The sequence below is a fragment of the Salvelinus fontinalis genome, chromosome 20, assembly GCF_029448725.1.
Source record: "Salvelinus fontinalis isolate EN_2023a chromosome 20, ASM2944872v1, whole genome shotgun sequence".
Taxonomy (NCBI): Eukaryota; Metazoa; Chordata; class Actinopteri; order Salmoniformes; family Salmonidae; genus Salvelinus; species Salvelinus fontinalis.
Genome location: NC_074684.1, coordinates 28,065,055 through 28,137,143, shown reverse-complemented (window position 1 = coordinate 28,137,143; position 72,089 = coordinate 28,065,055). Strand labels below are relative to the sequence as shown.

General features: G+C 43.3%; 2 long non-coding RNA genes and 2 other non-coding genes across 4 annotated transcripts; 2 read left to right on the top strand and 2 right to left on the bottom strand.

Moving 5' to 3' along the window:
* The first annotated feature begins 38,860 nt into the window (after window positions 1-38,860).
* LOC129817635 (uncharacterized) lies at window positions 38,861-56,357 on the top strand. The gene is made up of 4 exons (XR_008753748.1): window positions 38,861-38,969; window positions 45,812-45,898; window positions 48,946-49,106; window positions 53,517-56,357. It is a non-coding gene; the product is annotated as an uncharacterized LOC129817635 (long non-coding RNA).
* On the bottom strand, window positions 50,013-50,089 carry trnav-uac (transfer RNA valine (anticodon UAC)). The gene has a single exon. It is a non-coding gene; the product is annotated as a tRNA-Val (tRNA).
* Window positions 56,358-61,088: 4,731 nt separating the features above from the next.
* On the top strand, window positions 61,089-68,969 carry LOC129817634 (uncharacterized). The gene is made up of 2 exons (XR_008753747.1): window positions 61,089-61,718; window positions 66,129-68,969. It is a non-coding gene; the product is annotated as an uncharacterized LOC129817634 (long non-coding RNA).
* trnav-uac (transfer RNA valine (anticodon UAC)) lies at window positions 62,625-62,701 on the bottom strand. The gene has a single exon. It is a non-coding gene; the product is annotated as a tRNA-Val (tRNA).
* Window positions 68,970-72,089: the final 3,120 nt, after the last annotated feature.

The following is a 72,089-nucleotide window of genomic DNA, read 5'->3' as shown; positions in this document are numbered from 1 at the left end:
GGAGAGCTGAGAGTGTCTCCAGGCACAGTGAATTGTGTGTGTGTGTGTGTGTGTGTGTGGTGTGCCGTCCGCTTGGCAGTGGTTCAGCAGCCCTTTAGTCCTGAGCGAGTGGGGCCATGTCTTACACTCACAGTACTCTTATGGAAGCCTGCAAAGGCTAAACCAGGCTAAACACAGTGCTTAGTGGTAAACCAGGCAAAACACAGTTCTTAGTGCTCACTGTGATTAAATATGAATATATTCAACCCTCTGGAAGAAATGCACTAAGTTTGAAAAGCTCTGGGTTATTTTGAAGGGAATCTCTAACATTATTGTCTTCAGATGCTAATGGTGTAGCCTCATTGGACCGTCCTGATCTCAGAGCTTACATTTTGTTAAGCGCAGGGGTTTAGTCAGGACGGTGGATCAGGCTACTAATGGGGATGAGATACCAACATACTGTTCTCTTGGATGAAGCAGCCTGTTGCTGTTGTATAAATGGGTGTACAGTACAACACCTTTTTCTATGTAAGGGCATAGAAAACAACAACAGGGGAAATAGCTCATTAATTAAAAACATTGTCAGACAAGATTCCAGACATAACTGTCTGACTGGGTGATTTGACGAGTTCTTCCTCAGTGATGCATCGAGTCCAGTGCCTCTTGACAGCGCCAGACATGAAAGTGATTTCTCCTCCAAAGTGCTTACATGGCATTAAACACCAAGGGAGTGCTGCCTGCTGCCGTGTAGATTGACTGACACCGTAGATTCTGGGCTTAGCCGGCCAAGCCGACCGGCCTCGACCAAGCTATTCTATTTTTCATAACCAGCTTTTAAACATAGACAGATCAGGCAACCTTTCGCATCCCTCAGTGTATGTGTGTGTGTGTGTATGCAGAGAGAGAGTGAAATATAATAGCTCACACTGTACACTGAATATACAGTGAGCAACACTGTATCACAAACTGTTGTCATTACGGTGAGCCAACAAAATGTTGTCATTACGGTTAGCCAACAAAATGTTGTCATTACGGTCAGCCAACTAACTGTTAGCCCATATGACCAAGCTGACCGATAAGAGGTTAAACATCTTGAAGCGTTGTCAGATAATCGACTCCAGTTGTTTTAGCCCAAGCTTTCACACACACACACACACACACACACACACACACACACACACACACACACACACACACACACACACACACACACACACACACACACACACACACACTTCGCTGTCCTGTTGAGCAGTAACAACAGCAGCTATCCAACAGCTCCGCTCCTCACTTGAGAATGCATGGCTCTGTGGGGTCCTTCTTGTCATCACTACAGCTCGTCTCATGCTGGTGGAACAGCTCTCAGAGAGCACTGCCCTACTGAGGGGCTCATAAAGAGATACTCTCCACATAATTAGCCCACACAATTAGCCCACACATTTGGCCCACACATTTAGCCCACACAATTAGCCCATACAATTAGCCCACACAATTAGCCCATGTAACAGTATAACTTTACGTCCGTCCCCTCGCCCCGACCCGGGCGCGAACCAGGGACCCTCTGCACACAACAACGGTCGCCCACGAAGCATCGTTACCCATCGCTCCACAAAGGCCGCGGCCCTTGCAGAGCAAGGGGCAACCCTACTTCAGGTCTCAGAGCAAGTGACGTAACTGATTGAAATGCTACTAGCGCGTACCCGCTAACTAGCTAGCCATTTCACATCCGTTACACTCACCCCCCTTTCAACCTCCTCCTTTTCCGCAGCAACCAGTGATCCGGGTCACGGCACCAATGTAACAGTATAACTTTACGTCGTCCCCTCGCCCCGACACGGGCGCGAACCAGGGACCTTCTGCACACATCAACAACGGTCACCCACGAAGCAGCGTTACCCATCGCTCCACAAAAGCCGCGGCCCTTGCAGAGCAAGGGGCAACCCTACTTAAAGTCTCAGAGCAAGTGACGTAACTGATTGAAATGCTACTAGCGCGTACCCGCTAACTAGCTAGCCATTTCACATCCGGGTCACGGCACCACTGTAACAGTACTCTTCTTGCGTTGTGTACAATCAATCCTCGACACGAATTCCAACGTGTTGCACCAGTCATGGAGATTTATTCTGGTAGGAACAGCACAAAATTGCACGTCATGCAATGCACGGCTCACCATCCAACTCTGCACTCACGCACGCTGGTTTGGTGCTTGTTCACTGGGCATGTAGTTACCAAAAGAATACAATTACAATATAATATCTTTAACAATGTACCTGGTAGGAACAGCACAAAATTGCACGTCATGCAATGCACGGCTCACCATCCAACTCTGCACTCACGCACTGTACAAAATATATGAACCCCCCCACCAGACACAGTAAGTTGCTAGCTAGTACTGGCGGGAATTCTTTACAACCAAAATGTACAATTTATATACATTTGTTGGTAAATGTTATTCGAACATCACACATAAGATGCAGTGTTTTTTGGAGAATATTGGTTGTGCATTTTGGTTGTAAAGAATTCCCGCCAGTACTAGCTAGCAACTTACTGTGTCTGGTGGGGGGGTTCATATATTTTGTACAGTGCGTGAGTGCAGAGTTGGATGGTGAGCCGTGCATTGCATGACGTGCAATTTTGTGCTGTTCCTACCAGAATAAATCTCCATGACTGGTGCAACACGTTGGAATTCGTGTCGAGGATTGATTGTACACAACGCAAGAAGAGTACTGTTACACCCACACAATTAGCCCACACATTTAGCCCACACAATTAGCCCATACAATTAGCCCACACAATTAGCCCACACAATTAGCCCACACAATTAGCCCATACAATTAGCCCACACATTTAGCCCATACAATTAGCCCATACAATTAGCCCACACAATTAGCCCACACAATTAGCCCACACATCTAGGGTTTCTTTTACTCTCTTTCTCTCTCTGTCAGTTAGTTATCTATCATCAGTTGTTACTGGGCTATTGATCTAGTTTTAAGTGAACTTTTCATATACTAGAGCTGGAAATAGTTATCTACTGAATAAGCAAACAGTAGCCTACTACAGTGTAAACTGGTTTGTAGGAGTTTGATTGGGGGACAACTGCATACAGTAGAAAATATAATCTACAGATCCACTACACACAAAAAAATCCCAATTCAACCTCTGCTTTTTTGCCATAGTTATCTTAAATTCCAGCGGGGTGACTGTTGTTGTTTGAATCCCATATTGTAACTTTAATACTGAACAAGGCCATGTGGATAGTGTTGGCCACATCCAGTATTTGTCCCACAATATTGGCAGTGGTAGAGTGAGACTTAATAACACAAGAGCCCCTCTTAAACAAGGCTGTGTGCTTTTAACCCAACACCTAACACCATACAGCTTATTTGACACTTGAAAGGATTCTTCTTTCGAAAGCCGCTTGATATGTAGCAGAAATACTGTATGTTGGCCAATAGTCCTAAATTCTTCAAGTTGATCGATCATCCTGGTAAGCCAACCACACGCAATACCACTAATGTTAATCACCTTGATTCTAAAAATGTCTTCTTCTCTAAGTGGCTTCATGTCTTTTGTGTTGTCAACAGCAAATGTCAGCCTTACCTCTGGGCCCTGGTTAAAAGTAGTGCACTATGTGGGGAATGGGGTGCCATTTGGTTGGGATGTTCCCCCATGAGTTTTTTGTTTTAGATGATGTGACTGCTCCCTCCCTCCGCCAGTCACTTTAGGACTTGACACGCCTCTGGGGTAGCAGTACATTTACATGTACATTTCAGTCATTTAGCAGGCGCTCTTATCCAGAGCAACTTATAGTTAGGGGGTTAATTAAGATGAATGCCCTAAGGTCTAAGTCCCAGGGCTCGGTTTCTACAAAGGCCGCGGCCCTTGCAGAGCAAGGGGAAACCCTACTTCAGGTCTCAGAGCAAGTGACGTAACCGATTGAAATGCTATTAGCGCGAACCCGCTAACTAGCTAGCCATTTCACATCCGTTACACTCACCCCCCTTTCAACCTCCTCCTTTTCCGCAGCAACCAGTGATCCGGGTCAACAGCATCAATGTAACAGTATAACTTTACGTCGTCCCCTCGCCCCGACACGGGCACGAACCAGGGAACCTCTGCACACATCAACAACGGTCACCCACGAAGCATCGTTACCCATCGCTCCACAAAGGCCGCGGCCCTTGCAGAGCAAGGGGAAACCCTACTTCAGGTCTCAGAGCAAGTGACGTAACCGATTGAAATGCTATTAGCGCGAACCCGCTAACTAGCTAGCCATTTCACATCCGTTACACTAACATATGGAATTGTTTAGCTATTTGATTGTGAATTTTAGGGGACACTGTAGCCAACGAGGCATGATATAACCCCATTTTGCCAATGCACAGGCCCCACACCACCTGAGGGATATCAACCGACCACCAATTAAATACCCTAAGACAAGGCGTAGAATAGCCCTCAAAGATCTCCCCCACCGCACGAGCCCAAGGGGGCACAAAACCGGACAAGAAGATCACATCAGTGACTTAACCAACTGAAGTCTAGTACAGTGCATTCGGAAAGTAATCAGACCCCTTGATATTTTGTTACGTTACAGCCTTATCCCCATAATGACAAAGCGAAAACAGTTTTTTTTACATTTTTGCAAAACGTATAAAAAAAACAGAAATACCTAATTTACATTAGTATTCAGACCCTTTGCTGTGAGAATCAAAATTGAGCTCATGTGCAGCCTGTTTCCATTGATCATCATTGAGATGTTTCTACAACTTGATTGGAGTCCACCTGTGGTAAATTCAATTGATAGGACATTATTTGGAAAGGCACACACCTGTCTATACACACACAATACTCCATAAAGAAAAAGCAAAAACAGCTTTTTAGAAATATTACATTTACATAAGTATTCAGACCCTTTACTCAGTACTTTGTTGAAGCGCCTTTGTCAGCGATTAGAGCCTCGAGTCTTCTTGGGTTTGACGCTACAAGATTAGCACACCTGTATTTGGGGAGTTTCTCCCATTCTTCTCTGTCGATCCTCTCAAGCTCTCTCAGGTTGGATGGGGAGCGTCACTGCACAGCCACGTTAGATCGGGTTCAAGTCCGGGCTCTGGCTGGGCCACTCAAGGCCAGTCAGAGACTTGTCCCGAAGCCACTCCTCCATTGTCTTGGCTGTGTGCTTAGGGTCGTTGTCCTGTTGCAAGGTGAACCTTCGCCCCAGTCTGAGGTCCTGAGCGCTCTGGAGAAGGTATTCATCAAGAATTTCTCTGTACTTTGTTCTGTTTATCTTTCCCTTGATCCTGACTAGTCTCCCAGTCCGTGCCGCTGAAAAAAATCCACACAGCATGATGCTGCCAGCACCATGCTTCACCGTAGGGATGGTGCCAGACTTCCTCCAGACGTGACGCTTGGTATTCAGGCCAAAGAGTTCAATCTTAGTTTCATCAGACCAGAGAATCTTTCCCCATGGTCTGAGAGTCCTTTAGGTGCCTTGTAGCATCTAACTCCAAGCGGGCTGTCATGTACCTTTACTGAGGAGGGGCTTCCGTCTGGCAACTCTATCATAAAGGCCTGATTGGTGGAATGCTACAGAGATGGTTGTCCTTCTGGAAGGTTCTCCCATCTCCACAGAGGAACTCCAGAGCTCTGTCAGAGTGACCATTGAGTTCTTGGTCACCTCCCTGACCAAGGCCCTTCTCCCCCGATTGCTCAGTTTGGCCAGGTGGCCAGCTCTAGGAAGAGTCTCGGTGGTTCCCAACTTCCTCCATTTAAGAATGATGGAGGCCACTGTGTTCTTGGGGACCTTCCATGATGCAGACATTTATGGTACCCTCCCCAGATCTGTTCCTCGACACAATTCTGTCCCGGAGCTCTATGGACAATTCCTTCGACCTCATGGCTTAGTTTTTGCTCTGACATGCACTGTCAACTGTGGGACCTTATATAGACAGGTGTGTGCCTTTCCAAATCATGTCCCCATCAATTTCATTTAACACAGGTGGACTCCAATCAAGTTGTAGAAACATCTCAAGGAAGATCAATGGAAACAGGATGCACCTGAACTCAATTTCGAGTCTCATACCAAAGGATCTGAATACTGAATATTATGTGCATACATTTCTAAAAACTTGTTTTCACTTTGTCATTATTGTGTGTAGATTGTTGAGGAATTGTTTACATTTAATCAATTTTAGAATAAGTGTGTAATGTAATAAAATGAGGAAAAAGTCAAGGGGTCTAAACACTTTCTGAATGCACTGTACATCGAAAAAAGCCTGGCACAACGTGATGCACCCCTCCTAGGGATGGCATTGGAGACCACTAGAAAGCCAGTGACTCAGCCCCTGTAATAGGGTCAGAGGCAAAGAATCCCAGTGGAGAAGCCAGTAGGCACACCAGTGCCTTGCTGTTCACTTTCACACTCCTGGGCCAGACTACACTCAATCATAGGACCACTGAAGAGATGTGTCTTCAGTAAAGACTTAAAATTTGAGACTGAGTCTGCATCTCTCACATGGATTGGCAGACCATTCCAGAAATATTTAGCTCTATAGGAGAAAGTCCTGCCTCCAGCTGTTTGCCCTCGAAATTCTATGAACAATAAGGGGGCCTGCTTCTTGTGACCATAGTCTATGTGTAGGTATGTATGGCAGGAACCAATCGGAGAGATAGGTAGGAGCAAGTCCTTGTAATGCTTTGTAGGTTGGCAGTAAAACCTTGAAATCAGCCCTAACCTTAACAGGAAGCCAGTGTGGAGGGGCTAGCACTGGAGTAATATGATCACATTTTGGGCATCTTGTCAAGATGTCTAGCAGCCGTATTTAGCACTAACTGAAGTTTATTTAGTGTTTTATCCGGGTAGCCGGAGAGTAGAGCATTTCAGTAGTCTAATCTTGAAGTGACAAAAGCATGGATTAGCTTTTCTGCATAATTTTTGGACAAAACGTTTTCAGATTTTTTTGCAATGTTACGAGGATGGAAAAAAGCTGCTCTTGAAATATTTTTGATATGTTCGTCAAAAGAGAGATCAGGTCCAGAGTAATGCTGAGGTCCTTCAGTTTTATTTGAGACGACTGTACAACCCACAAGATTTATTGTCAGATCAAACAGCCGATCTCTTTGCTTCTTGGGACCTAGAACTCTTTTTAGCAGAGTTTAAAAGTTAAACTTTTTCCACCATCCACTTCCTTATGTCTGAAACACAGGCTTCCAGGGTAGACAATTTTGGGGCTTCACCATGTTTCATCGGAATGTACAGCTGTGTGTCGTCTGCATAGCATGGACGTTGACATTGTGTTTCCGATTGACATCCCTAAAAGGTAGAATTAATAGTGAAAACAATAGTGGTCCTAAAACGGAACCTTGAGGAACACCAAAAATTACCACTGATTTTTCAGAGGATATCTTTCCGACAGATCAAATCTAAACCAGGTAAGAACTTGTCTGTGGAGACCAATTAGGGTTTCCAATCTCTCCAAAAGAATGTAGTGATCGATGGTGTCAAAAGCGACATTAAGGTCTAGGATTACGAGGACAGACGCAGAGCCTTGGTCTGCAACCATTAAAATGTAATTTATTACCTTCACGAGTGCGGTCTCAGTACTATGATGTGGTCTAAAACCAGACTGGAACATTTCGTACAAATTATTTGCATTCAAGAAGGCCCTGAGATGATGAGCAACGGTTTTTTTCAACAACAAAAAATAGAGGAATGAGATATTTGATATAGGCTGAAAGGTTTGGCTTTTTCAAGAGAGGCTTTATTACTGCCACTTTTAGTGAGTTTGGTACACATCCAGAGGATAGGGAGACGTTTATCATGTTCAACATAGGAGGGCCATGCACAGGAAGTAACTCTTTCAAGAGTTTAGTTAGAACAGGGTCCAGTAGGCAGCTGGAAGGTTTAGAGGCATGACTATTTTCGTGAATGTGTCGAGAGATTCAGGATTTTAAAAAATGGAGTGTCTCCATTAATCCGAGGTCCTGGCAGTTCTGTGCAGTCTCGGGACAAGTAAGTCTTGGAGAAATACACATATTCAAAGAGGAGTCCGTAATTTGCTTCCTAATGATCATGATCTTATCGTCAAAGAAGTTCATGAATTCATCGCTGCGGAAGTGAAGGCCATCCTAATTTGGGGAATGCTACTTTTTAGTTAGCTTTGCGACAGTTTCAAAAATAAATGTTGGACTGTTTTTATACTCCTCAATCAGATTGGAAAAGTAGGCTGATCGAGCAGCAGTGAGGGCTTTTCGATAATGCACGGTACTGTCTTTCCAAGCTAGTCAGAATACTTCCAATTTGGTGGAGCATCATTTCCGTTCCAATTTTCTGGAAGCTTGCTTCAGGGCTCGGGTATTTTCTGTATACCAGGGAGCTAGTTTCTTGACAAATGTTTTTTTGCGGTGTGATTACATTTAGGGTATTACGCAAGGTTTAGTTTAGATCCTCGGTTGGGTGGTTAACGGATTTTTGTACTCAGGTGTCCTTGGGTACAGTGCATTCAGAAAAGTATTCAGGTTTTTTAGCAAATGTATTAAACATTTAAAACAGAAATACCTTATTTACTGCCAAAGGTGCTTCAACAAAGTAAAGGGTCTGAATACTTACGTAAATGTGATATTTCCGTTTTTTATTTTGAATACATTTGAAAACATTTCTAAAAACCTGTTTTTGCTTTGTCATTATGGGGAATTGTGTGTACATGTATGAGGGAAAACAACTATTTAATCAATTTTAGAATAAAGCTGTAACGTAACAAAATGTGGAAAAAGTCAAGGGGCCTGAATACTTTCAAATCAAATCAAATTTTATTAGTCACATGCTCCGAATACAACAGGTGTAGACCTTACAGTGAAATGCTTACTTACGAGCCCCTAACCGACAATGCAGTTTTAAAAAATACAGATAAGAATAAGAAATAAAAGTAACAAGTAATTAAAGAGCAGCAGTAAACTAACATTAGCGAGACTATATACAGGGGGTTACTGGTACAGAGTTAATGTACGGTGGCACCGGTTGGTTGAGGTAATATGTACATGTAGGTAGAGTTATTAAAGTGACTAGGGATAGATGATAACAACAGAGAGTAGCAGCGGTGTAAAGGGGGGGGGGGCAATGCAAATAGTCTGGGTAGCCATTTGATTAGGTGTTCAGGAGTCTTATGGCTTGGGGGTAGAAGCTGTTTACTACAAGCCTCTTGGACACAAGACTTGGCGCTCCGGTACTGCTTGCCTTGCGGTAGCAGAGAGAACAGTCTATGACTAGGGTGGCTCGAGTCTTTTTAGGGCCTTCCTCAGACACCGACTGGTGTAGAGGTCCTGAATGGCAGGAAGCTTGGCCCCAGCGATGTACTGGGCCATTCGGACTACCCTCTGTAGTGCCTTGCGGTCGGAGGCCGAGCAGTTGCCATACCAGGCAGTGATGCAACCAGTCAGGATACTCTTGATGGTGCAGCTGTAGAACATTTTGAGTATCTGAGGACCCATGCCAAATATTTTCAGTCTCCTGAGGGGGAATAGGTTTTGTCGTGCCCTCTTCACGACTGTCTTGGTGTGCTTGGACAATGTTAGTTTGTTGGTGATGTGCACACCTAGAAACTTGAAGCTCTCAACCTGCTCCACTGCAGCCCCGTCGATGAGAATGGGGGCGTGCTCGGTCCTCTTTTTCCTGTAGTCAACAATCATCTCCATTGTCTTGATCACGCTGAGGGAGAGGTTGTTATCCTGGCACCACACGGCCAGGTCTCTGACCTCCTCCCTATAGGCTGTCTCGTCGTTGTCGGTGATCAGGCCTACCACTGTTGTGTCATCAGCAAACTTAATGATGGTGTTGGAGTTGTGCCTGGTCGTGCAGTCATGAGTGAACCGGAAGTACAGGAGGGGACTGAGCACGTACCCGTGGGGGGCCCCTGTGTTGAGGATCAGCATGGCGGATGTGTTGTTACCTACCCTTATCCTGGAAGTCCAGGATACAGTTGCAGAGGGAGGTGTTTAGTCCCAGGGTCCTTAGCTTATTGATGAGCTTTGAGAGCACTATGGTGTTGAATGCTGAGCTGTAGTCAATGAATAGCATTCTCACATAGGTGTTCCTTATGTCCAGGTGGGAAAGGGCAGTGTGGAGTGCAATAGAGATGGCATCATCTGTGGATCTGTTGGGGCGGTATGCAAATTGGAGTGGGTCAAGAGTTTCTGGGATAATGGTGTTGATGTGAGACTTTCGAAGCACTTCATGGCTACAGACGTGAGTGCTACAGGTCGGTAGTTGTTTAGGCAGGTTACCTTAGTGTTCTTGGGCACAGGCACTATAGTGGTCTGCTTAAAACATGTTGGTATTACAGACTCGGACAGTGAGAGGTTGAAAATGTCAGTGAAGACACTTGCCAGTTGATCAGCGCATGCTCGCAGTACACGTCCTGGTAATCCGTCTGGCCCTGCGGCCTTGTGAATGTTGACCTGTTTAAAGCTCTTACTGACATTGGCTGCAGAGAGCGTGATCACACAGTCTTCCAGAACAGCTGGTGCTCTCACGCATGTTTCAGCGTCATTTGCCTCGAAGCGAGCACAGAAGTAATTTAGCTCGTGGCTAGTAATAGTAGGCTCGTGTCACTGGGCAGCTCTCGGCTGTGCTTCCCTTTGTAGTCTATAATGGTTTGCAAGCCCTGCCACATCCGACGAGCGTCAGGGCCCGTGTAGTACGATTCGATCTTAATCCTGTATTGACGCTTTGCCTGTTTGATGGTTCGCCGGAGGGCATAGCTGGATTTCCGGGTTAGAGTCCCACTCCTTGAAAGTGGCAGCTCTAGCCTTTAGCTCAGTGCGATGTTGCCTGTAATCCATGGCTTCTGGTTAGGGTATGTCACTGTGGGGCGACATCATCGATGCACTTATTGATGAAGCCAATGACTGATGTGGTGTCATCGGAGGAATCCCAAAACATATTCCAGTCTGTGCTAGCAAAACAGTCCTGTAGCTTAGCATCTGCTTCATCTGACCACTTTTTTATTGAACTAGTCACTGGTGCTTCCTGCTTGAATTTTTGCTTGTAAGCAGGAATCAGGAGGATAGAATTATGGTCAGATTTTCCAAATGGAGGGCGAGGGAGAGCTTGTATGCGTCCCTGTGTGTGGAGTAAAGGTGGACCAGAGTTTTTTTCCCTCTGGTTGCACATTTAACATACTGATAGAAATTCGGTAAAACGGATTTAAGTTTCCCTGCATTGAAGTCACCGGCTACTAGGAGTGCCGCCTCTGGGTGAAAATGTTCTTGTTTGCTTATGGTGGAATTCAGCTCATTCAATGCTGTCTTAATGCCAGCCTCTGACTGTGCATGTATGTAAACAGCTACGAAAAATATAGATGAAAACTCTCTAGGTAGGTAGTGTGGTCTACAGTGCAGTTTATCATGAGATACTCTACCTCAGGCGAGCAATAGCTCGAGACTTCCTTAGATATCGTGCACCAGCTGTTATTTACAAAATACATAGTCCGCCGCCCCTTGTCTTACCAGACGCCGCTGTTCTATCCTGCCGGTGCAGCGTATAACCAGCCAGCTGTATGTTGATAGTGTCGTCGTTCAGCCACGTCTCCGTGAAGCATAAGATATTACAGTTTTGAATATCCCGTTGGTAGTTTACTCTTCCGTGTAGGTCATCGATTTTATTGTCCAAAGATTGCACGTTTGCTAGCAGAATGGAAGGAAGTGGGGGTTTATTCGATCGCCTACAAATTCTCAGAAGGCAGCCCGCCCTCCGGACCCTTTTTCTCCGCCTCTTCACACAAATCACGGGGATCTGAGCCTGTTCCCGAGAGCTTTCCCAAGAAAGCAGTATATAGTTCGCGTCGGCCTCGTCAGACTTGTTAAAGGAAAAAAAGGATTCTGCCAGTCCGTGGTGAGTAATCGCAGTCCTGATGTCCAGAAGTTCTTTTCGGTCATAAGGGATGGTAGCGGCAACATTATGTTCAAAATAAGTACAAAAATAAGTTACAAACAATGCAAATAAACAAACAAAATTCGGCGTGTAAAACGTCCGAATGCACTTTAGGTGGAGGTAGTCTGGAAGGGCATTTAGGAATCTTTGGGTTGTCTGAGAATTTATAACACAGCGTTTGATCATCCTTGGTTGGGGTCTGAGTAAATGAGTCCACAATTATGAAGAAAAACATTTAGATCCATAATATCTATTCAACGGGACAATTCGAGATCCAGGGTATGATTGTGGCAATGCGTAGGTCCCAAGACATGTTGGACAACACCCGCTGAGTCGATGATGGCTCTGAAAGCCTTTTGGAGTGGGTCTGTGGACTTCTCCATGTGAATATTGAAGTTACCAAAAATGTGAATATTATCTGCCATGACTACAAGGTCCAATTGGAATTCAGGGAACTCAGTGAGGAACACTGTATACGACCCAGGAGGCCTGTAAACAGTAGCTATACAAATTAATTGAATAGGCTGCATAGATTTCATGACTACTAGCTCAAAAGACAAAAATGCAGTCTTAATTTCATAAATTGAAATTTGCTGTCATAAATGTTAGCAACACCTCTGCTGTTAGGGGATGCGCTGGGGATATGGTCACTAATGTAACCAGGAGGAGAGGCCTCATTTAACACAGTAAATTCATCAGGTGTCACGCCCTGACCTTAGAGAGCCTTTTTATATCTCTATTTGGTTAGGTCGGGGTGTGATTTGGGTGAGCATTCTAGTTTTCCGATTTCTTTGTTGGCCGGGTATGGTTCCCAATCAGAGGCAGCTGTCTATCGTTGTCTCTGATTGGGGATCATACTTAGACAACCTTTTCCCACCTTTAGTTTGTGGGATCTTGTTTTTTGTGTAGCTGCCTGTGAGCAGGCCAGAACGTCACGTTTCGTTTGTGCTTGTTTGTTTTTTGTTTGGTGAGTTTTGATTTATTAAAATATGTGGAACTCTACGCACGCTGCGCCTTGGTCCGCTCATTTCAACCAATGTGACATCAGGCTTGAGCCATGTTTCAGTCAGGCCAATCAAGTTTATGATCAGTGATTAGTTCATTGATTATGACTGCCTTGGAAGTGAGGGATCTAACATCAAGTAGTCCTACTTTGAGATATGAGGTATTATCACAATCTCCTTCTATAATGACAGGAATGGAGGAGGTCTTTATTCCAGTGAGATGGCTGAGGCGAACATCGCCATGTTTAGTTTTGCCTGACCTAGATCGAGGCACAGACACGGTCTCAACGGGGAAAACTGAGCTGACAACACTGACTGTGCTAGGGCAGACTCCACTAAGCTGGCAGGCTGGCTATATGCCTGCTGCCTGCACCCTATCTCATTGTGGAGCTAGAGGAGTTAGACCCTGTTTATGTTGATAGATTAGATAAGAGCACCCTCCCAGCTAGGATGGTGTAACGGTCCTGACCTGTTTTATGTTGTTTTTTATGTGTTTATGGTCAGGGCATGTGTTTTGGGTGGGCAGTCTATGTTATCTGTTTCTATGTTGGTTTTGGGTTGCCTGGTATGGCTCTTGATTAGAGGCAGGTGGTTTGCGTTTTCCTCTAATTAAGAGTCATATTTAGGTAGGGCGTTCTCACTGTTTGTTTGTGGGTGATTGTCTTCCGTGTCTGTGTTGTGTCGATACCATACGGGACTGTTTGGCTGTTCGTTCATTTTGATGTCGTCTGTTTCCTGTCCGTGAGTTTATGTTTAGTTATGTAAGTTTATGTTCAGGTTTCGTCGACGTCGTTTTCTTGTTTTGTAAATTTGAAAGTGTTTTGTGTTTCGTGTTGCCATCGTCGTGTAAATAAAAGGATGGCTTATTTCCCTCAAGCTGCGTTTTGGTCTGAAGATCCTTCTCTCCTCACCTCGTCCGAGGATGAGGAGAGCGACAGTCGTTACAGAATCACCCACCTCGCTAAGACCAAGCGGCAAGGGAAAAATAAACGGAGTAAGGGACAGGAGAAGAAGGAGCAATGGACATGGGACGATTTATTGGATGGAAAAGGTGTCTACACATGGGAGGAGATCCTGGCTGGTAGAGATCGCCTCCCATGGGAACAGCTGGAGGCACTGAGGAGAGCAGAGGCTACCGGAGAGAGGAACCGGAGCTATGAGGGAACGCGTCTGGCACGGAAGCCCAAAAAGCCCGTAAGTAATTCCCAAAAATTTATTGGGGGGGGGCTAGGAGGTAGTGGGCCAAGGGCAGGTAGGAGACCTGCGCCCACTTCCCAGGCTTACCGTGGAGAGCGGGAGTACGGGCAGGCGCCGTGTTACGCAGTAGAGCGCACGGTGTCTCCTGTACGAGTGCATAGCCCAGTGCGGGTTATTCCACCTCCCCGCACTGGTAGGGCTAGATTGGGTATTGAGCCAGGTGTCATGAGGCCGGCTCAACGCGTCTGGTCTCCAGTGCGTCTCCTCGGGCCGGCATACATGGCACCGGCCTTACGCATGGTTTCCCCGGTTCGCCTACATAGCCCGGTGCGGGTTATTCCACCTCCCCGCACTGGTCGGGCAACCGGGAGCATTCAACCAGGTAAGGTTGGGCAGGCTCAATGCTCAAGAGAGCCAGTACGCCTCCACGGTCCGGTATTTCCGGCACCACCTCCCCGCCCCAGCCTAGTACCTACAGTGTCTACACTACGCACTAGGCTACCAGTGCGTATCCTGAGCCGTGTTCCTCCTCCACGCACTCTCCCTGTAGTACGTGTATCTAGCCCGGTGCCTCCAGTTCCGGCACCACGCACTAAGCCACCTGTGCGTCTCCAGAGCCCTGAACACACTGTATCTTCTCCCCCTACTAATCCTGATGTGCTTGTCCTCAGCCCGGTGTCACCAGTGCAGGTACCTCGCCTCAGGTATAGAGTGGGCTTTGAGAATGCAGTGTGCCCTGTCCCTGCTCCCCGCACTAGCCCTGAGATGCGTGTCCCCAGCCCGGTACCACCAGTCCCGGCACCACGCACCAGGTCTACAGTGCGCCTCAGCTGGCAGGAGTCTGCCGTCTGCACAGCGATGCCTGAACTGCCCGTCTGCCAAGCGCCATCTGAGCCATCCGTCTCCTCAGCGCCATCTGAGCCATCCGTCTCCCCAGCGCCGTCTGAGTCATCCGTCTGCCAGGAGCCTGCAAAGCCGCCCGTCTGCCATGAGCCTGCAAAGCCGCCCGTCTGCCATGAGCCTACAGAGCCATCCGCCAGACAGGAGCCGCTAGAGCCGTCAGCTAGACAGGAGCCGCTAGAGCCGCCCGCCAGACAGGATCTGCCAGAGCCGCCCGCCAGACAGGATCTGCCAGAGCCGCCAACCAGACAGGATCTGCCAGAGCCGCCAGCGAGCCATGAGCAGCCAGAGCCGTCAGAGAGCCATGAGCAGCCAGAGCCGTCAGAGAGCCATGAGCAGCCAGAGCCGTCAGAGAGCCATGAGCAGCCAGAGCCGTCAGAGCGCCATGAGCGTCGAGAGCCGTCAGAGCGCCATGAGCGTCGAGAGCCGTCAGCCTGCCATGAGCGTCGAGAGCCGTCAGCCTGCCATGAGCGTCGAGAGCCGTCAGCCTGCCATGAGCGTCGAGAGCCGTCAGCCTGCCATGAGCGTCGAGAGCCGTCAGCCTGCCATGAGCGTCGAGAGCCGTCAGCCTGCCATGAGCGTCGAGAGCCGTCAGCCTGCCATGAGCGTCGAGAGCCGTCAGCCTGCATAGACCTGCCAGAGTCCCTTAGCCAGGATCTGCCAGAATATATCAGCCGGGACCTGCCCCTTGTCCCGGTGTTGCCCCTTGTCCCGGTGTTGCCCCTTGTCCCGGTGCTGCCCCTTGTCCCGGTGCTGCCCCTTGTCCCGGTGCTGCCCCTTGTCCCGGTGCTGCCCCTTGTCCCGGTGCTGGCCCTTATCCCGGTGCTGGTCTTTATCCTGGTGCTGCCCCTTATCCTGGTGCTGCCCCTTGTCCCGGTGCTGCCCCTTGTCCCGGTGTTGCCCCTTGTCCCGGTGCTGCCCCTTGTCCCGGTGCTGGCCGTTTATTTAGGGGATGTGAATTTTAGGGTGGTCATTGGGAGGGGAAGACTGAAGCGGGGAGTGACTATGGTGGTGTGGGGACAGCGTCCAGAGCCGGAGCCACCACCGTGGTCAACTGCCCACCCAGACCCTCCCCTGGACTTTGTGCTGGTGCGCCCGGCGTTCGCACCTTGAGGGGGGGGCTCTGTAACGGTCCTGACCTGTTTTATGTTGTTTTTTATGTGTTTATGGTCAGGGCATGTGTTTTGGGTGGGCAGTCTATGTTATCTGTTTCTATGTTGGTTTTGGGTTGCCTGGTATGGCTCTTGATTAGAGGCAGGTGGTTTGCGTTTTCCTCTAATTAAGAGTCATATTTAGGTAGGGCGTTCTCACTGTTTGTTTGTGGGTGATTGTCTTCCGTGTCTGTGTCGTGTCGATACCATACGGGACTGTTTGGCTGTTCGTTCATTTTGATGTCGTCTGTTTCCTGTCCGTGAGTTTATGTTTAGTTATGTAAGTTTATGTTCAGGTTTCGTCGACGTCGTTTTCTTGTTTTGTAAATTTGAAAGTGTTTTGTGTTTCGTGTTGCCATCGTCGTGTAAATAAAAGGATGGCTTATTTCCCTCAAGCTGCGTTTTGGTCTGAAGATCCTTCTCTCCTCACCTCGTCCGAGGATGAGGAGAGCGACAGTCGTTACAGATGGAGTCTGTCACTCCTCATCAGGCCAGGCTTGGTCCTGTTTGTGGGTGAGTCACAGAAAGAGGACCAGTTATCTACAAATTCTATATTTTGGGAGGGACAGAAAACAGTTTTCAACCAGCGATTGAGTTGTGCAAGTCTGCTGTAGAGCTCATCACTCCCACTAACTGGGAGACAATTACTCGATGCCAACCTCTGACTGTTTCATCCTAACATTGTTGGTGCCGACGTGAATAACAATAACCCTATACTATCTACACTTGCCAGTTTTAGCCTCAGCCAGCATCAACTTCAAATGAGCCTTTACGTCAGTAGCCCTGCCCCCTGGTAAACAATGTACGATCGCTGGATTTTTTTATTGAATAATGGAGTTGCCAATGACTAGGTTTTTCAATTTGTCAGAGCTAATGGTGGAAGGCTTCAGCGTATCAGACACCGGTTGAGTATGCCAACGGCATTTATTTCCAGAAGTCATGAGAAAATGGTCTGGCTGCGGGGACTGTGCAGGGGAATTAACACTACTACCTGTATTTACTGGTGGCACAGACACTGTATCATCCTTTCTTACACTTAAATTGCCCTTTACTAACGATTAGGTCTGAAGCCGGGTTTGCAACTCGACTATCCTCACCATATGGCGATAGTTGTCCTGTATATTATGAGTACAGCAACTGCAATGAGAGGACATAATATTAGCTTTTTTGACCAGAGGAGGTCCTGCAGATCCATGTCCAGATAAAGCGTCCGGGGTGAGAAATCTGAAGGAGAAAAGTTGAGTGATTACAAAACTAAGACGTTGGTAAACTTGTTAAATACAGAGTTTGATTAAACGGTTATTAAAAGTAAAAGGTGAAAAAGTTTGTGTGTCAAGTGTGTGTCCTATATCTGAGAGATGTAAGAAAGTTCAGAAAAGTATTTTTATTTACCCATATTTAACCCCTTTTTTTGGCACTAAAGTACTTACAGATATACTACCATAATTGTTTTAAACTGGTACCAGGCTATCTTCAGTTGAGTCTTGTGAGGCGTCCTAGGGTTAAAGGTTTGTAAGAGTCTCACCTTTCGATGGTGGGGTCATATTAGTGTGTAGCCCAAACTGTTCGGACGCTACAGACAGTAGTTAGCAGATCGGCAGTACCGACCTGTGACAAACACAGCTGTAGCTCTGCCACCTTCCACCACAGATGCGGAAGGCCGACCTGCGGATCTGGTGGATTCAGACGCAGCCCATGCAAAACAAATAATATCACTAGCTTAAACAGATAGATTTTGATGGAGATTTCAATGGGGGCATGGTCATCGACTCTATAGCTAGTTGAGACAACCACATATCTTAGTCAAAGTAAGTACTGTGGGATTATTTAAGGCTGTTTTCACACTTGGTCCCTTTTAGCCAATTTTTGTGAACTCAGTGTGGTTCGCTTAATGTTTTGTGCAGTATGAACACTCCAAAGGAACTCAGACCTCTCAAAAGAGCTGACTGAACTAAGACCATCTTTAGAGGTGGTCCGAGTTTGATCTGCGTGAATTCCGTGGTCCGGTTTCTTTTTTTAGGACCATGTGAACGCAAAGCTCCCCAGGTTTGCGTGTCATTATTCTCGCATCACACACTAGACTACTGCACCGTTTCCCCTGCCATGAACCCTCACATTGGTGCCACAAAACAGAAAAAATGATGATGATGTGCAGGGTCACGGGACAAAATGTGTGCTTTTTTTGGATATTGATAAGCAATTGTCAAGGACACACAGAAATTCCAAAATGTGTGCAGTTTTAGTTCAAAGAGGACTCGGTCCATAAAATCGGTGAAGTGAACTGGAAAAGAGTTGAGTCCTCATTCAAAGGCAAAGGCAGTGTGAATACAAGGAGAACTGAGTTATTTTGCTAATTTTTTTACCCCAGAGTTCACTTTAAAGAGGACTGAGATAGTTCAAATAGTTGTGAAATGTGTGAAAACACCCTAAGATACAATTTTCAAGAGGTAGGGTTTGAGACATTTTTGGAAGATGGGGGACGCTTCTTCCACTATTGGCATGTCAGGACAGGGAAGAGCTTTGACTGTGTTGATTTTGAGCTGACCCCCGTAGGGGTAGGAGGGCCAAGAACCAGAGGTGGCAGAACGGAGAGCTTGGGTTGGGGTGTAGAGTTTGAGCATAGCCTGAAGGTAGGGAGGGTCAGTTCCTCTTGCTGCGCCGTAGACAAGCATCATGGTCTTGTAGTGGATAAGAGTTTCGACTGGAAGCCAGTGGAGTGTGTCGAGGAGTAGGGTGGCACGGGAGAGGTTGGGAAGGTTGAACACCAGGTGGGCTGCAGCGTTCTGGGTGAATTACAGTAAAAACGCCTCAAGACCAAGTGTCCGTTTACCCCATTTTTACCATCTCTCAGGGTAACAGTGAGCCTAACCCCCAAAATGGTGGCTTGGAGTTCATCAGTGTTAATATTATGTCAGTTCTGTCCCAATTCTCTACATAGTTCCCCTTTAACCAGAGCCCTATGGTAGAAGTGCACTATAAAGGGAATAGGGAGCCATTTGCAACACAAATTCCTTTATGTCTATGCTGACTCGTTATTTTGCTCATTTGTGCCTTATTGCTATTATAAACTGGTTACCAATGTAAATAGGACAGTAAAAATAAAAGTTTTGTCTGCAGCTAGACTGGAGAAGAATGTAACAACATCTCTCTCAAGCATCCACTGTCTTCTTCCTCTGTTTTAGGAGAATGGAGATGCAACCAGGTATAGAGTTTTAACATTTAGAGTTGGAGAGAAGATACAAATGTAATTTTAGCAATGGCACACCCCGGAATAGAATACATGGGGTTCAAGGCCACTGTTATAAATACAACAAACAGTGAGAAGTCATAGAGGAAGTCATTGAAGAGTACGGTGAGAAGTCACAGAAGAAGTCATGGAAGAGTACAGTGAGAAGTCACAGAAGAAGTCATGGAAGAGTACGGTGAGAAGTCACAGAAGAAGTCGTGGAAGAGTACGGTGAGAAGTCACAGAAGAAGTCAGGCACAGAAGTCCTGTGTTCAACATCAATTAAGCAATAAGGCCAAAGAGGGTGTGGTATATGGCCAATATACCACGGCTAAGAGCTGTTCTTATGCACGACGCAACATGGAGTGCTTGGGAACAGCCCTTAGCCATGGTATATTGGCCATATACCACAAACCCCTGAGGTGCCTTATTGCTACTATAAACTGGTTACCAATGTAATTAGGGCAGTAAAAATAAACACTTTGTCATACCCGTGGTATACGATTTGATATACCACGGCTGTCAGCCAATCAGCATTAAGGGTTCGACCCACCCAGTTTATAATAATCTTGAAAGGGTTCATCTTTAAAAGTTAATAATCTATTCTGAGCAGAGAGAAGATATGGAAGCCCCCTTGACATCATCATCCCTGTTAGACTTACATCCTGATTCCATTCTAACTACATGACAGATCTGAGAAAGCAAGTAGTGTTTTGTTCTCATGTCAAATGCTGACATGTTTTCACCCCCTGTATTCACAGTTTACAACAGAAAACACAGTGAAACAGCACCAAGGATTAATACAGACAGAGAATCCATCAAACTATGCGCTGTATATTTCTGTCATTGTCGTCCTTGTCATCATACAGTGATTATGATTAGTATTCTTCAGTATTGAGTGTTCCAACCACAAAATGTCCAAACCTGTTTCTGTCATGCAGACATTGTCTTGCAGTGATTGAGAGAATAGGCTGTTATTTCTACCAGTCTGTCTAGTAATTGGTTTTGCTGCAGCCTGCACATTTGCTCTGGCTGATTGATAGGGCATTAGGAAAAGGCGATGCTCTCTGATAGAATCGTCTAATTAAATGGTGGATAATATGGTATGGGGTATTTAGTGTGGCGTCAAGATTTAGCCGTGACGGGATTGTACACAATACCCCTCTGACTGAACATAGCCTACGTCCCAAATAACACCCCTATAGTGCACTACTTTTGACCTGAGCCCTATAGACCTGGTCAAACATAGTGCACTACATAGACAATAGGGTGAACGCTGGACGCATGAATAGAGGGGTCCAAATGATGTCCTTCATAGTGAGATCTGGTAAGCAAAAATAAACTCAGTCTACAAAACATTTCCATGACATAGCCTGACCAGGTGAATCCAGATAAAAGCTATAATCCATTATTGATGTCACTTGCTAAATCCACTTCAATCAGTGTAGATGAAGGGGAGAAGACAGGTTAAAGAAGGATTTTTAAGCCTTGAGACAATTGAGACATGGTTTGTGTCTGTGCCATTCAGAGGGTGAATGGGCAAGACAAAAGACTTAAATGCATTTGAATGGGGTATGGTAACACAGTTGAAGTCAGAAGTTGACATACACTTAGGTTGGAGTCATTAAAACTCATTTTTCAACCACTCCACAAATTTCTTGTTAACAAACTATAGTTTTGGCAAGTCGGTCAGGACATCTACATTGTGCATGACACAAGTCATTTTTCTAACAATTGTTTACAGATAGATTATTTCACTTATAATTCACTCTATCACAATTCCAGTGAGTCAGAAGTTTACATACACTAAGTTGACTGTGCCTTTAAACAGCTTGGAAAATTCGAGAAAATTATGGTCTGAAGCTTCTGACTAATCAACATAATTTGAGTCAATAGGCTAATCAACATAATTTGAGTCAATTGGAGATGTACCTGTGGATGTATTTCAAGGCCTACCTTCAAACTCAGTGCCTCTTTGCTTGACATCATGGGAAAATCAAAAGAAATCAGCCAAGATCTCAGAAAATAAATTGTAGACCTCCACAAGTCTGATTCCTCAATGGGAGCAATTTCCAAACGCCTGAAGGTACCACGTTCATCTGTACAAACAATAGTATGCAAGTATAAACACCATGGGACCACGCAGCTGTCATACCACTCAGGAAGGAGACGCATTCTGTCTCCTAGAGATGAACGTACTTTGGTGCAAAAAGTGCAAATCAATCCCAGAACAACAACAAAGGACCTTGTGAAGATGCTGGAGGAAACAGGTACAAAAGTATCTATATCCACAGTAAAAGGAGTCCTATATCGACATAACCTGAAAGGCTGCTCAGCAAGGAAGAAGCCACTGTTCCAAAACCGTCATAAAAAAAGCCAGACTACGGTTTGCAACTGCACATGGGGACAAAGATCGTACTTTTTGGAGAAATGTCCTCTCGTCTGATGAAACAAAAATAACTGTTTGGCCATAATGACCATTGTTATGTTTGGAGGAAAAGGGGGAGGCTTGCAAGCCGAACTACACCATCCCAACCGTGAAGCACGGGGGTGGCAGCATCATGTTGTGGGGTTGCTTTGCTGCAGGAGGGACTGGTGCACTTCACAAAATAGATGGCATCAATATTTATTAGGATTAAATGTCAGGAATTGTGAAAAACTGAGTTTAAATGTATTTGGCTAAGGTGTATGTAAACTTCTGACTTATACTGTAAGTGCCAGGTGCACCGTTTCGAGAGTGTCAAGAACTGCAACGCTGCTGGGTTTTTCACACTCGACAGTTTCTCGTGGGTATCAAGAATGGTCCACCACCCAAAGGAGCTTTCAAATTTGGCCTAATACTGCGTGCTTGTGTGGGTCGTTGTTTTCTTCTATGAGTGTATGAAAGAGGCCACAGATGGATGTATGTTCTTCCATCATGTGTGTGTCACATGTCAGGCTCTGTACTGTAGACTAGCAGCCTTCAGCAGCAAAGAGGAACCACTCTCACAAGAAATAGATGGAGGGGACATTGACTGCGTCCTGGTCAAAAGTCGTGCACTAAATAGCGAATAGGGTGCCATTTGGGATACAGTGATTGGCTCCTACAGAAAGAGAATGAAAGGAGAGCATCGATAATGTATGCCATTCGAGTTCTTTTTCAAGGAGTCCTCTTTTAGCGAGAGGAAAATCCATCAAAATGTCACACGTCGTGATTATGTATCTCTCCACATACACAACCTCATAAATGCTCTCTCTCTCTCCCTGTCCCCCCCCTCTCTCTCTTCCAGAATGTGCTCCCAGTCAGCTAGAAAGATCTAGAAAGAGGGGGTGACATACACACACACACACACACATACACACACATACACACACACACACACACAGTGATTATACAGTAATCAGATGTTTTACAGACCACAGAGGGGGCAGAACAGGCAGATACAGTGCCTTGCAATTGTATTCAACCCCCTTGGTGTTTTTCCTGTTTTGTTGCATTTCAACCTGTAGTTTAAATTGATTTTTATTTGAATTTCATGTAATGAACATACACAAAATAGTCAAAATTGGTGAAGTGAAATGAAAAAAATAACTTGTTTAATAAAATTCTAAAAAATTAAAAATGGAAAAGTGGTGCCCTTATTCACCCCTTTGCTATGAAGCCCCTAAATAAGATCTGGTGCAACCAATTACCTTCAGAAGTCACATAATTTATTAAATAAAGTCCACATGTGTGCAATCTAAGTGTCACATGATCTGTCACATGATCTCAGTATATATACACCTTGTCACGTTCCTGACCTGTTTTCTGTTGTGTGGTATGTGTTTAATTGGTCAGGGCGTGAGTTTTGGGTGGGTAGTCTATGTTATGTGTTTTCTATGTTGGGTTAATGGGTTGCCTGGTATGGCTCTCAATTAGAGGCAGGTGTTTGGCGTTTCCTCTAATTGAGAGTCATATTAAGGTAGGTTGTTTCACATTGTTTGTTGTGGGTGGTTGTCTTCCGTGTCTGTGTATGTTGCGCCACACAGGACTGTTTCGGTATGTTTGTTCTTTCGGTTTTTGTGTAGTCTGTTTTTCCCTGTTCGTGCGTTCTTCGTGTTACATGTAAGTGCTTACGTTCAGGTCAGTCTACGTTGTTTTGTTATTTTGTAAATCCTTCCAAGTGTTTGTTTTCGTGTTTCGTCGTTTGCTTTATTAAATCATTATGTATTCACAACCCGCTGCATTTTGGTCGAATCACTACTCCTCCTTTTCGGATGAAGAGGAGGAGGAATTCCGTTATTCATCCCTTTGCTATGAAGCCCCTAAATAAGATCTGGTGCAACCAATTACCTTCAGAAGTCACATAATTTATTAAATAAAGTCCACATGTGTGCAATCTAAGTGTCACATGATCTGTCACATGATCTCAGTATATATACACCTTGTCACGTTCCTGACCTGTTTTCTGTTGTGTGGTATGTGTTTAATTGGTCAGGGCGTGAGTTTTGGGTGGGTAGTCTATGTTATGTGTTTTCTATGTTGGGTTAATGGGTTGCCTGGTATGGCTCTCAATTAGAGGCAGGTGTTTGGCGTTTCCTCTAATTGAGAGTCATATTAAGGTAGGTTGTTTCACATTGTTTGTTGTGGGTGGTTGTCTTCCGTGTCTGTGTATGTTGCGCCACACAGGACTGTTTCGGTATGTTTGTTCTTTCGGTTTTTGTGTAGTCTGTTTTTCCCTGTTCGTGCGTTCTTCGTGTTACATGTAAGTGCTTACGTTCAGGTCAGTCTACGTTGTTTTGTTATTTTGTAAATCCTTCCAAGTGTTTGTTTTCGTGTTTCGTCGTTTGCTTTATTAAATCATTATGTATTCACAACCCGCTGCATTTTGGTCGAATCACTACTCCTCCTTTTCGGATGAAGAGGAGGAGGAATTCCGTTACACACCTGTTCTGCAAAGCCCCAGAGTCTGCAACACCACTAAGCAAGGGGCACCATGAAGACCAAGGAGCTCTCCAAACAGGTCAGGGACAAAGTTGTGGAGAAGTACAGATCAGGGTTGGGTTATAAAAAATATCCGAAACTTTGGAAATCCCACCATTAAATCTATTATGAAAAACGGAAAGAATATGGCACCACAACAAACCTGCCAAGAGAGGGCCGCCCACCAAAACTCACGGACCAGGCAAGAAGGGCATTAATCAGAGAGGCAACAAAGAGACCAAAGACAACCCTGAAGGAGCTACAAAGCTCCACAGCAGAGATTGGAATATCTGTCCATAGAACCACTTTAAGCCATACACTCCATAGAGCTGGGCTTTACGGAAGAGTGGCCAGAAAAAAAAGACATTGCTTAAAGAAAAAAATAAGCAAACACGTTTGGTGTTCACCAAAAAGCATGTGGGAGACTCCTCAAACATATGGAAGAAGGTACTCTGGTCAGATGAGACAAAAATGTAGCTTTTTGGCCATCAAAGGCCATCAAATGCTATGTCTGGCACAAACCCAACACCTCTCATCACCCCAAGAACCTCATCCCCATGCTCTTCATCGGCAGGGACTGGGAAACTGGTCAGAATTGAAGGAATGATGGATGGGGCTAAATGCAGGGAAATTCTTGAGGGAAACCTGTTTCAGTCTTCCAGAGATTTGAGACTGGAATGTAGGTTCACCTTCTAGCAGGACAATGCTCTTAAGCATACTGCTAAAGCAACACTCGAGTGGTTTAAGGGGAAACATTTAAATGTCTTGGAATGGCCTTGTCAAAGCCCAGACCTCAATCCCATTGAGAATATGTGAAATGACTTAAAGATTGCTGTACACCAGCAGGAACCCATCCAACTTGAAGGAGCTGGAGCAGTTTTGCCTTGAAGAATGGGCAAAAATCCCAATGGCTAGATGTGCCAAGCTTTGAGAGACATATCCCAAGAGACCTGCAGCTGTAATTGCTGCAAACGGTGGCTCTACAAAGTATTGACTTTGGGCAGGTGAATAGTTATGCACGCTCAAGTTTTCTGTTTTTTTTGTCTTTTGCATCTTCAAAGTGGTAGGCATGTTGTGTAAATCAAATGATACAATGCCTCCCCCAAATCTATTTTAATTATTGGTTGTAAGGCAACAAAATAGAAAAAATGCCAAGGGGAGTGAATACTTTCACAAGGCACTGTAAATAAAATATAAATGCAACATGCAACAATTTCAAAGATTTCATTGAGTTACAGTTCATATTAGGAAACCAGTCAATTGAAATAAATTTATTAGGCCCAAATCTATGGATTTCACATGACTGGGAAGGTGCGCAGCCATGGGTGGGCATGGGCCCCCTCACTGGGGAGCCAGGCCCAGCCAATCAGAATGAGTTTTCCCCCACAAAAGGGCTCTATTACAGACAAAAATTCTCCTCAGTTTCATCAGCTGTCAGGGTGGCTGGTCTCAGGCAATCCTGCAGGTGAATAAGCCAGATGTGGAGGTCCTGGGCTGACGTGATTTGCGGTTGTGAGTCCGGTTGGACGTATTGCCAAATTCTCTAAAACAACGTTGGAGGCGGCTTATGGTAGAGAAATGATCAATTCTCTGACAACAGCTCTGGTGGACATTCTTGCAGTCAGCATGCCAATTGCATGCTCCTTCAACTTGAGACATCTGTGGCATGGTGTTTCGTGACAAAACTGAGCATTTTAGAGTGGCCTTTTACTGTCCCCAGCCCAAGGTGCACCTGTGTAATGATCATTCTGACTTGTCAGGTGGATGGATTATCTTGGCAAGGGAGAAACGCTCAATAACAGGGAAGTAAACAAATTTGTGCACAAAATCTGAGCGAAATAAGATTTTTGTGTGTATGGAACATTTCTGGGATCTTTATTTCAGCTCACGTTACATGGGGACCAACACTTTACATGTTGTATTTATATTTTTGTTCAGTAAATATCAGTGTTGAGCGGCTACCCTGGGAATGGATCTAATCAAGTTAACCAGTCTCCTACTTCACAGGCAATCACATATCTCATTAGCAGTCAGCTCAGAGCTGTCAGTGTTATTGATGATTACACGCACGCACCCACCCACCCACCCACCCACCCACCCACCCACACACACACACTAATGTTACTCTAACCCCTAAACATAACATCAGGTGAGGACCGGTATGATGTCCTCACTTCTCTGAATTTGGGTTGGTTTACTATTCTAGTGAGGACATTAGGTAAATTACGGCCCAGTGAAGAGGAGGAGGTACACTACAGTAAACTACGGCCCAGTGCAGAGGAGGAGGTACACTACAGTAAACTACGGCCCAGTGCAGAGGAGGAGGTACACTACAGTACACTACGGCCCAGTGCAGAGGAGGAGGTACACTACGGCCCGGTGAAGAAGAGGAGGTACACTACAGTACACTACGGCCCGGTGAAGAGGAGGAGGTACACTATGGCCCAGTGAAGAGGAGGAGGTACACTACAGTACACCACGGCCCGGTGCAGAGGAGGAGGTACACTACAGTACACTACGGCCCAGTGCAGAGGAGGAGGTACACTACAGTACACTACGGCCCAGTGCAGAGGAGGAGGTACACTACGGCCCAGTGAAGAGGAGGAGGTACACTACAGTACACTACGGCCCGGTGCAGAGGAGGAGGTACACTACGGCCCGGTAAAGAGGAGGAGGTACACTACAGTACACTACGGCCTGGTGCAGAGGAGGAGGTACACTACAGTACACTATGGCCCAATGAAGAGGAGGAGGTACACTACAGTACACTACGGCCTGGTGCAGAGGAGGAGGTACACTACAGTACACTACAGCCCAGTGCAGAAGAGGAGGAGCTGCCATTACACAACAGGTGGGTGACTAGCAGGCCACACACACACAGTAATACTGTAAAAGTAAATGGTAAAATTGTTGCTACAGTAGATTCTCTGATATATCTACCTTCCTTTAAAAAATGAAAGCATGTGCTTCCTCTGATCTATCATCAATGACCCGTATAGGGGAATGTTACATTGATATTGCACAACAATAGATTTTTGACATAGTGACCATTTTATATGGAGATAAAGAAAGGTAAGGGGCCATGCTCGATGACAAAAACCTTCAGTGATTACATGTTAGATGTGACAGATGGTCAGGGGTAGGAAGCACTGCAGCAGCCACCGGAGGACCTCACTTCTGATCTGCATCCCAAATAGAACCCTATTCCTTTTATAGTGCACTACTCTTGTATGTGTATGTACGTGTCCTATGAAAAGGGGATACGGTGTCATTTGGGATACATCCCTGCTGTCCAACAGAGCACCAACATGCACTCTTAGAGTATCAGTCTGCCTTCAGAATGAACAAGCTTTTTGCATGAACGTCTGAAGGCACACTGCTACAGGGAAACCATTTTGGATCTTACCCATTTGAATTCTATTCAAATGATCCTAGCCAGTGTTATGGCTGTTGAATGGGCACAAAGAGCTGGTAGCTACAATGCATTCCTTCCACCCACACACCATTCTTCTCATTCTGTTTATAACAATCAGCAACAAAGACATTACTGAAAATATAGTTTTTTTTTAATGAAAAGTGGATATGTGTGTGGTTGATCAGGATGAACAGAAAAAAAGGGATTCACACATTCAGCCAAGCAGAACCCATTGGATGTCATACTGCCATCTGACAAGCAGCATATCTCAGGGTTTGGTCCTCAGCCAATGATCCCACTCTGTGGATTGAGGTACTAGAGCGATGGCCATCTGCCGCAGTGGTGACTGGTGTCACTTTAAATTGGAGGGAGGCTAATTGCAATGGCTGGAAGGGAATAAATGGAATGGTGTCAAACACATTAAACATGTTGTTCCCATGTGTTTGATGCCATTCCATTCACTCCATTCTCCTCTCACCAGCCTCCTCTGAAGATAATCCTCTGCCTCCTCTCAGTCACGGCGTTGTGGTTAGTCCACCGGGAACGGCCTGGCCACCCCACTGCTAGTCGTGACAGCCCTGTCTCTGCTGCAGCCTGTTCCTTCTCTGTCTGTAAGGCAGCATGCAGTTGACTGGCCACTTCACTCCACTGTGCTGTGGTAGTGTTTGGTTACCATGGAGACCCATCGCCATCAGTTTGCCCACGCCTCCCTTTGTTGCACCACCACGACCTCAACCGTAGTCAGGTGTAGGGCTGAATGCAGATCAGATATGAAGTTAAAAGTATGTGGGTGGGTGCAGTAGCTACATGTTAAATGTTATAACACCTCTTTTCGTTTTCAATTCAAGTGAATGACTTTGTGTTTTAAAGATAATTGTGCTGAGAATATGCATTGTTAGTTGCTTGGCATAGAACAAGAAGATGAGAATCCCGGCTCAACCCTAACCCTAGCCATAACCCTAAACCTAGCTTCATGTCCACACCAGGTAAAAATCAGTCCTTCTGCCCCTGAGCAAGGCAGTTAACCCACTGTTCCCTGGGCGCCGAAGGCGTGGATGTCGATTAAGGCAGCCCTCCGCACCTCTCTGATTCAGAGGGGTTGGGTTAAATGCGGAAGACACATTTCAGTTGAATGCATTCAGTTGTACAACTGACTAGGTATCCCCCTTTCCCTTTCCCCGGCTCAACCCTAACCCTAGCCATAACCTTAACCCTAACCCAAGCTTCATGTCCACACCCCGGCTCTAACCTTACCAAAGCCCTGCCTCAGAGGTCAGACTAGGGGGATGTTTGGACTGAGTATTGCACTTTTCATAATGTATGGCTTTTCATAAAACACAATCAACTGTTTGGTGACTGTGCTCATTGTTGTGCAATTTATGAATAAAGCCCATAAAATACCTAGCTCAATATATAAATGACTGATATTGACCATAATTATGGTCTTCCCCGGTGTATGAATGAGAGAGAGAGAGAGAGATGGAGAGAGAGAGAGAGAGGGGGGAGGAAACAAAAGGGAGAGAGAGAGTGTCACGCCCTGATCTGTGATTGTGTCCACCCCCTCCAGGTGTCGCTTGTTTTCCCCGGTGTATTTATCCCTGTATTTCCTGTCTCTCTGTGCTAGTTCGTCTTGTCAAGTCAACCAGCATGTTTTTCCTGTGCGCCTGCTTTTTCTATTCTCTTTTTGCAGGTCCTCCTGGTTTTGACCCTTGCCTGTTTCTGGACTCTGTACCCGCCTGCCTGACCATTCTGCCTGCCCTGACCTCGAGCCTGCCTGCCACTCTGTACCTCCTGAACTCTGTACCCGCCTGCCTGACCATTCTGCCTGCCCTGACCTCGAGCCTGTCTGCCACTCTGTACCTCCTGGACTCTGTACCCGCCTGCCTGACCATTCTGGCTGCCCTGACCTCGAGCCTGCCTGCCACTCTGTACCTCCTGGACTCTGAACTGCTTTTGACCTTTGGATTATAATAAATATCAAAGACTCAAACCATCTGCCTCCCATGTCTGTATCTGGGTCTTGCCTTGTGCCCTTATAGAGAGAGCGAGAGAGAGAGATTGGAAAATACCTGCAGTCAGTCTGAGTGCAGCCTGATCCTGTTCAGAATAAGATCTATCTCTCTTGGTGGTGGCGGTAGAGAGGTCGAACAGCCTGTCTGCCTGTGACTAATGGCCACGCTGAAGTGAGGTCATTTGTTCCAGAGTGACAGGGGTGAGGCCATTGCACTATGCCACTACACCTCCACTCAGACATATCCCTCCTTTTCAAGTACAGTGAAATGTACATGATAGATGGGGTGAGGTGATCAGGGCTATGAGGGGTTCTCTACTATCACAGCCTGCCTCCATGGTTGTGTCATAAATGGCAACCTATTGCCTATATAGTCCACTACTTTGTCCAGAGCCCTATGGGGTTTCGGTCTAATCCATAGGGAAGGGTTCAGTTCTACTCTACCAGTCCATCCAGCTGTGCTTCCTGAGGAGAGCCCTCAGCCCAGTGGCCAGACGTGTGGAGGAGCTGTAGAGCTGTTGAGTGGGAATGCAGCTGGATGCAGCAATCAACAGCCATGCAGGGAAACTCCCATAACCACTCCTCCAGTTGACATGTAATGTAGACTATGGCAATGGGAGGCGGAGCAGGGACGGAGAATTTCAGAACTTGGCATGATTCACAGTGTCGGGAACACAAAGAATTTCCTGACCATGGAGAGAGAGCAAGGGGGGCAGAAAAAGAGGGGAGGACAGAGAGATTCCTTTAGGGGGGAGGATGATATGGTGTCAACATGACTACTTGGCTTTCTGTATCCAATTTCAATAGCTGTGAGTGTTTGAGTTTGTATATATTCAGTTACTGTACCATAAATCCAGGTTTCTGTAGGCCATCTGAGGAGTTACAGGAGGAGGTGTTACTTACGGGTGATGACACTAGCACAGTGCTAATATTTTCGCTAAAGGGGGACAGAATCCTGTCCAGACCTGACTCCGGGAATGTTCTGGAATTTTCTTCTTCTGTCTTGTTCCAGAACTCCAGAACGGGAATGTGCCTGTCTTGTCTTGAGGAGCAGGTCTGGCAGGGGAAAATAAAGGAAGAAAGAAAGAGAAATGGAGAGAGAGCAAGAGAGCGAGAGAGGAAGAGAGAGTGAGCGTGTGTGAGAGAGAGAGAGAGAGAGAGAGAGAGAGAGAGGGAGAGAGAGAGAGAGAGAGAGAGAGAGAGAGAGAGAGAGAGAGAGAGAGAGAGAGAGAGAGAGAGAGAGAGAGGGAGAGAGAGACCACATTCACCCTGCACACCCTAATTGACAAACAAACAAACCAAAACAAAGGCAAAGTGTTCTCATGCATTGTTGATTTAAAAAAAGCTTTTGACTCAATTTGGCATGAGAGTCTGCTATACAAATTGATAGAAACTGGTGTTGGGGGAAAAACATGCAACATTATATAATCCATGTACACAAACAAAAAGTGTGTGGTTAAAATGGTCAAAGAAAAGACACATTTCCTTCCACAGGGCCGGGGGGTGAGACAGGGATGCAGCTTAAGCCCCACCCTCTTCAACATATATATATATATATATATATATATATATATATATATATATATATATATATATATATAAGGAAGCGATTCCCAAACCTTCCATAACAAAGCCATCACTTACAGAGAAATGAACCTGGAGAAGAGCCCCCGAAGCAAGCTGGTCCTGGGGCTCTGTTCACAAACAGACATCACAGTGCCCCAAGACAGCAACACAATTAGGCCCAACCAAATCATTAGAAAACAAAGATAATTACTTGACACATTGGAAAGAATTGACAAAAGAAACTGAGCAAACCAGAATTCTATTTGGCCCTAAACAGAGAGTACACAATTGCAGAATGCCTGACCACTGTGACTGACCCAAAATTAAGGAAAGCTTTGACTATGTACAGAATGAGTGAGCATAGCCTTGCTATTGGGAGAGGCAGACCTGGCTCTCAAGAGAAGACAGGCTATGTGCACACTGCCCACAAAATGAGGTGGAAACTGAGCTGCACTTCCTAACCACCTGCCAAATGTATGACCATATTAAAGACACTAAAGAGAATAATTAAAGACACCCTGAGATTACACAGATCCACAAATATTTCGATAAACTCCAATATCTATTGGGTGAAATATCACAGTATGCAATCACAGCAGCAAGATTTGTGACCTGTTGCCACAAGAAAAGGGCAACCAGTGAAGAACACACACCATTGTAAATTAACTCAGCAAAAAAATAAACGTCCTTTCACTGTCAACTGCATTTATTTTCAGCAAACTTAACATGCGTAAATATTTATATGAACATAACAAGATTCAACAACAGATATAAACTGAACAAGTTCGACAGACATGTGACTAACAGAAATGGAATAATGTGTCCCTGAATAAAGGGGGGGGGTCAAAATCAAAAGAAACAGTCAGTATCTGGTGTGGCCACCAGCTGCATTAAGTACTGCAGTGCATCTCCTCCTCATGAACTGCACCACATTTGCAAGTTTTTGCTGTGAGATGTTACCCCACTCTTCCACCAAGGCACTTGCAAGTTCCCGGACATTTCTGGGGGGAATGGCCCTAGCCCTCACCCTCTGATCCAACAGGTCCCAGACGTGCTCAATGGGATTGAGATCCGGGCTCTTCGCTGGCCATGGCAGAACACTGACATTCCTGCCTTGCAGGAAATCAGCCATACTGCTCGTCCTGTGCGTGGTGGCATTGTCATGCTGGAGGGTCATGTCAGGATGAGTCTGCAGGAAGGGTACCACATGAGGGGGGAGGATGTCGTCCCTGTAACGCACAGCGTTGAGATTGCCTGCAATGACAACAAGCTCAGTCCGATGATGCTGTGACACACCGCCCCAGACCATGACGGACTCTCCACCTCCAAATCGATCCCATTCCAGAGTACAGGCCTCGGTGCAACGCTCATTCCTTCAACAATAAACGCGAATCCAACCATCACCCCTGTGAGACAAAACCGTGACTCGTCAGTGAAGAGCACTTTTTGCCAGTCCTGTCTGGTCCAGTGACGGTGGGTTTGTGCCCATAGGTGACGTTGTTGTCGGTGATGTCTGGTGAGGACCTGCCTTACAACAGGCCTACAAGCCCTCAGTCCAGCCTCTCTCAGCCTATTGCGGACAGTCTGAGCACTGATGGAGGGATTGTGCGTTCCTGGTGTAACTCGGGCAGCTGTTGTTGCCATCCTGTACCTGTCCCGCAGGTGTGATGTTCGGATGTACCGATCCTGTGCAGATGTTGTTACACGGGGTCTGCCACTACGAGGACGATCAGCTGTCCGTCCTGTCTCCCTGTAGCCCTGTCTTAGGCGTCTCACAGTACGGACATTGCAATTCATTGCCCTGGCCACATCTGCAGTCCTCATGCCTCCTTGCAGCATGGCTAAGGCACGTTCATACAGATGAGCAGGGACCCTGGGCATCTTTCTTTTTGTGTTTTTCAGAGTCAGTAAAGGCCTCTTTAGTGTCCTAAGTTTTCATAACTGTGACCTTAATTGCCTACCGTCGGTAAGCTGTTAGTGTCTTAACGACCGTTCCACAGGTGCATGTTCATTAATTGTTTATGGTTCATTGAACAAGCATGGGAAACAATGTTTAAACCCTTTACAATGAATATCTGTGAAGTCATTTGGATTTGACGAATTATCTTTGAAAGACAGGGTCCTGAAAAAGGGACGTTTCTTTTTTTGCTGAGTTTACAACCTATATTTATGTTTATTTATTTTCCCTTTTGTACTTAACTATTTGCACATAATTACAACATTGTATATAGACATAATATGACATTTGAAATGTCTATATTCTTTTGGAATTTTTGTGAGTGTAATGTTTACTGGCAAAAATGTAAAAAATAAACACTTTATTATTACTTGTTTATTATTTATATCACTTGCTTTGGCAATGTAAACATATGTTTACCATGCCAATAAAACCCTTTAAAATGAATTGAGAGAGCGAGAGAAAAAGAGAGAGAGAGAGGGTGGGGGGGGGGTGGAGAGAGAAGAGAAGGATTCTGAGAGTGTTAACCTGAGGGACAACTCTCTCTCCAAACAGTAACTGCCATTACTACCTGAAGAACCTCTGAAATGTCTGAAATGGTTGAATTCTAAATATGGTGGAATCTCATAAGCTTTTCTATGCAGTAGAATGGAGGACAGTGCCATGAAGAACAACCACACAAAGTATTACCTGAAACTATTGCAGTGATCCTGCAATCCCACTGTATAACAGATAGGTTTCCATAACTATAAAATCTCCCATACGTAATCCACATGGTTGGACACTATCGGCTCTTTCTGTTCATGTTGTTCACTTCTCACTGCTGTTACAACCACTGATGTTTTAAATATAATTACTGCAATAAATAAATCATAAACAATTCTTACTCATGACATACATACAGATGTACATACATACAGTATAACATATTTGGTTGTAATTGGTTGGTAAAAGCTAAAAGTCACTACATATGTTTTTATCCTTCTGATTAAGCTTTGATCACTTGAAAAGAAGAGACAGCACAACAGGTCTCAGTTTTGATTATGCATGAGAGTGATGGAGACCCTCTGCAGCCGAGGCTGAGCTCCCCATCTCTAGTTGCTATGGAGACCAGCCCATCGCAGCAGCAGAGTGGTGGGCTGCAGGCTGGAGCTACCCTGTGTGGATTTGCAGTGAGTGAGAAAACACATGAAAATACCTCGTCCTCTTTTCTCAGCCAGCGGATCTTTCTTTTCCCATCACCACATTTGTGGGTGCTTGTCAATGAATATCTGACATGACCCCAAGTCAAGGCCTTTACATGAGAAGACTAATAAGATTCATTTTGTGTGGTTTTCATTTGAACACTATTCTAACAGTAACAAGACAAGTTGTGGGTTTTGGAGCTGCTCCAAGGTGATTTACTGGAAAGAAAGAAATGGAGCAATGGAACTGCTGTTGAGTCTATTTTAGTCGCCGGTAGAGTTCTTCTCACAGACAGAACAGACTCTCTGGAGATGGTTCTCTTCCTGCTCCTGCAGAGAGAGGCTATGCCCCAAATGACACCCTATTCCCAATATAGGGCACAACTTTGGATCAGAGCCCTATGGGCCCTGGTCAAAAGTAGTGCACTATACAGAGACTAGGATGCCATTTCAGACGCAGCCAGAGACGTCCACGTTGCGTTCCCACATTACCTCACCCCATAAAACATGCCACACAGGCCTCAACCTCGGGCCCTGGAATGTGTGACTCCAATCACCCCACCACAACTGTGTTTGTGTGTGTGTGTGCGCGCGCATGCATATGAGAGAGAGAAAGCGAAAGAGAGAGAGAGAGAGAGAGAGAGAGAGAGAGAGAGAGAGAGAGAGAGAGAGAGAGAGAGAGAAGGGGGGTAGAGAGAGAGAGAGAGAGAGAGAGAGAGAGAGAGAGAGAGAGAGAGAGAGAGAGAGAGAGAGAGAGAGAGAGAGAGAGAGAGAGAGAGAGAGAACAAATGTGTAAATATGCAAACGATTCAAAGAATGTTGCAGTTGATTTTTTTAAATTAAATGTTGAGAGAGGACTAGGACACATTCATACAGCTCAAGGTGAAGAGAAAAAAATAAAAATGCAGCTTTGGAGCCATTATCATTGTTTAGAGAAGAAGAGAGTGTGAGAGAGAGGGAATGAAATAGACTGAAATATTTATTACTGTGCAATGCAACGCTAGGCTAGCAGACTCTGCATGCCCCTTTTCTGTGGGTTTTTACAACAGTCTTATCACAAAGCCTACATCACCAGCCAACCTACGCCCTTCTCCTCCTCCTCCTCCTCCTCCTCCACCATCTGTGAAACACAAAAGGAATACAAAATCTGCTGGACCACAGTGAGAACAGCAGCAGTGCATTTCAAACTGTGCTGTGTCGTGCAGGGAGACAGGGAAGCAGGCAAGCAGGGAGGCAGACAGGCAGGCGGACACAGGCAGGCAGGCAGGCAGGGAGACAGGCAGGCAGGGAGACAGTCAGGCAGTTACTGACTGTTACTGATTTCCATAAACAACAGGGTTTTGCTTTGCATAAATAATGCTGGAGTCAGTCTGAGGTGCAGCAAACCATGAAATTGGTTCTTTGGAAGCTAAGGCAGGCAGGTGTCCCACGTTCAGGCAGCTCTGCTCTGGGGATTGACAGGAGATACTATGGGAGCTCACAACATTTAAGCTTGTTTTAACTTAAAACCCAAAACACACCAACACCAGCCACCCACCCACTTCTTCTGCAACAACAGGCACTAGTGCATATAGGTAATAGGATGCCATTTGGGAAGTCTGGGTTCCATTTGGGAATAGGGTGCCTTTTGGGAGCTGGTCGAAAGTAGTGCACTCTGGACGCAACCACATTCCGTGCTCTAGCAGCAGTGATGATATCCTGAGTCATGACAAGGTAAAGCAGTGTTAATGTTCAATGTTGCTCTTAGGGATGGAAGATTGAATTGAGCCAGCCGGTAACAGCGAGCTTTGACTCAAACCTGATAAGAAATTAGCCTGTGGAAGGGGAACATAGCCCACTCGGTCTGCATTCTCAAATGGCACCCTATTCCTTATTTAGTGCACTTCTTTTGACCAGGACCCATAGGGATTATATAATAATAACAATTATATTGATTGGATTTACATAGAACTTTTATAGACACCCAAAGTGCTTTACATAGTAAGGTGGAAGCTCACAGCAACCAAATTGCAACAGAACACTCACCCCACATCAGCTAGAGAGGTGAGATACGCCAATTAGGAGACCAGGTTGGGAATTTTTCTAGGACACAGGGGTTAACACCCCTACTCTTACGATAAGGGCTGTGGGATCTTAAGTGCCCATAGAGAGTCAGGACACCCGTTTAACGTCCCATTCGAAAGACGGCACCCTACGCAGGGAAATGTCACCATCACTTCCCTGGGGTATTGGGATTTGATCTTAAGACCAGAGGAAAGAGTGCGTGTGAGCTTCAATGCCATACAACACTCCTTCCGTGGCCTCCAACTGCTTTTAAATGCTAGTAAAACTAAATGCATGCTCTTCAACCGATTGCTGTCCGCACCCGCCCGCCCGACTAGCATCACTACTCTGGACGGTTCTGACTTAGAATATGTGGACAACTACAAATACCTAGGTGTCTGGTTAGACTGTAAATTATCCTTCCAGACTCACATTAAGCATCTCCAATCCAAAATTAAATCTAGAATCGGCTTCCTATTTCGCAACAAAGCCTCCTTCACTCATGCTGCCAAACATACCCTCGTAAAACTGACTATCCTACCGATACTTGACTTCGGCGATGTCATTTACAAAATAGCCCCCAACACTCTACTCAGCAACTGGATGTAGTCTATCACAGTGCCATCCGTTTTGTCACCAAAGCTCCATATACTACCCACCACTGCGACCTGTATGCTCTCGTTGGTTGGACCTCGCTACATATTCGTCGCCAAAACCCACTGGCTCCAGGTCATCTACCAGTCTCTGCTAGGTAAAGCCCCGCCTTATCTCAGCTCACTGGTCACCATAGCAACACCCACCCGTAGCACGAGCTCCAGCGGGTATAGTTCACTGGTCATCCCCAAAGCCAACACTTCCTTTGGCCGCCTTTCCTTCCAGTTCTCTACTGCCAATGACTGGAACGAATTGCAAAAATCACTGAAGCTGGAGACATATCTCCCTCTCTAACTTTAAGCATCAGCTGTCAGAGAAGCTTACCGATCACTGTACCTGTACACAGCTAATCTGTAAATAGCACACCCAACTACCTCATCCCCATATTGTTATTTATCTTCTTGCTCTTTTGCACCCCAGTATCTCTACTTGCACATCATCATCTGCACATCTATCACTCCAGTGTTAATGCTAAATTGTAATTATTTTGCCTGTATGGCCTATTTATTGCCTTACCTCCCTACTCTTCTACATTTGCACACACTGTACATAGATTTTTTCTGTTGTGTTATTAACTGTACGTTTGTTGATGTGTAACTGTGTTGTTGTTTTTGCCTCACTGCTTTGCTTTATCTTGGCCGGGTCACAGTTGTAAATGAGAACTTGTTCTCAACTGGCCTACCTGGTTAAATAAAGGTGAAATAAAAAATAAATGAAAGTGTGTGCATTGGCCCTCCAACACCACTTCCAGCAGAATCTGGTCTCCCATCCAGGGACCAACCAGGGACCAACCAAGACCAACCCTGCTTAGCCTCAGAGGCAAGCCAGCAGTGGGATGCAGAGTGGTATGCTGCTGGCTATATAGGGAATAGGGTGCCATTTGGGATGCAGCCTCTGTCTCTGTAGAAACAGAACAAAGCACATATAAACACCCTCCAAATGTAGTTTTTTCAACTTTCTAGAATGTCATAGATAAGGTATTAAGTATTCAGGGGCATGTGGGTCCTATGTATAGACCTTGGCATGATTAAATGGAGTAAGAAGAATTCTAATTATCCTGAAAAGATAACGCTTCAATGAATGAATGTTTGACTCAAGCTAAACTCATACTTACAAATGGATTTACCAAACAATGAATCCACCCACACACCCTCTCTTCATCTTTTTGTGGTTTACATGGTGCTAGCTCCAATCCTATCACACACACCACCACCAGAAATAGTTTATGACAAAAATCAAGTAAAGCAGGGTAGATTACAGAGCTGAGGCGTGGGGTATGGACAAGGATAGCAATTACTGTAATGGATGACTCAGGTGATAGGTGAAAAATATGTTCATGTGCCATTCAGCAAGGCACTTAACCCTAATTGCTCCTGTATGTCGCTCTGTATAAAACAGTCTGCTAAATGACTAAAAAGTAAATTCCTACAAGCTACAACAGTACACTCAGCTCTCATTCTGCGTCAGTCAATGTTGCCCTCTATAGGGAGACATCAGACATTGGACTGCAAGTGCAATTCACCTCAATGAGTACTTGCTAAAACACATTTCTGATATTGAATATCTGTAGCTTTATTCCTCTGTAGTTCAGATATAGCATTGAACAATTTCTTCATAAAAACATTTATGTTAAAACCTTTTGGCAATAAATTGTGTGCATGTGCTGCACAGTAAAATAATGTTGTTTCCTGACGGATGGATTTATTGGTAACACACACAGGAAGTTCCTATTCTACCACAACAAACCGATGTGTGGGAGTTCATTTCTGATGTGAAACAAACTAAATTGTGTGAAAATGGACTAGGAACAAACGGTAGGTTATACAGTATAACTTCTTATAGAATTTTCACTACTTTTAGATTCGCCAGAAAATATATATTGTCTTGTTGTGTCTAACCTAGCCATTATAGCCCAACCGGCCGCATGTTTTTTAAGCCGCTCTGCCACAGGTGTGATTGAACGTTAAAATAATTGCGTGTAAAACAACGCTTTTCAAACGCAGATTTTGCACTGTGATCTTGCCCATTTATTAGCAGCGAATATGAAACTAACCCATAGGCCGACAGATGGCGATTTTGAGTCATTTCATTTTACCATCCAAATGTATGGACCGGTTTGTACATTAAACATTCCATTCAGACTGCAAAGGCGAAAAAAAAAACAGGAAACATATGCATACATTCTTTATGAAACAACATTTTTCACCACCATGAATGTTTTATGTACGAACCGGACAACGGGGAATAGGTGTGTATAGCCGACTACATGGATTCCCTTTGGACGGTAAGATGAGACGACTCTATCTCCATCTGCCGGCCTTTGGGCTAAAACGAAACATGGTCAAATCTGCCATTGAATTCTTATATGTCGCATAGGAACTGTATATTATTTATAATGAGGGATACCTGCAGACAATCGGATCTCTGAAATGAATGTCCCTCCCAAATGTAACATATTTGTACTCTACCCTCTCCCATACCCAAAATAATAATTAAAACAAAGTGGATTGCACAAAACATATCTACCGTTTACACTCACTCCTAGGACCAATAAAACAGTTTTAGAAACTGTTCTTTGCCATGTAATGCTTACAAAAGGAAGTAGCCAGAAGGTTAGCACTGCCTGAATCAATCATCTTATTTTTGCCGGTCCTTGAAAAAATTGCCTTTTATAAATGCATGTCATGCAATTCTAGGTCCTTTTACATGACTGGAGACAAGCAGAATCTTTTACAATACCACAACAAAGCATGACACCGAATGAGCACATGCTGCAGCACCGGAGACGTTTTTATTTATTTTTCAGGCTATTGTTAAAAAAGAGGATAGTCTGTTTGGAACTGTGCTAAAGTTGTCTATCAAATGTAAAAGTTGAGCACAACAGAACCAGTTACAACTTAAGTATCATCATCAATGAATGAATGAGAGAAAAAGCCATTCATTGTTTAACATAGCAGCCACATATCATCAGGTACAGTGCATTCTGAAAGAATTCAGACCCCTTGACCTTTTCCACATTTTGTTACATTACAGCCTTATTCTAAAATGTATTTTAAATATCTCATCAATCTACACAACACCACATAATGACAAAGCGAAACACAGGTTTTTAGAAATTTGGATACCTTATTATTTACATAAGTATTCAGACTTTTTGCTGTGAGACTCAAAATTGAGCTCAGGTACATCCTGTTTCCATTGATCATCCTTGAGCTGTTTCTATAACTTGATTGGAGTCAACCTGTGGTAAATTCAATTGATTGGACATGATTTGGAAAGGCACACACCTGTCTATATAAGGTCCCACACTTGACAGTGCATGTCAGAGCAAAAACCAAGCCACGAGGTCGAAGGTCTGTCCATAGAGCTCAGGATTGTGTCGAGGCACAGATCTGGGGAACGGTACCAAAAAATGTCTGCGGCATTGAAGGTCCCCAAGAACACAGTAGCCTCCATCATCCTTAAATGGAAGAAGTTTGGAACCAACAAACTGAGCAATTGGGGTAGAAGGACCATGGTCAGGGAAGTGACCAAGAACCCGATGGTCAGTCTGACAGAGCTCCAGAGTTCCTCTGTGGAGATGGGAGAACCTTCCAGAAGGACAACCATCTCTGCAGCACACCGCCAATCAAGCCTTTATAGTAGAGTGGCAAGACAGAAGCCACTCCTCAGTAAAATGCACATGACAGCCCGCAAAAGGCACCTAAAGGACTCTCAGACCGTGAAAAACAAGATTCTCTGGTCAGATGAAACCAAGATTGTAGAGTTCGACCGATTTAATCGGAATGGCCGATTTAATTAGGGCCGATTTCAAGTTTTCTTAACAATCGGAAGTCTTTTTATTTTTTTTACACCTTTATTTAACTAGGCAAGTCAGTTAAGAACACATTCTTATTTTCAATGACGGGTAACAGTTGGTTAACTGCCTTGTTCAGGGGAAGAACGACAGATTTTTACCTTGTCAGCTCTGGGATTCAATCTTGCAACCTTACAGTTAACTAGTCCAACGGTCTAACCACCTGCCTTTCATTGCACTCCACGAGGAGCCTGCCTGTTACGTGAATGCAGTAAGAAGCCAAGGTAAGTTGCTAGCTAGCATTAAACTTATCATATAAAAAACAATCATAATCACTAGTTAACTACACATGGTTGATGATATTACTAGTTTATCTAGCGTGTCCTGCGTTGCATATAATCGATGCGGTGCGCATTCGTGGGAAAAGGACTGTTGTTGCTTCAACGTATACCTAACCATAAACATCAATGCCTTTCTTAAAATCAATACACAGAAGTATATATTTTTAAACCTGCATATTTAGCTAAAATAAATCCAGGTTAGCAGGCAATATTAACCAGGTGAAATTGTGTCACTTCTCTTGCGTTCATTGCATGCGATAATAATAAAAGTTTTGTTTTCGAAATGATAGTTTCCGGATTTGACCATATTAATGACCAAAGGCTCGTATTTCTGTGTGTTATGTTATAATTAAGTCTATTATTTGATAGAGCAGTCTGATTGAGCGATGGTAGGCACCAGCAGCAGGCTCGTAAGCATTCATTCAAACAGCACTTTCATGCGTTATGCCAGCAGTTCTTCACTGTACTTCAATCATTGCACTGTTTATGACTTCAAACCTATCAAATCCGGAGATTAGGCTGGTGTAACCGATGTGAAATGGCTAGCTAGTTAGCGGGGTGCGCGCTAATAGCGTTTCAAACGTCACTCGCTCTGAGACTTGGAGTAGTTCCCCTTGCTCTGCATGGGTAACGCTGCTTCGAGGGTGGCTGTTGTCGATGTGTTCCTCGTTCGAGCCCAGGTAGGAGCGAGGAGAGGAACGGAAGCTATACTGTTACACTGGCAATACTAAAGTGCCTATAAGAACATCCAATAGTCAAAGGTATATGGAATACAAATGGTATAGAGAGAAATAGTCATATAAATACTATATTAACTACAACCTAAAACCTCTTACCTTGGAATATTGAAGTCTCATGTTAAAAGGAACTACCAGCTTCCATATGTTCTCATGTTCTGAGCAAGGTACCTAAACATTAGCTTTTTGACATGGCACATATTGAGCTTTTACTTTCTTCAACACTTTGTTTTTGCATTATTTAAACCAAATTGAACATGTTTCATTATTTATTTGAGTGTAACGTTCGTCTAATTCCTCCTACTCGGATGAGGAGGAGCATGGATCGGACCAACACATAGCGAGGTATGAAGACATGAATGAATTTATTAAACAAGACGAACACTGACATGAAATACACTTGAATAACTACAAAACAACAAAACGACGTAGACAGACCTGAACATAAGAACTTACAATAACACGAAAAACGCACGAACAGGAACAGACTAACCAAACGAATGAACAAACGAAACAGTCCCGTGTGGTGACACAGACACAGGAACAATCACCCACAAACAAACAGTGAGAACAGCCTACCTTAATATGGTTCTCAATCAGAGGAAACGTCAAACAACTGCCTCTAATTGAGAACCATATCAGGCAACACATTTAACCCAACATAGAAACACATAACATAGAATGCCCACCCCAACTCACACCCTGACCAACTAAACACATACAAAAACAACAGAAAACAGGTCAGGAACGTGACATTGAGGCTAAATTGATTTTTATTTATGTATTGTATTAAGTTAAAATAAGTGTTCATTCAGTATTGTTGTAATTGTCATTATTACAAATAAATAAAACAAATCGGACGATAAATCGGTATCGGCTTTTTTTGGTCCTCCAATAATCGGTATTGGCGTTGAAAAATCATAATCGGTTGATCTCTACAAGATTGAACTCTTTGGCCTGAATGCCAAGCGTCACGCCTGGAGGAAACTTGGCACGATCCCCACGGTGAAGCAAGGTGGTGGCAGCATCATGCTGTGGGAAGGTTTTTCAGATGCAGGGACTGGGAGGATTGAGGGGGAGATGGGTGGAGCAGAGTACAGAGAGATCCTTGATGAAACCCTGATCCAGAGCGCTCAGGACCTCAGATTGGGTGACGGTTCCCCTTCTAACTGGACAACGACCCAAGGCACACAGCCAAGACAACGCAGGAGTGGCTTCGGGACAAGTCTCTGAATGTCCTTGAGTGGGCCAGCCAGAGCCTGGACTTGAACCCGATCTAACATCTCTGGAGAGACCTGAAAAATAGCTGTGCAGCGACGCTCCCCATCCCACCTGAATGAGCTTGAGCGTGGATCTACAGGGAAGAATGGGAGAAACTCCCCAAATACAGGCGTGCCAAGCTTGTAGTGTCATACCCAAGAATACTCGAGGCTCTAATCGCTGCCAAAGGTGCTTCAACAAAGTACTGAGTACAGGGGTCTGAATACTTATGTAAATGTCATATTTCTTTCTTTCTTTTTTTTACTTTGCAAAAATGTCTAAACCTGTTTTTGCTTTGTCATTATGGGGTATTGTGTGTAGGGGGGGGTGGGGGTGAATTAATCAATTTTAGAATAAGGCTGTAACATACATTTTTGGGGGGGAAAGTCAAGGGGTCTGAATACTTTCCGAATGCACTGTATGCACTTGTAATGCACTGTTTGGCCCTGTCCGGGGGTATCATCGGACGTGGCCACAGTGTCTCCAGATCCCTCCTGTCTCAGCCTCCAGTGTTTGTGCTGCAGTAGTTTGTGTCGGAGGGCTAGGGTCAGTCTGTTATATCTAGAGTATATCTCTGGTCATCTATGAACATTTGAACATCTTGGCCATGTTCTGTTATAATCTCCACTCAGCACAGCCGGAAGAGTACTAGCCACCCGTCAGCTTGGTTCCTCTCTAGGTTTCTTCCTAGGTTCTGGCCTTTTTAGGGAGTTTCTACACCGCGCTTCTACACCTGCATTGCTTGCTGTTTGGGGTTTTAGGCTGGGTTTCTATACAGCACTTTGTGACATCAGCTGATGTAAGAAGGGCTATATAAATACATTTGATTGATTGTAACTTTTCATTTGGGGAACTATAATTTTCAAATGTGTTCTATTTTAGTCCATGATATTGTTACAAAATAGATGTGTTGACTGATTAGGGTATGGGAATATAAGAGCATCTGCTAGGCTAAATTAAACTAGGCATGCACAGCGCACCACATGATCCTCAAATCAAAGACTGGCCAAACTCATGCTTCTGAAAGTGAATTCAATAAGGTGTTTTTCGGTTCATTCCGATCAGAATGAGTTGTTCCCCACAAAAGGGCCTTCTTACAGACAGAAATACCCTCCCCCCTCACCGGATTTGGAGGTCATGGGCTGGCGTGGTTACAAGGTGCACCTGTGTAATGATCGTGCTGTTAATCAACATCTTGATATGCCACACCTGTCAGATGGACGGATTATCTTGGCTAAGGAGAAATACTCACTAACAGGGATGTAAACAAATTGTGCACAAAATTTGAGAGAAATACACTTTTTTGTAGGTTTGGAACATTTCTGGGATCTTTTATTTCAGCTTAAGAAACATGGGACCAGTGTTTTTTATTTTTGTTCAGTGTAGCATAAAACATTGCGTATGTCATTATAGATCGCTTTATATAATCAGGTCCATTTTAATATATTTTGAAATCTTAAATTATCAAGATGTAGGCCTATGCTTTTAGTCATTTTCTTCAACAAAAGCCACAACACCCTCACATAACTCCTCAATTCAAGACCTGTTTTTACCTTAACACAGCAAGCAAGCTCTTCACTGACACATATTTAAGGAGTGCATGGTCACTGAAGTGATTGGCTGACTAAATCTATGGATGGTAGACTATAAATTAATCTGTCAAACAGGTAGGCCTACCTGTTATTTCTTGAATATGAATACCGTAGGTGCTTAAACAAAGCACTCTTGTTACTAGCCCAAAGTCAAATTACAATGAAGACTTTAAATTAATTAGGTCTTCTTATATTTACCTACTACCCATGCGCTGTCCATCTCCGCGACTGCATAGTAATGTATGTAAATTACTCAGGGCTTTTTGTGAGGTCAATAACTGATAAATAGCTTCATTATGGGCAACTAAACAAATGTTTTTATTAAAATGAATTATAACGAGGTTATCCTCTTCACGCGCTCCATTTCAAACGGAACAGGACATCAGTAGTCCGCGTGAACAGATATGGCTTTTTTAAATTTTTATATAACTTGACTGGCCTCCTGAAGTGCCACTGTACACAGCAGTTATTGGTTAGGCAGCCGCAGCACAAATGGGTTTACTTCAGCAAGAGCATTGCAGGACGGGCCTCATGATTGGTAATGCCTATCCATTGCAGTGTGTAATGCAGTGTAGCCTAGTTTTATATACACCATCTCAGCAGCGCAAAAACTTGAGATGGAAGTACATTAATTTAGGAACATAGCTTTGCCCTGTGCTCTTCGTGTAGCCTAGGCCTATAGAATAGACCAGCCTTTCTCAAACTATTTTGTGCCAGGGACAGGGGTTTTCAACAGACAGTCTGTTGGCATATTTTTATTTTGTTGCAGCAAGAGAGAAGACTTGAATGAAGTCTATGAGTTCCTAGCAGTAGCCCGTTATGTGAATAGTTAGTAAATGGCCTCTTATTTGGGGAAGTCTTCTCTGTGGGACATTGCAAGGGTCAAGTGTCCTAAATTCTGTCTGGTCCTCCTCCCTGTCTGTGTGCCAGATGGGAACAATTTTAACCTGAGGTGGTGGTACAGGATCATGCAGTCTTCCCTGACCACAGACAGAGACAGCAGGACAACATAGCCAGGTGAGTCACCTCTCATTTTTAACTGGTTCTTTCAATGTTCTCTCTCAAAAGTTGGCTGTGCAGAGCCTGTGGTCTAGTGGTAAAGCATAACATATCGTCACATATACTTCTCCCCACAGGAAACTAGGGTTCAATTCCTGTCTACCCTTTCTACTGTGTTTCTCCCTTCATCCATCTTCTCTATTTCACAACTTTTTGTATAAAGTGGAATAAAATACATTTTCAAATAAGTCGCCTGTAAAAAGAAAAATTGTCCCCAGAAACTCACTAGCCTTTGAAGAAAGACAAGTTGATTGTCCTCAAAAGGAGACATATGTGCCACTCATATCAGTCTGTTCAGACCCAAAACAAAAAGAGCTGCCTCGTGTCCACTATTTACGGTGTATGGCAAATGGGCTGTAAAGAGCTGGTACAAACAACATGCTAATGTTTTGTATCTACACTTACTGGCCTATACAGTTCCTTCAGAAACTATTCACACCCCTTGACTTTTTCCACATTTTGTTGTGTTACAGCCTGCATTTCAAATTGATTCAATTGAGATTTTTCTGTCACTGGCCTACACACAATACTCGGTAACACTTTACTTGACACCCGGTGTCAGAACACATTATGATGCGGTCATAATCATGTCATAGTGTCATAACAGCTGACAACTTATCATGACCTGATATAATAGGGTCATAACACTGTCATGACCCATATTTACACCTGTTGTGACGTACTTTTGTATATATAGTGCATGTGAATACCCCTTCAAGTTAGTGGATTTGGCTATTTCAGCCACACCCATTGCTGAAGGGTGTATCAAATCGAGCAAACAGCCATGCAATCTCCATAGACAAACATTGGCAGTAGAATGGCCTTACTGAAGAGCTCAGTGACTTTCAATGTGGCACCGTCATATGATGCCACCTTTTCACCAAGTCAGTTCGTCAAATTTCTGCCCTGCTAGAGCTGCCCCGGTCAACTGTAAGAACTGTTATTGTGAAGGGGAAACATCTAGGAGCAACAACGGCTTAGCCTCGAAGTGGTAGGCCACACAAGCTCACAGAACAGGACTGACGAGTGTTGAAGCGCATCTGTCCTCGGTTGCAACACTCACTACAGAGTTCCAAACTGTCTCTGGCACATTAGCTGTTCATTGGCAGCTTCATGAAATGGGTTTCCATGGCCGAGCAGCCATGGCAGCCTAAGATCACCATGTGTAATGCCAAGCGTTGGCTAGAGTGGTGTAAAACTCGCTGCCATTGGACTCTGGAGCAGTGGAAATGCGTTCTCTGGAATGATGAATCATGCTTCACCATCTGCCAGACATATCTGGGTTTGGCGGATGCCAGGAGAACACTACCTGCCTGAATGCATAGTGACAACTGTAAAGTTTGGTGGAGGAGGAATAATGGTATTGGACTGTTTTTCATGGTTCGGGCCCCTTAGTTCCAGTGAAGGGAAATCTTAACGATACAGCATACAATGACATTCTAAACGATTCTGTGCTTCCAACTTTGTGGCAACAGTTTGGGGAAAGCCCTTTCCTGTTTCAGCATGACAATGTCCCCGTGCACAAAGCGAGGTTCATACAGAAATTATTTGTTGAGATTGGTATGGAAGAACTTGACGGCCCTGCACAGAGCGCTGCCCTCAACCCCATCGAACACCTTTGGGATGATTTGGAACGCCGACTGCGAGCCAGGTCGGGCACTAATCGCCCAACATCAGTGCCCGACCTCACTAATGCAGTTGTGGCTGAATAGAAGCAAGTCCCCACAGCAATGTTCCAACATCTAGTGGAAAGCCTTCCCAGAAGAGTGGAGGCTGTTATAGCAGCAAACGGGGGACCAACTCCATATTAATGCCCATGATTTTGGAATGAGATGTTTGATGAGCAGTAGTCCACATACTTTTAGTCATGTAGTGTATATTGCATTTATTTTATGGCTGGTTATGACACCTACAACAGGTCTAAATGTGTCATGAGTGTTATGACCATATTATAACGTGTTATGTGTGTCAAGTAAAGTGTTACACAATACCCCATAATGTCAGTGGAATTATGTTTTTGAAAATGTTACAAATTAATAAAAAATGAAAAGCTGAAATGTCTTGAGTCAATACGAATTCAAACCCTTTGTTATGGCAAGCCTAAGTAAGTTCAGAAGTAAAAATGTGCTTAACAAGTCACAAGTTGCATGGACTCACTAGTAGTGTATAACATACAATTATCTGGAAACCGCTCAGGGATTTCATGGTGACTTCAAAACAGTTACCATTTAATAGCTGTGATAGAAGAACTGAGGATGTATCAACAACATTGTAGTTACTCCACAATACTAACCTAATTGACAGAGTGAAAAGAAGGAAGCATGTACAGAATACAAATACTGCAAAAATAAAATGTGGGGCAAATCCAATACAACACATTACAGTACCACTCTCCACATTTTCACCGATAGCGGTGGCTGCATCATGTTATGGGTGTATTTGTAATCGCTAAGGACTGGGGAGTTTTTCAGAATAAAAAAGAAACAGAATGGAGCTAAACACAGGCGCAACCTGGTTCAGGTACTGTTATCAGTGTCCTGCTTTTGCTAATCTCGCTCTTCTCCACCCCAATTTCCCTCACCCCCCGTTTCCCTCTCCCACTAACCACACTAATTTCCCTCACCCTCCCTCTCCAACTAACCACTCTTTTCCCTCACCTTCCCTCTCCCTTTTCACCATCATCCCTCACCCTCTCATGCTAACCACACTCTTTTCCCTCACCCTCCCTCTCCAACTAACCACTCTTTTCCCTCACCCTCCCTCTCCCTTTTCACCATCATCCCTCACCCTCTCATGCTAACCACACTCTTTTCCCTCACCCTCCCTCTCCAACTAACCACTCTTTTCCCTCACCCTCCCTCTCCCCATCTTCCCTCACCTTCTCCAACTAACCACACTCTCTTCCCTCACCCGCCTTCTTCCTTTTCACCATCATCCCTCACCCTCTCCCACTAACCACACTATTTTCCCTCACCCTCCCTCTCCCACATCCTCACCTTCTCCAGGTGTTGCGGAGCAGCTACAGATGAGTTTCCAGAAGCTGTCTGGTTCCCCTGCGGCCGCTACATCCTCCGGGCCCAGCCTGCACCACCAGACCGTGGAGAGCAACCCTCCAGCCCTCCAACCTAAAATACTGGCACCCAGCCCCGAGGGCCTGCAAGCCCAGGTAAGGCCCAGTGCCCGGTTGCATGAAACGCCTTAGGTAGAGTCAGTGATGAACAAAGTAGACCTCCCTTACCCTGAAACACTTCACCTAAACCAAAACAGAGGTGATGGTGTCATCCTAACTGATGTTGTATACAACAGCGATAGCCTTCAGACAGACACGGTGCCCAGTTCCCAGACTGCTGAGAGCTTGTGGCGGTTGTATGTGCTGGGTGAAGGAGAGGGGCCATGCAGGCCTGTGTGTTCTCTCCTCTGATGGGGGATGTTTTCACTGTCAGCACTGTTCAAATCTACCAAGCTACCCTTTCCCCTTCGCTTTCTATTCCACCTTACTCATTCTATTTCTTGGAGTTGTGGAGAGTGACTCCCTTCTAACCTGTCGTGTCACAGGGGCTCTTTCACTTTCACTGAATAGGGCCCATCTTCACCATCTCGTTTAAATCTAGTTTCAGCTAAATAAATAGTTCCCCCCCACATATAGGTAGTAGGAATGATGACGCTTTAGAAAAAAAGTTAATTGTTGCGGCCATGTAGAGATTTATAAATATACATGTATAAACAAAACGGCCAAGACACGTGCTCTGTTTAAATATGGTCTGGATGAGAGGACCAGGATGTCTGTCGTATGCTGTTTACACACTGGTTATTTGTCACATGCACAAGGAAAGGAGCAAACAGGCAAGTGAGACAAACCATTGGCAAAGAGGCACTCTGCTTTTAGGAGTCCACTGTTCAATCTCCTTTGCTTCATGAAAGTTACATTCAACTCTTTCAGATTGGTCTGTAGGCACAACTCACCGGTATTGTGCTCCACTTAGCACAGGGCTAGAGTAATGTACTTTTTACTCATTTAGCAGACTCTCTTATCCAGAGTGACTTACAGTAATGAATGCATACATTTTGTACTTGTCTCCCGTGGGAATCGAACCCACAACCCTGGCGTTGTAAGCGCCATGCTCTAACAACTGAGCAACACAGGAAGACTACATTGAGTAAAGTCAAACCGTATTAAAAAACTAAATCACGACAGCTGTGAGGGAAACAGGAAGTTTTGGTACAATTTTAGGAATGCTGAAACATACAGTTAATTTGTTCGTTTGACATGGTGGGATCTTTTTGTGTCTGTAAAATTAATTCTGTGAGAAATGGCGGTGGAAAGTAAACTTGGAGTCACAATGATATGGTGCGTGGTCCTCCCACTACGCCTCTGGAAACCATATGCAGTTTATTACAGAGCTTTCAGAAAGTATTCACACCCCGGGACTTTTTCCACATTAAAATGGATTACATTGAGATTGTGTCACTGGCCTACACTCAATACCCCATAATGTCAAAGTGGAATTACGCTTTTTGAAATGGTTACAAATTAATTAAAAATGAAAAGCTGAAATGTCTTGAGTCAATTAGTATTCAACCCCTTTGCTATGGCAAGCCTAGATAAGTTCATGAGGAAAAATGTGCTTAACAACTCACTCTGTGATTCACTGTGTGCAATAGTAGTGTATAACATGATTTTTAAATGACTACCTCAACTCTATACCCCACCCATACAGTACCAGTCAAAAGTTTGGACATACCTACTCATTCCAGGGTTTTTCTTTTTCTTTTTGCTATTTTCTAAATTGTAGAATAATAGTGAACACATCAAACTATGACATAACAAATATGAAATCATGTAGTGACCAAAGTGTTAAATCAAAATATATTTTATATTTGAGATTCTTCAAAGTAGACACCCTTTGACAGCTTTGCACACGCTTTGCATTCTCTCAACCAGTTTCATGAGGTAGTCACCTGGAATGCATTTCAATTAACAGGTGTGCCTTGCTAAAAGTTAATTTGTGGATTTTTTTTCCTTCTTAATACATTTGAGCAAATCAGTTGTGTCGTGACAAGGTAGGGTTGGTAAACAGAAGATAGCCCTATTTGGTAAAAGACCAAGTCCATATTATGGCAAGAACCACTCAAATAAGCAAAGAGAAACAACAGTTCATCATTACTTTAAGAAATGAAAGTCAGTCGATCCAGAAAACTTCAAGAACTTTGGAAGTTTCTTCAAGTGCAGTCATAAAAACCATCAAGCGCTATGATGAAACTGGCTCTCATGAGGACCGCCACAGAAAAGGAAGACCCAGACTTACCTCTGCTGCAGAAGATAAGTTCATAAGAGTTACCAGCCTCAGAAATTGCAGCCCAAAAAAATGCTTCACAGTTTTCAAGTAACAGACATCTCAACATCAACTGTTCAGAGGAGACTGCGTGAATCAGGCTTTCATGGTTGAATTGCAGCAAAGAAACCACTACAAAAGGACACCAATAAGAATAGACTTGCTTGGGCCAAGAAACACGAGCAATGGACATTATCTGTCCTTTGGTGTGAGTCCAAATTTTAGATATTTGGTTCCAAACTCTGTGTCTTTGTGAGACGCAGAGTAAGTGAACATGATCTCCGCATGTGTGGTTCCCACCGTGAAGCATGGAGGAGGAGGTGTGATGGTGCTTTGCTGGTAACACTGTCAGTGATTGATTGATTTAGAATTCAAGGCACACTTTACCAGCATGGCAACCACAGCATTCTACAGCGATATGCCACCCCATCTGGTTTGCGCTTAGTGGGACTATCATTTGTTTTTCAACAGGATAATGACCCAACACACCTCCAGGCTGTGTAAGGGCAATTTGACCAAGAAGGAGAGTGATTGAGTTCTGCATCAGATGACCTGGCCTCCACAATCACCCGACCTTAACCCATTTGAGATGGTTTGGGATGAGTTTGACCGCAGAGTGAAGGAAAAGCAGCCAACAAGTGCTCAGCATATGTGGGAACTCCTTCAAAACTGTTGGAAAAGCATTCCAGGTGAAGCTGGTTGAGATAATGCCAAGAGTGTGCAAAGCTGTCAACAAGGCAAAGGGTGGCTATTTTGAAGAATCTAAAATAAATATTTTGATTTATTTAACACTTTTTTTGGTTTCTACATGATTCCATATGTTATTTCATAGTTTTGATATCTTCACACTTTTTGTACAATGTAGAAAATTGTAAAAATAAAGAAAAACCCTTGAATGAGTAGGTGTGTCAACTTTTGACTGATACTGTAAAATTATCTGGAAACCGCTCAAGGATTTCACCATGACCCCAATGGTGACTTCAAAAGAGTTATAGTTTAATGGCTGTGATAGGACAAAACTGAGGATGGATCAACAACATTGTAGTTATTCCACAATACTAACCTAATTGACAGAGTGAAAAGAAGGAAGCCTGTACAGAATACAAATATCCCAAAACATGCATCCTGTTTGCAACAAGGCACTATAGTAATACTGCAAAAAAATGTGACACATCAATTCACTTTTTGTCCTGAATACAAAATGCTATGTTTGGGCCAAATCCAATACAACACATTACTGAGTACCACTCTTCATATTTTCAAGCATAGTGGTTCCTGCATCATGTTATGGGTATGCTTATAATGCTTAAGGACTAGGGAGTTTTTCAGAATAAAAAATAAACGTAATGGAGCTAAGCACTGGCAAAATCCTAGAGGAAAACCTGGTTCAGTCTGCTTTCCACCAGACACTGGGAGATGAATTTACCTTCAGCAGGACAAAAACCTAAAACACAAGGCCAAATCTAGACTGAAGTTGCTAACCAAGAAGACGGTGAATGTGGTCGAGTTAGTTTTGACTTAAATCTACTTGAAAATCTGGGTCAAGACCTGAATTTCTGTCCAGCAGTGATCAACAACAAATTTGACAAAGCTTGAAGATTTTCTAAAAGAATAATGGCAAATGTTGCACAATCCAGGTGTGTAAAACTCTGAGTGACTTACCCAGAATGACTCACAGCTTTAATCGCTGCCAAAGGTGCTTCTACAAAGTATTGACTCAGGTGTGAATACTAATGTAAATGAGATCTGTATTTCATTTTCAAAAAATGTGCTAACATTTCTAAAAACGTTTTCACTTTGTCCTTATGGAGTATTGTGTGTAGATTTGTGAGAATAATTGTTTTAATCCATTTTGAATTCAGCCTGTAACATCAATGTGGAATAAATCATGGGGCATGAATACTTTCTGAAGGAACTGTAGGCTACAGATTAAATAAATTGATGAACTTCACACGCTAGTGAAAGTGCACAGTGATGGAGCTTGATGCTCCGTTCCAATAAATATCCAGGGTCTTATTCTGGTGGCATGATGATCGATGCTTGAAAACTTAAGCGAAGGAAATTGTGTGTAGTACATCGTCAAACACTGATTATTATCCACAGCAAGTCTGTTTGGTGGAAACACACCACTGGTGCGAAAATGTGCATATTTTCTTATAATCGCTTGAAAATCTGGTCGCCAATTGGATGGAAACCTAGCCAACGTCATTGATTTTTTCTGCAATGTTTTGTTTCCCCCTCAGGTTTTGTAAGAACCACTATGCGGAGATGGAGGCCACTCTCCCCAGGATGTACGACTGGCTACTGGACCGGTTCTCCTTCTTGCTGGGGGTGAAACCTGACTTTGTGTATGGAAAAAGTACTGAAGGTGGAGAGGCATTTCCTCAGGAGCAGCAAGCCCTGGGCTAGAGCTTTAACTACGCCCACAAAGACACAGCCCAGAAAACAGGCCAACGGCAAACAAACCAGAAAAACAACTTTGTTCTCTAGGCAGCTAAAGAGAGTGACTTCATCGGGACCAACTACTATGGATTGTTACTGTGCCATAATGGCATGCTGACGGATTACTTTCGTTTTTGTCTCGATGCAACATGATTGAGTGTTTATGCCTTTTTGTACAAATTGCCTCACCGCATTGCCAAGAATGAATGGCAATGCTCCTGTGGATTATAATGCAATTACGATGCGATATGATGTTTATGAACATGCTGTACTTTCAGTTATATTAAACTATATTTTCTGTTATTACAATGTTATACGTGAACCTTTGTCCCAGCTATGAATCTGAGGTTCATAAAAATCTGACATTTATGCACATATGGCTTTGCAGCTCTGTTAATTAGGGAATACCTGACATTTTAGGCTAAGACTACAGGCTGACAATTTGCGTGTTACTTTAGTTTTGAGTGTGATGGACAGGTAATGGGTGTTACCTGCCATTAGGGGTTTTGGACTGCTTTGTCCCAATGCTCAGGCACTTCTAGGAAACTTTGTAGAAGCACCTATGACAGTGATTACAGCTTTAAGTAATCTTGGGTATGTCTGTATCAGCTTTGCACATCTGGATTTGGGGATTTTCTTTCATTCTTCCTTGCAGATTTTCTCAAAATCTGTTATGTTAGATGGGGAGAGTGGACAGCAATCTTCAAGTCACTCCAGATCATCACCAATCCTCCACCAAATTTCACAGTGGGTGCGAGACCTGGAGAGGCCTACAAGCCACAGTGTCTCGCACCCACTGTGGAATTTGGTGGAGGATCTGTGATGATCTGGGGGTTCTTCAGCGAGGCTGGAATCAGGTAGATTTGTCTTTGTGAAGGATGCATGAATCAAGCCACGTACAAGGTTGTCCTGGAAGAAAACCTGCTTCCTTCTGCTCTGACAATGTTCCCCAACTCTGAGGATTGGTTTTTCCAGCAGGACAATGCTCCATGCCACACAGCCAGGTCAATCAAGGTGTGGATGGAGGACCACCAGATCAAGACCTTGTCATGGCCAGCCCAACCTCCAGACCTGAACCCCATTGAAAACCTCTGGAATGTGATCAAGAGGAAGATGGATGGTCACAAGCCATCAAACAAAGCCAAGATACTTACATTTTTGCTCCAGGAGTGGCATACAATTGGAAATTCTGAACATCGCTCCCCATGATGGCTGTCTTTCGGAATGTGTTCCCACCTATAAATACCTTGGAGTTTGGTTAGATGATCATCTCTTTTAAAACTATTAACTGAGATGGCAAAGAAGCTGAAATTGAGAATTAGATTTTTTTATAGAAATATATCTTGTCTGTCATCGGAGCACAGAAAGGAAATTGTACAGACCACTTATGTCAGTGCTTGATTATGGTGATATATGCATGGATCAGCATCAGTACTGAAGAAATTGGATGCAGTGTATCATGCAGCGTTGCGCTTTGTTACTGGTGCAAACATCATTGCCTTTTATACACTTTGGTTGGCTTTTAGAAGGGCCAGACACTGGTTGATATTTGTCTATAAAGCTGTCTTGCAGAAACGTCCTAATTATTTTAACTAAAAAATCCAGTGGTCAAACAGAATTTATCAGACTCGGTCACAGGACATGCTAGTGCTAGAGATACCCTGGATTCACTCTGTTAGGCTAAACGGCATTTGAATATCATGCTCCACACTCATGGAATGAATTGCAGTGAGAACTCCAGTTAGATGTTTTGGTGCCTGTAAGACAGTTTAAATGCACATTACATTAACTTTTTATTATAAACTGTAATTGCTTTTTGTTATAAACTGTAATTGCTTTTTGTAATGTATTTTTCTTATAGTGTATTTATTTTAATATTTTTCATCTCCGTCTTGTACCTTTTTATATGTTTTCATTTTGTTTGGTTTTAAATTGTTATTAATTGCTGTGTTTGTATTGTTGTATCACAGGGCACAACTGTAAAAGAGACTCTGTCTCAGCTTGTTTCCCCTGTTTAAATAAATGTTAATAAAATAGTCACCCAACATCAATGTGAAAAACTGATGGAGAGCATGCCAAGACGCATGAAATCAGGGTTATTCTACCAAATATTGATTTCTGAAATATCTTCCTAAGTTAAAACATTAGTATTGTGTTGTTAAAAATGAATATGAACTTATTATCTTTGCATTATTCGAGGTCTGACAACACTGCATATTTTTTGTCATTTTCTGCAAATAAAATGCTCTAAATGACAATATTTTTACTTGGAATTTGGGAGAAATGTTGTCAGTAGTTTATAGAATAAAACAAAAATGTTAATTTCACCCAAACACATACCTATAAATAGTCAAACCAGAGAAACGGATAATTTTGCAATGGTCTCTTAATTTTTTCCAGAGCTGCATGTGGGAACTCATTCAAGACTGTTAGAAAAGCATTCCTCATGAAGCTGGTTGAGAGAATGCCAAGAGTGTGCAAAGCTGTCATCAAGGCAAAGGGTGGCTACTTTGAAGAATATAAAATATATCTTTATTTATTTAATACTTTTATGGTTACTACATTACTTCCTGGTTTTGATGTCTTCACTACTATTCTGCATTGTGGAAAATAGTAAAAATAAAGGAAAACCCTTGAATGAGTAGGTGTGTCCAAACTTTTGACTGGTAATGTATTTTTGAAATATATTTTTTTTACCATTTTACCCCTCCCCCAGCAACTTCACTCACTCATCTCCAGTTCCACATCCCAACCCTCGGTTTCCATCCTCTCCTCCCACCTATCTCTGCTGGCCACCCTCTTCATATTTCTATGCGCCATATATCTTTCAACTATGTCGTGATGTTTCACATACAATTTGAATCTAAATCAAATAGAATCCAACAATTGCGAGTTGAAGATAAATCATTTTACTAAGAGTATTAGTATATAAGCAATTGACTGACCAGGTCTCTCCAAATCTCCCAACAATGCCATTTCTAGGGTAAATTTTAGATAAATGTTGTGTTTTTTCAGCCATTCCTGAACCTGAGACCAGAAGCAGGCTACCTGAGGGGAATACCAAAACAAATAGTCTATTGATTCTGTATCCCCACAACAAAATCTGCAGAGCTGTGATGGTCGTATGCCTCAAATATTCAACGTTTTGTTGGTGACAAGAATTTTGTACAATCATTTTAGCTGAAAAGCACAAAGTGTTGAATCTTGCGTTGTTTTACATATCAGCTCATACACCCTATGCCATGGAATCGATACATCAAAAATCTCTTTCCAGCTATTTTGCAATCTTATGTGCTGCAGCTGTCAACATCCTGGTCCTCAAATTAAACTGGTATAGTTTCCTATTTATGCTGTTTTTATTCCTCTGCCAGTTTTAATCCTTTATATAGGGCAGACAGACCAGTTCCCTACCTCAACCCGCTGCCACCTGCCGCCTCCGGTTTTGGGGTAGTGCTGTAATCAATTGGTTATAATCTTTGGTTGAGCAGACCTTCCCATGTATTTCCGATAGTTCTATGTAGGACATGCACTATATACACAAAAGTATGTGGACACCCATTCAAATGTGTGGATTTGGCTATTTCAGCCACACCCGTTGCTGACAGGTGTATCGAATCGAGTACACAGCCATGCAATCTCCATAGACAAACATTGGCAGTAGAATGGCCTTACTGAAGAGCTCAGTGACTTTCAACATGGCACCGTCATATGATGCCACCTTTCCAAAAAGTCAGTTCGTCAAATTTCTGCCCTGTTAGAGCTGCCCCGGTCAACTCTAAGTGCAGTTATTGTGAAGTGTTCAAATCCCCAAGCTGACAAGGTACAAATCTGTCGTTCTGCCCCTGAACAGGCAGTTAACCCACTGTTCCTAGGCCGTCATTGAAAATAAGAATTTGTTCTTAACTGACTTGCCTAGTTAAATAAAGGTAAAAATAAAAAATAAAAATAAAAAATATATAAACTGAACAGTACCGGACCCAAAATCGAACCTTGTGGAACGCCACATGTGATGTGTATTTTCTCTAACTTATGTGACAAAAAAACTCTAGACCGGTTAAATAGGTCCTAAACCAATTTAGAACTGGACTGGAAAGGCCAGAAGGACATCATGGTCAAAAATGTTGAATGCAGCACTTAAATCAAAGCGTACAAGGACAGAGAGCTGTTTGGCATCTGTGTTGGCTCTAAGATCATTTACCACTTTAACTAAGGCTGATTGGATTTTTTCCCAAAAAAATTATTTTGCTGTTTGAAAACCAATTTCTCCAGAATTTTGCTTAAGAATGGAAGGTTGGAGATTGACTGTAAATTGCTAAAAGCTGAAGAATCTAGATTACTTTACTTCACAAGGGGTTTCACCATAGCAGTTTTTAGTGCAGTGGGGAAAGTGCCTGTGAACAGGGAATGATTTAACAATAGCTTGCACTTCTTCAGATATGCAATTATAAACTGTTTTGAAGAAGGTGGTGGGGATAGGATCGAGAAGGCAGGTAGAAGGCTTAAGATGTGATATCACTTTCCTGAGCATGTCTGTGTCAACCAGGGAAAATCCATAGTGCCTTTGTGTGGTAGGCTAGGGCACATATCAAACCTCTCATCAGGTTTTGCTTGACTGATACCCAGCCTAATGTTTGTTATCTTATCTCTGAAATATGCTGCAAACTCATCACATTTAGATGTGGAGGAAAGTTCACATAGGTCGGCGTGGGTAGGATTTATTAGGCCATCAATGGTCGAGAAGAGCACTCTCAAATTATTCTGATTATTAGTGATTGAGTTAGAGAAATGAGCCCGTCTGGCTTTTCTAATTGCCTTGTTAAATATGCCAAGTTGCTCTCTCAGATTATCATAATGGACCTGCAACTTTGACTTTCTCCACTTCTGCTCCGCCTTTCTGCTTTTTTTCTTGAATTTACTAGTTTCCTCACTCCGTTTGGATGTGGCCCTTTTCAACTTTACTGGAGCTATGGCATCAATGGTTGCCCTTAATTTGCTATTAAATTGATCAACTAAATCATCACGAGGAAGGCAGAATAGGTGATGGAGTATTGTTCATACACTCAATAAAACCTGTCTGATCAGGATGAACAATACCTGGTAAAACCTTTTTAATTCTGTGTACGATGCATTTTGGCCGTATTTTTGCATTCACAACATTGAGTTCAGTTATTTAGATGGACTGGATCTTTATATTTGTCATCTGGGTATTGTTTTAGTTATAGTGAAAACAGACCTTCCTGCTGCGTACCTGACAGACCATTTTTTATCTGAGTAGTTAAAACAAGCTACTAATGGAGCTTTGAATACATAAAAAAAGGCTTGATTGAAATGATTTAACAGCCTCAAAGTTATTCCTTTCATTGGCCTTCGCATTGATATTTTTGTGAATTTGTTAATTTTCAATTTTGTATTATTTGGAAAGAATTCCTTACAGTAATCATCATTCATAGAGTGAGGAGGAGACTGAAAATAGAACATCTGCTTAAAGTATTTAGCTTGCTTTTTAAAATATAATTTGGAGAGTCATAGGTGACTTCGTCTTTAGTAACGAGTTTCTGCAAATTATTTTTGGTATCGTTCCTGTGTTGAAGTTTCATGTAGAATTTGGTAGGGATGGTGTTAGACGGGTGATGAGCTGTGCCTGGTTTTCTCCAGACATAGAGCTTTGAATTCAGGCCAAGAGTTACAGTTTTGTCTCATCAGACACAGAATATTTTGCCTTATGCTCCGAGTCTTTCATGTGCCTTTTTGCAAACTCCATACGTGCTGTCATGTACATTTTTCAAAGGAGTGGGTTCCAAATGGCCATTCTCCCATAAAGCCCAGATTGTGGAAGTGCTGCAGAGACTGTTGTCCTTCTGGCATGTTCTTCTATCTCAGCCAAGGAACTCTGTAGTTTTGTCCAAGTGGTCATTGGGTTTTTGGTCACCTCCCTGACCAAGGTGCTTCTTATCTGGTTGCTCAGTTTAGTCGGACGACCAGCTCTAGGCAGAGTCTGGGTAGCTCCATATATTTGTTCAATTTCCCAATGATGGAGACCACTGCTCTTGGAAACTTTCCACACTCTAGAAATAGTTTTATACCCTTCCCCAAATATGTCTAATCACAATTCCATTACGGAAATCTACAGACAGTTCCTTGGACTTCATGGTATACAGTAGTTTCAGCTCTGACATACACTTTTTACTGTAGGACCTTATATTGACAGGTGTTTCTTTCTAAATCATGTCCAAAACTATTGAATTGGCCACAGGTGGACTCTAATCATTTTTGTAGTGACATCTCAAGGATGATCAAAGGAAATTGGGTGCACCTGAGCTCAATGTGGAGTGACATAGCAAAGGTTTGGAATAGTTATGTAAATAAGATATTTCGACATTTCATTTTCGATTAATTTGCAAATATTTTCTAAAACATGTTTTCACGTTGTCATTATGGAGTATTGTGTGAAGACAAGTGAGATTAAAAAATATATATTTCATCCATTTTGAATTTAGGCTGTAACAACTAAATGTAGAATAAATATGAATCCTTTCTGAAGGCACTATTTTCCCAAGGCCCATTATAATGTAACCCCGCCCATTATGTGTCACAGCAAGCCAATCTCGTGGCCTATAGCAGTCAAAACTCCGGCTCCAGCTCATAGATCGAGAAAAGCCGACTAAACTAGTTCTGAAGGACAAGGTTGACATAAGTTTACCTACCAGCATCTCGTGTTTTTTTTTTATATTGGACGGATCGGAATTTACCGTTACAACTTGAAAGTCCAGTCCGACAGCGGGAAATGACACAGGAGCTTGCAAAGTAAGTACACGGTCCAGTTGTCTTTGGTGTAGGCTATATGCACACTTGTAGACATAACCAGGTCCGCAATAACGCGCAGCAGCTTTTAGATGACAAATTGTATATTTCATTATCACAGTTATTAGGGGATTGCTGAGCTTCCTTGACTTCCCATGTCGCTTAGTTTTAAGAATGGTAGTTTTAGTTGACAAACTGTCTAAGGAAACCTATTCAATTAATTACTGTCACTATATGATTGTGCATTGAACTTCTCAGGCAGACTATGTGTGCTACACACATAGTCTGAGGATGTATCAACAACATTGTAGTTACTCCACAATACTAACCTAATTGACAGAGTGAAAAGAAGGAAGCATGTACAGAATACAAATACTGCAAAAATAAAATGTGGGGCAAATCCAATACAACACATTACAGTACCACTCTCCACATTTTCACCGATAGCGGTGGCTGCATCATGTTATGGGTGTATTTGTAATCGCTAAGGACTGGGGAGTTTTTCAGAATAAAAAAGAAACAGAATGGAGCTAAACACAGGCGCAACCTGGTTCAGGTACTGTTATCAGTGTCCTGCTTTTGCTAATCTCGCTCTTCTCCACCCCAATTTCCCTCACCCCCCGTTTCCCTCTCCCACTAACCACACTAATTTCCCTCACCCTCCCTCTCCAACTAACCACTCTTTTCCCTCACCTTCCCTCTCCCTTTTCACCATCATCCCTCACCCTCTCATGCTAACCACACTCTTTTCCCTCACCCTCCCTCTCCAACTAACCACTCTTTTCCCTCACCCTCCCTCTCCCTTTTCACCATCATCCCTCACCCTCTCATGCTAACCACACTCTTTTCCCTCACCCTCCCTCTCCAACTAACCACTCTTTTCCCTCACCCTCCCTCTCCCCATCTTCCCTCACCTTCTCCAACTAACCACACTCTCTTCCCTCACCCGCCTTCTTCCTTTTCACCATCATCCCTCACCCTCTCCCACTAACCACACTATTTTCCCTCACCCTCCCTCTCCCACATCCTCACCTTCTCCAGGTGTTGCGGAGCAGCTACAGATGAGTTTCCAGAAGCTGTCTGGTTCCCCTGCGGCCGCTACATCCTCCGGGCCCAGCCTGCACCACCAGACCGTGGAGAGCAACCCTCCAGCCCTCCAACCTAAAATACTGGCACCCAGCCCCGAGGGCCTGCAAGCCCAGGTAAGGCCCAGTGCCCGGTTGCATGAAACGCCTTAGGTAGAGTCAGTGATGAACAAAGTAGACCTCCCTTACCCTGAAACACTTCACCTAAACCAAAACAGAGGTGATGGTGTCATCCTAACTGATGTTGTATACAACAGCGATAGCCTTCAGACAGACACGGTGCCCAGTTCCCAGACTGCTGAGAGCTTGTGGCGGTTGTATGTGCTGGGTGAAGGAGAGGGGCCATGCAGGCCTGTGTGTTCTCTCCTCTGATGGGGGATGTTTTCACTGTCAGCACTGTTCAAATCTACCAAGCTACCCTTTCCCCTTCGCTTTCTATTCCACCTTACTCATTCTATTTCTTGGAGTTGTGGAGAGTGACTCCCTTCTAACCTGTCGTGTCACAGGGGCTCTTTCACTTTCACTGAATAGGGCCCATCTTCACCATCTCGTTTAAATCTAGTTTCAGCTAAATAAATAGTTCCCCCCCACATATAGGTAGTAGGAATGATGACGCTTTAGAAAAAAAGTTAATTGTTGCGGCCATGTAGAGATTTATAAATATACATGTATAAACAAAACGGCCAAGACACGTGCTCTGTTTAAATATGGTCTGGATGAGAGGACCAGGATGTCTGTCGTATGCTGTTTACACACTGGTTATTTGTCACATGCACAAGGAAAGGAGCAAACAGGCAAGTGAGACAAACCATTGGCAAAGAGGCACTCTGCTTTTAGGAGTCCACTGTTCAATCTCCTTTGCTTCATGAAAGTTACATTCAACTCTTTCAGATTGGTCTGTAGGCACAACTCACCGGTATTGTGCTCCACTTAGCACAGGGCTAGAGTAATGTACTTTTTACTCATTTAGCAGACTCTCTTATCCAGAGTGACTTACAGTAATGAATGCATACATTTTGTACTTGTCTCCCGTGGGAATCGAACCCACAACCCTGGCGTTGTAAGCGCCATGCTCTAACAACTGAGCAACACAGGAAGACTACATTGAGTAAAGTCAAACCGTATTAAAAAACTAAATCACGACAGCTGTGAGGGAAACAGGAAGTTTTGGTACAATTTTAGGAATGCTGAAACATACAGTTAATTTGTTCGTTTGACATGGTGGGATCTTTTTGTGTCTGTAAAATTAATTCTGTGAGAAATGGCGGTGGAAAGTAAACTTGGAGTCACAATGATATGGTGCGTGGTCCTCCCACTACGCCTCTGGAAACCATATGCAGTTTATTACAGAGCTTTCAGAAAGTATTCACACCCCGGGACTTTTTCCACATTAAAATGGATTACATTGAGATTGTGTCACTGGCCTACACTCAATACCCCATAATGTCAAAGTGGAATTACGCTTTTTGAAATGGTTACAAATTAATTAAAAATGAAAAGCTGAAATGTCTTGAGTCAATTAGTATTCAACCCCTTTGCTATGGCAAGCCTAGATAAGTTCATGAGGAAAAATGTGCTTAACAACTCACTCTGTGATTCACTGTGTGCAATAGTAGTGTATAACATGATTTTTAAATGACTACCTCAACTCTATACCCCACCCATACAGTACCAGTCAAAAGTTTGGACATACCTACTCATTCCAGGGTTTTTCTTTTTCTTTTTGCTATTTTCTAAATTGTAGAATAATAGTGAACACATCAAACTATGACATAACAAATATGAAATCATGTAGTGACCAAAGTGTTAAATCAAAATATATTTTATATTTGAGATTCTTCAAAGTAGACACCCTTTGACAGCTTTGCACACGCTTTGCATTCTCTCAACCAGTTTCATGAGGTAGTCACCTGGAATGCATTTCAATTAACAGGTGTGCCTTGCTAAAAGTTAATTTGTGGATTTTTTTTCCTTCTTAATACATTTGAGCAAATCAGTTGTGTCGTGACAAGGTAGGGTTGGTAAACAGAAGATAGCCCTATTTGGTAAAAGACCAAGTCCATATTATGGCAAGAACCACTCAAATAAGCAAAGAGAAACAACAGTTCATCATTACTTTAAGAAATGAAAGTCAGTCGATCCAGAAAACTTCAAGAACTTTGGAAGTTTCTTCAAGTGCAGTCATAAAAACCATCAAGCGCTATGATGAAACTGGCTCTCATGAGGACCGCCACAGAAAAGGAAGACCCAGACTTACCTCTGCTGCAGAAGATAAGTTCATAAGAGTTACCAGCCTCAGAAATTGCAGCCCAAAAAAATGCTTCACAGTTTTCAAGTAACAGACATCTCAACATCAACTGTTCAGAGGAGACTGCGTGAATCAGGCTTTCATGGTTGAATTGCAGCAAAGAAACCACTACAAAAGGACACCAATAAGAATAGACTTGCTTGGGCCAAGAAACACGAGCAATGGACATTATCTGTCCTTTGGTGTGAGTCCAAATTTTAGATATTTGGTTCCAAACTCTGTGTCTTTGTGAGACGCAGAGTAAGTGAACATGATCTCCGCATGTGTGGTTCCCACCGTGAAGCATGGAGGAGGAGGTGTGATGGTGCTTTGCTGGTAACACTGTCAGTGATTGATTGATTTAGAATTCAAGGCACACTTTACCAGCATGGCAACCACAGCATTCTACAGCGATATGCCACCCCATCTGGTTTGCGCTTAGTGGGACTATCATTTGTTTTTCAACAGGATAATGACCCAACACACCTCCAGGCTGTGTAAGGGCAATTTGACCAAGAAGGAGAGTGATTGAGTTCTGCATCAGATGACCTGGCCTCCACAATCACCCGACCTTAACCCATTTGAGATGGTTTGGGATGAGTTTGACCGCAGAGTGAAGGAAAAGCAGCCAACAAGTGCTCAGCATATGTGGGAACTCCTTCAAAACTGTTGGAAAAGCATTCCAGGTGAAGCTGGTTGAGATAATGCCAAGAGTGTGCAAAGCTGTCAACAAGGCAAAGGGTGGCTATTTTGAAGAATCTAAAATAAATATTTTGATTTATTTAACACTTTTTTTGGTTTCTACATGATTCCATATGTTATTTCATAGTTTTGATATCTTCACACTTTTTGTACAATGTAGAAAATTGTAAAAATAAAGAAAAACCCTTGAATGAGTAGGTGTGTCAACTTTTGACTGATACTGTAAAATTATCTGGAAACCGCTCAAGGATTTCACCATGACCCCAATGGTGACTTCAAAAGAGTTATAGTTTAATGGCTGTGATAGGACAAAACTGAGGATGGATCAACAACATTGTAGTTATTCCACAATACTAACCTAATTGACAGAGTGAAAAGAAGGAAGCCTGTACAGAATACAAATATCCCAAAACATGCATCCTGTTTGCAACAAGGCACTATAGTAATACTGCAAAAAAATGTGACACATCAATTCACTTTTTGTCCTGAATACAAAATGCTATGTTTGGGCCAAATCCAATACAACACATTACTGAGTACCACTCTTCATATTTTCAAGCATAGTGGTTCCTGCATCATGTTATGGGTATGCTTATAATGCTTAAGGACTAGGGAGTTTTTCAGAATAAAAAATAAACGTAATGGAGCTAAGCACTGGCAAAATCCTAGAGGAAAACCTGGTTCAGTCTGCTTTCCACCAGACACTGGGAGATGAATTTACCTTCAGCAGGACAAAAACCTAAAACACAAGGCCAAATCTAGACTGAAGTTGCTAACCAAGAAGACGGTGAATGTGGTCGAGTTAGTTTTGACTTAAATCTACTTGAAAATCTGGGTCAAGACCTGAATTTCTGTCCAGCAGTGATCAACAACAAATTTGACAAAGCTTGAAGATTTTCTAAAAGAATAATGGCAAATGTTGCACAATCCAGGTGTGTAAAACTCTGAGTGACTTACCCAGAATGACTCACAGCTTTAATCGCTGCCAAAGGTGCTTCTACAAAGTATTGACTCAGGTGTGAATACTAATGTAAATGAGATCTGTATTTCATTTTCAAAAAATGTGCTAACATTTCTAAAAACGTTTTCACTTTGTCCTTATGGAGTATTGTGTGTAGATTTGTGAGAATAATTGTTTTAATCCATTTTGAATTCAGCCTGTAACATCAATGTGGAATAAATCATGGGGCATGAATACTTTCTGAAGGAACTGTAGGCTACAGATTAAATAAATTGATGAACTTCACACGCTAGTGAAAGTGCACAGTGATGGAGCTTGATGCTCCGTTCCAATAAATATCCAGGGTCTTATTCTGGTGGCATGATGATCGATGCTTGAAAACTTAAGCGAAGGAAATTGTGTGTAGTACATCGTCAAACACTGATTATTATCCACAGCAAGTCTGTTTGGTGGAAACACACCACTGGTGCGAAAATGTGCATATTTTCTTATAATCGCTTGAAAATCTGGTCGCCAATTGGATGGAAACCTAGCCAACGTCATTGATTTTTTCTGCAATGTTTTGTTTCCCCCTCAGGTTTTGTAAGAACCACTATGCGGAGATGGAGGCCACTCTCCCCAGGATGTACGACTGGCTACTGGACCGGTTCTCCTTCTTGCTGGGGGTGAAACCTGACTTTGTGTATGGAAAAAGTACTGAAGGTGGAGAGGCATTTCCTCAGGAGCAGCAAGCCCTGGGCTAGAGCTTTAACTACGCCCACAAAGACACAGCCCAGAAAACAGGCCAACGGCAAACAAACCAGAAAAACAACTTTGTTCTCTAGGCAGCTAAAGAGAGTGACTTCATCGGGACCAACTACTATGGATTGTTACTGTGCCATAATGGCATGCTGACGGATTACTTTCGTTTTTGTCTCGATGCAACATGATTGAGTGTTTATGCCTTTTTGTACAAATTGCCTCACCGCATTGCCAAGAATGAATGGCAATGCTCCTGTGGATTATAATGCAATTACGATGCGATATGATGTTTATGAACATGCTGTACTTTCAGTTATATTAAACTATATTTTCTGTTATTACAATGTTATACGTGAACCTTTGTCCCAGCTATGAATCTGAGGTTCATAAAAATCTGACATTTATGCACATATGGCTTTGCAGCTCTGTTAATTAGGGAATACCTGACATTTTAGGCTAAGACTACAGGCTGACAATTTGCGTGTTACTTTAGTTTTGAGTGTGATGGACAGGTAATGGGTGTTACCTGCCATTAGGGGTTTTGGACTGCTTTGTCCCAATGCTCAGGCACTTCTAGGAAACTTTGTAGAAGCACCTATGACAGTGATTACAGCTTTAAGTAATCTTGGGTATGTCTGTATCAGCTTTGCACATCTGGATTTGGGGATTTTCTTTCATTCTTCCTTGCAGATTTTCTCAAAATCTGTTATGTTAGATGGGGAGAGTGGACAGCAATCTTCAAGTCACTCCAGATCATCACCAATCCTCCACCAAATTTCACAGTGGGTGCGAGACCTGGAGAGGCCTACAAGCCACAGTGTCTCGCACCCACTGTGGAATTTGGTGGAGGATCTGTGATGATCTGGGGGTTCTTCAGCGAGGCTGGAATCAGGTAGATTTGTCTTTGTGAAGGATGCATGAATCAAGCCACGTACAAGGTTGTCCTGGAAGAAAACCTGCTTCCTTCTGCTCTGACAATGTTCCCCAACTCTGAGGATTGGTTTTTCCAGCAGGACAATGCTCCATGCCACACAGCCAGGTCAATCAAGGTGTGGATGGAGGACCACCAGATCAAGACCTTGTCATGGCCAGCCCAACCTCCAGACCTGAACCCCATTGAAAACCTCTGGAATGTGATCAAGAGGAAGATGGATGGTCACAAGCCATCAAACAAAGCCAAGATACTTACATTTTTGCTCCAGGAGTGGCATACAATTGGAAATTCTGAACATCGCTCCCCATGATGGCTGTCTTTCGGAATGTGTTCCCACCTATAAATACCTTGGAGTTTGGTTAGATGATCATCTCTTTTAAAACTATTAACTGAGATGGCAAAGAAGCTGAAATTGAGAATTAGATTTTTTTATAGAAATATATCTTGTCTGTCATCGGAGCACAGAAAGGAAATTGTACAGACCACTTATGTCAGTGCTTGATTATGGTGATATATGCATGGATCAGCATCAGTACTGAAGAAATTGGATGCAGTGTATCATGCAGCGTTGCGCTTTGTTACTGGTGCAAACATCATTGCCTTTTATACACTTTGGTTGGCTTTTAGAAGGGCCAGACACTGGTTGATATTTGTCTATAAAGCTGTCTTGCAGAAACGTCCTAATTATTTTAACTAAAAAATCCAGTGGTCAAACAGAATTTATCAGACTCGGTCACAGGACATGCTAGTGCTAGAGATACCCTGGATTCACTCTGTTAGGCTAAACGGCATTTGAATATCATGCTCCACACTCATGGAATGAATTGCAGTGAGAACTCCAGTTAGATGTTTTGGTGCCTGTAAGACAGTTTAAATGCACATTACATTAACTTTTTATTATAAACTGTAATTGCTTTTTGTTATAAACTGTAATTGCTTTTTGTAATGTATTTTTCTTATAGTGTATTTATTTTAATATTTTTCATCTCCGTCTTGTACCTTTTTATATGTTTTCATTTTGTTTGGTTTTAAATTGTTATTAATTGCTGTGTTTGTATTGTTGTATCACAGGGCACAACTGTAAAAGAGACTCTGTCTCAGCTTGTTTCCCCTGTTTAAATAAATGTTAATAAAATAGTCACCCAACATCAATGTGAAAAACTGATGGAGAGCATGCCAAGACGCATGAAATCAGGGTTATTCTACCAAATATTGATTTCTGAAATATCTTCCTAAGTTAAAACATTAGTATTGTGTTGTTAAAAATGAATATGAACTTATTATCTTTGCATTATTCGAGGTCTGACAACACTGCATATTTTTTGTCATTTTCTGCAAATAAAATGCTCTAAATGACAATATTTTTACTTGGAATTTGGGAGAAATGTTGTCAGTAGTTTATAGAATAAAACAAAAATGTTAATTTCACCCAAACACATACCTATAAATAGTCAAACCAGAGAAACGGATAATTTTGCAATGGTCTCTTAATTTTTTCCAGAGCTGCATGTGGGAACTCATTCAAGACTGTTAGAAAAGCATTCCTCATGAAGCTGGTTGAGAGAATGCCAAGAGTGTGCAAAGCTGTCATCAAGGCAAAGGGTGGCTACTTTGAAGAATATAAAATATATCTTTATTTATTTAATACTTTTATGGTTACTACATTACTTCCTGGTTTTGATGTCTTCACTACTATTCTGCATTGTGGAAAATAGTAAAAATAAAGGAAAACCCTTGAATGAGTAGGTGTGTCCAAACTTTTGACTGGTAATGTATTTTTGAAATATATTTTTTTTACCATTTTACCCCTCCCCCAGCAACTTCACTCACTCATCTCCAGTTCCACATCCCAACCCTCGGTTTCCATCCTCTCCTCCCACCTATCTCTGCTGGCCACCCTCTTCATATTTCTATGCGCCATATATCTTTCAACTATGTCGTGATGTTTCACATACAATTTGAATCTAAATCAAATAGAATCCAACAATTGCGAGTTGAAGATAAATCATTTTACTAAGAGTATTAGTATATAAGCAATTGACTGACCAGGTCTCTCCAAATCTCCCAACAATGCCATTTCTAGGGTAAATTTTAGATAAATGTTGTGTTTTTTCAGCCATTCCTGAACCTGAGACCAGAAGCAGGCTACCTGAGGGGAATACCAAAACAAATAGTCTATTGATTCTGTATCCCCACAACAAAATCTGCAGAGCTGTGATGGTCGTATGCCTCAAATATTCAACGTTTTGTTGGTGACAAGAATTTTGTACAATCATTTTAGCTGAAAAGCACAAAGTGTTGAATCTTGCGTTGTTTTACATATCAGCTCATACACCCTATGCCATGGAATCGATACATCAAAAATCTCTTTCCAGCTATTTTGCAATCTTATGTGCTGCAGCTGTCAACATCCTGGTCCTCAAATTAAACTGGTATAGTTTCCTATTTATGCTGTTTTTATTCCTCTGCCAGTTTTAATCCTTTATATAGGGCAGACAGACCAGTTCCCTACCTCAACCCGCTGCCACCTGCCGCCTCCGGTTTTGGGGTAGTGCTGTAATCAATTGGTTATAATCTTTGGTTGAGCAGACCTTCCCATGTATTTCCGATAGTTCTATGTAGGACATGCACTATATACACAAAAGTATGTGGACACCCATTCAAATGTGTGGATTTGGCTATTTCAGCCACACCCGTTGCTGACAGGTGTATCGAATCGAGTACACAGCCATGCAATCTCCATAGACAAACATTGGCAGTAGAATGGCCTTACTGAAGAGCTCAGTGACTTTCAACATGGCACCGTCATATGATGCCACCTTTCCAAAAAGTCAGTTCGTCAAATTTCTGCCCTGTTAGAGCTGCCCCGGTCAACTCTAAGTGCAGTTATTGTGAAGTGGAAACGTCTCGGATCAACAAAGGCTCAGCCGCGACATGATAGGCCACAGAAGCTCACAGAAAGGGAAACATTTACTACACAACAAACAAAAGAATAACATTAAAAACTTAATGACTGAAAAGCAAAGCTAAAAATGTGTGTTTAAAGATCTCTTTGAAATACTGTATGTCCACAGTTTTGGCCCCCCTCAGGTTCTCTGGCAGGCTATTCCAGAGGCTGGGGGCATAGTAACTAACAGCTGCCTCTCCATTCATCTTGGTCCTAGCTTTGGGATAGTTAAAAGGCCAGTGGCAGAGGACCTACTAAGTACATAACTAAAAAACATGTCAGACATGTTTTGGGGTTCAAAATCGTGGATTTATTTAAAAACCAATAGAAGAATCTTGAAATTAATTATAATGCTCACAGGCAGCCAGTGCAGAGATCTTAAAACCGGTGTAATGTGTGCTCTCCATCTGGTCTTGGTCAGTACCCGTGCTGAAACATTCTGTATGTTTTGCAGTTGACCAATGGCTTTCTTGGGTAGACCAGACAGGAGAGCATTACAGTAATCAAGCCTGCTTGTAATAAAAGCATGGATGAGTCTCTCTGTATCAGCCTGAGAGAGAAATGACCGCACCTTGGTAATGTTCCTCAGGTGGTAAAAAGGTATTTTGTTCACTAATGTGTGATTCAAGTTCAGAATCTAAAATAACACCTAGGTTTTTTACCTGGTGTTTTATCTTTATTGCCCTTGAATTAAAATGTGCTGCTAGATTCACTCTCTGTGCTTTGGCTCCAACAATAAGCACCTCGGTCTTGTTTTGATTTAGCTGGAGGAAGTTGTTAGCCATTCAAGCACACCATCCAAGTGACACAGAAATGCAAAGTAGTGTATCGTCTGCGTAGCAGTGAAAATCATTGCTGTGCTTTCTGATAACGCTGCCAAGGGGTAACATATAGGTTTGGGGCGGCAGGGTAGCCTAGTGGTTAGAGCGTTGGACTAGTAACCGAAAGGTTGCAAGTTCAAATCCCCAAGCTGACAAGGTACAAATCTGTCGTTCTGCCCCTGAACAGGCAGTTAACCCACTGTTCCTAGGCCGTCATTGAAAATAAGAATTTGTTCTTAACTGACTTGCCTAGTTAAATAAAGGTAAAAATAAAAAATAAAAATAAAAAATATATAAACTGAACAGTACCGGACCCAAAATCGAACCTTGTGGAACGCCACATGTGATGTGTATTTTCTCTAACTTATGTGACAAAAAAACTCTAGACCGGTTAAATAGGTCCTAAACCAATTTAGAACTGGACTGGAAAGGCCAGAAGGACATCATGGTCAAAAATGTTGAATGCAGCACTTAAATCAAAGCGTACAAGGACAGAGAGCTGTTTGGCATCTGTGTTGGCTCTAAGATCATTTACCACTTTAACTAAGGCTGATTGGATTTTTTCCCAAAAAAATTATTTTGCTGTTTGAAAACCAATTTCTCCAGAATTTTGCTTAAGAATGGAAGGTTGGAGATTGACTGTAAATTGCTAAAAGCTGAAGAATCTAGATTACTTTACTTCACAAGGGGTTTCACCATAGCAGTTTTTAGTGCAGTGGGGAAAGTGCCTGTGAACAGGGAATGATTTAACAATAGCTTGCACTTCTTCAGATATGCAATTATAAACTGTTTTGAAGAAGGTGGTGGGGATAGGATCGAGAAGGCAGGTAGAAGGCTTAAGATGTGATATCACTTTCCTGAGCATGTCTGTGTCAACCAGGGAAAATCCATAGTGCCTTTGTGTGGTAGGCTAGGGCACATATCAAACCTCTCATCAGGTTTTGCTTGACTGATACCCAGCCTAATGTTTGTTATCTTATCTCTGAAATATGCTGCAAACTCATCACATTTAGATGTGGAGGAAAGTTCACATAGGTCGGCGTGGGTAGGATTTATTAGGCCATCAATGGTCGAGAAGAGCACTCTCAAATTATT